General features: G+C 41.5%; 2 long non-coding RNA genes across 3 annotated transcripts; one reads left to right on the forward strand and one right to left on the reverse strand.

The window, feature by feature from the left end:
• Positions 1-3,594: 3,594 nt before the first annotated feature.
• Positions 3,595-50,923, reverse strand: LOC138750265 (uncharacterized). Of its 2 annotated transcripts, none has more exons than XR_011349211.1 (3): positions 49,806-50,923; positions 32,977-33,117; positions 3,595-3,722 (listed from the first exon to the last, which is right to left on the reverse strand). It is a non-coding gene; the product is annotated as an uncharacterized lncRNA (long non-coding RNA). The 2 variants fall into 2 exon arrangements; XR_011349212.1 differs by lacking the exon at positions 3,595-3,722 and adding an exon at positions 7,788-8,149.
• Positions 11,345-48,911, forward strand: LOC138750266 (uncharacterized). Its single transcript, XR_011349213.1, has 3 exons — positions 11,345-11,482; positions 40,750-40,822; positions 48,436-48,911. It is a non-coding gene; the product is annotated as an uncharacterized lncRNA (long non-coding RNA).
• Positions 50,924-61,538: the final 10,615 nt, after the last annotated feature.

The raw sequence follows: 61,538 nt of genomic DNA on the forward strand, positions 1-61,538 counted from the left end.
TTCTCATTTGAGTGACATTATCGAAGGCAACAAAAATGGAAACATTCAAGGCAGTTGTTGGAGTAGGTTATTAGTTTGGCATCTCTATGTAAAATTCCAAAACTATCTGTCACTTTGGAGCAGTGCCGGTCCCTCTAACCCCTGAGGAACATAGACTTTCTAATATGTCATGTGTTCTTTCAGCTACAAATGGTTCTCTTATTCAAACATGGCCAGAGGTCACTCGCGTTTCATTTCAGCTTCACATCGTTTTGGGTGGGTTTTCAGTTGTAAATGTGGCAAATGCCATTTTGGGAGTGGATTTCTTGTCACATTTTTGAGTGATGTATTTGAAAAAATGCTGTTGTGTGGACTGCAAGTGAGTTGCATTTGTTGTCCTTCCAATGCCATCTGCTGCCTGACAAGCCTTCAACCTGGCTCCTGCCTTTTCCAAGCCTTGCTCAAGTGTTTCCCTCTTCTTGTGACCCCATCATAACAGTGCACAGACATGCAAAAAGCCACTATATAAAGGCAGGGTCAATGAAATGCAGGCTGATAATACCCCCGGATTTTCTTAAATTTGCAAAATTGGATTGGCAAGAGTTGGCCGAGGTCCACAGATCTGATAGATGCTGGGCTTCACGATTGTATGTGGATCTGAAATAAACTCTAGATTGGTGGCCTTGCAGAGATAATCGTGCCCTGAACAATTCAACCGTGCCTGACTGATACAATATTCCAAATTTACAAGACTTCTCAGCAAACCTCCTCGGCAAATATGCATTTGCCAAAATAGATGTAGTACGTGCTTACTATTAGAATGCATTTGAGTCTTTGGATATCACGAAGACAGCAGTGATGCTCCCGTTCGGCATGTGTGAGTTTCTGAGAATACCATTCGGTCTATGGAATGCAGCTCAGACATTCCAGTGGTTCATGGACCACGAACTCACCGGCCTTAGGTTTGTTTGGTGCTTGTGTTGAGCGAGGAGATTCTGGTTGTAAGTGTGGATGAAGAGGAGTACAAGAGCCACCTTATCTCATTGTTTCCGAGGCTTGAGGAATGTGGCATCGTGATCAATCCCAGGAAAGTGTTTCTGGTGCTTCTGATCTTGTATTTTTGGGAACGAGGAATTTTTATTGCTGTTTCCTGGTGAATGCCACAGCATCTCTATTACCTCTTGCTGAATGACTCAAAGGATCTGATGTCTGCTTCAAAAAGACCTTAACTTTGTGTATGCTCTTCATGATGTGAACACTGTTCTTACAAATGTCACTAAGCTTGTACATCAAGGGTCCAAGGCCTTGAACTCTTACCACAGATGCATCTGTCAGTGCTGTGGGAGCAGTGTTCGAACAACGAGTCTGTGGGCAATTGGAACTTCTGGCATTTTTTTTTCAGCCAAGCATTCACCGGTTCAGGCAAAGTATAGTACATTTGGGCAAGAACTCTTAGCTATCTATCTCGCAGTGAAACATTTCATCTTTAAAAAAATATTTTTAATTTTGTATACAGTTCAATATAATAATAGAATCGTATTCAAATGATACTTTAAATGATCAAAATAGAATAAAAAATAAATGGTTGAACTGTACATAAAAGTGAGAAGAGAGAAATAGTAGAAAAGAAAAAAATACAGATCTAGGTGCAAAGCTCCTGTGATAACTATTCCCTCCCAAAAGGAAAGGCAGGATATCAATAAAATAGTAGAATTAAACCAACATGATAAGGTTCAACCATTAAGATTAAAGAAAAGTGGTGGTGGGTTGGAGAAGTGAAAACATTAGATATCCAAACACATATCTAAATATGGTTTGCATATTTTGATGTATATATCATAACCATTTCTAATATAAAACATCAATTTTGATAAGGGAATACAATTTTGCATTTCCCCACAATCAATTTTAAGATGGGATTCAGATTTCCATGGAATTGCTTTTCAACTCCTGGCCACTGCCAAAGTGACTTTAAAAAATACTTAATTGATTTTTTGAGAACTTGAATTAGGCTTCTAAATCATTTACATTTCCCAAAAGTAAAAGCTCAGGTGTTAATGGGAAACATGTTTATAATTTGTTCCAAACACTTACTCACATCTTTCCAAAATGATGTCACCTTGAGACATGACCAGAGAGAATCTATATACGTACCAATTTCTGTGCCATATCCAAAACATAAATTTGAAAAATTTGGAATAAATTAATTGATGTGGTATTAAGTATAATTGATGAATAAGTTTATAATTAACTTATCTATCGAAAACATTAATTACTGTCCCAACAAATGTCAGACCAGCAAAATGGGTCAATTTCAGTTGTCAAATCCAATTCCCATGTTTCTTTTGATTTATTCTTGTCTGGGTTTGGAGATTCCTCTTGAAGTAGAAGATACAATTTGGAAATGTTTCTTTGTAATTCCCTCATGAATCCCAATCTCCAATCCAATATTTCATCTTTTTATTGGAAGGTCATCCTTTGACCATTTATACAGACCACCAGCCTCTTATGCATACTGTAAGTACAAGCACACATCTCTACTTGCCCAGAGAGATTCTGCACTTGGACTTCATCCTCCAATTTTCATTGGACACACAGCACATCTGAGGAAAGGCAAAGGATGTGGCTGGAGCCCTATCCAGGCATGACATTACATAAAATTACTGCCATCGATTTTTCTGTCATGGATCATGCACGGCATACTGATCGCGATTTGATACGGTGTAACCAGGTCAACTCTGGTCTCCATCTTCAAGATGTGACCCTGGATGAATTGGGTGAAGAATTGGTCTGTGATTTTTTTCCCCCAACAGGAAGGACTATGCCGTTTGTGTGGGCGGCTATGAGGCAGGAAATTTTCTCTTCACAATCTATCTCTTTCAGGTAGAACAGCATCAATCAAACTGGTTAAGGGACATCTTACCTGGCTTTGTGTTAAACAGAATGTTGGATTATGGGCAAGGACTCGCTTGCTGAGTCAACACCCGAAAGTCACCAGGCACATGAAATTCAAGCTGGGGGATTTTGTTGTTGTGGATTCCCATTTCCAGCACGTGCACCTTGTGGCTTGGCAGGTCCACTTCCACCATCTCGACAATGTACTTATCTGCTTATGTGTGAGGACAGGACAGCCAGGTGGAAGGATGAAATTCCTATCATCGGCATCTCTGTAGAACAATTGCTTGAGCTTTTGTGGAGCATTGGATTCGATCTTTTGGTGTTCAGGGCCCAATTATAATAGATCGAGAGTCTCAGTTCGAGTCAGCATTGGTCCGAGCTTTCACAGATCCTCTGGGCACTACCGGAATTACGGCTAAGTATTTCAGGCCAACAGCTTCTTTGAGCATTTCCATCGTGGGGTGGGGGAGGGGGAGCTCCACATTTTTCCCACTGTTCAAAAAGTATGGGCGGGGTTGAAGGTCAATTGGGAGGCACAGGTTTGTGGGCCTAAAGGGTCTGTTACTGTGCTGTAACTAATCTTAAAGTATCGCATTGACTCTGATATGTCACTAATGTAAATCTTGGTAGTAATGGTGTGTATGATTCAGCTTTGTCTTGATCTCTGCGGCTATTGGCCTCGTCTCTTATGTGGAACCCTATAACTTGGGTGTTTTGGAATTACTTAGTTGTGAGCAGTATATCTGAATGAATAGCTTCACTAATTACTCACCATGTTCATGTTTAAAGTCCATCTATCCTTGTCTGCCAGGTCTGGACTGGAAAATTGCAAATGTTACTCCACTCTTGAAGAAGGAAGAGAGGCAAAAGACTAAATTTTAGACCATGTCTTCACATTAAAAAAATAATTATTAGGAAAATTATGTTATCTTTTCCAAACAAATACAAGCTTTCATTTTGCCAATGATTCATATTTAAATCCACATAATTTTTCCACGTAATCGCAATACATTTCCCAACCAATGCTAATGCAAACCGAATAAATTCAATTTGAGATTTATCCATTCTTAAACCCATTGTTAAAGTTGTAATATACCCCATTTAAAAAAAGCAGTGGATCTAACATTAAAGAAGTCTCAAATAAATCCACCAGAAACTCATTAATTTTTTTCTCCTAAAAGACTTACTTTATCACACAACCAGACTGAATTGAAAAAAAAAGTATCAATTTGAGTCCCACAATGAAAACATAAATCTGAATGACTAAATCCATATCTTTTTAACTTTTCCGGCGTTTAATAAAATTGATGTTGAAAATTATATTTCACCAAATTTAGTCACACTATCTTCACACATAGTTGTCCATCCTTCTTCGGATAATTTTAAGGATAAATCATTGATTTATCTAAATCCAGTTTAGCCATTTTCTCTTCCAACAAAGAATACATTTTTGAAATAAATCGCTTTCTGCCACATTTACAATTAAATTTTTTAATTTAGTTAACTTGGGCATCTTCAATTCCTGCCCAAAATTTTCACGACTGGAGCACGTACTTTAAAATATGCAAACAAAGAATTTAAAGGTACCTCAATTTTTTCCCCAAGCCTATCAATGTGTGTGACATTCCATTGGAATTGCGTATTGGCTTCCATTGCACAACCCATTATGGGTGCAGATTTTTTAAGGTCCCATGACTTGCTAGTAGACGTGAGGTGGAGGAAATTGGTTCATGCTACCACTTTTCAAACATACCCACTGGTCTGCAGCAAAGGGAGAGTTTCCATCTCGGGGTCCAGACCCTGCACAAAGATGCCTACGCTGCCCTGCTTAATGAATTTCCCGGTATTATCTCTCCGAAATTCAATACCTCCAAAACAGTATATCGAGGGCCATTGCCAACATCTCACATTCTTTAGCCGTCATTTATGGCCATTGGAGATGAAATATCGTGCATTGTATCTTGCCACACGGCACTTCCAATTTGTTTTGGAGGGTCGGCACTTCACTGTGTTCACAGACCACCAGCCACTCATTTTTGCCTTCAGCAAAATAACAGATCCACGGTCAGCAAGACAGCGGGTGTTTTAGTTTCTGTTGACGGTTCTGGGGGTGGGGGGATGTAGCAGTTGTCTTGTGGGTCGAGTGGACAAGGTTCTTTGGCAGATGCGTGAAGTCATAAGACAGACAGCTGGGAACTCATTCATTTAATTGACTGCCCACACGTGGTGCTGTCTGCTGAGCAATGGCACATTGATCTGTGGATTCTCCTGCCGAAAGGCATGGGACACTCTCAGGGCTTAATTTAAATCTGTGGTCCTGTGGATTGGCAGCAAACTCATGGAGCCCGGGACATGCAGTAAATTAAAGAAGGCTGTAAAGTCTGAATAAAGCAGTCTTGTGTTGACTAGCCTGGTGTGTGTGTGTGTGTGTGTGTGTGTGTGTGTGTGTGTGTGTGTGTGTGTGTGTTTTGCTTTAGTAGCTCTATCGAAGTAGCCGCTACATACATAAATATTTGGAGTCATTATTGCACTTATAGGATACTTTTCATCCATCTCAGAGCCTGTGGGAAGAAGCTATTCCCCAGCCTGGCAGTCCTGATTTTGATGATGGACGTGGTTAAAGATGCTGTGCACTGCACGGAAATGGTCTTTTTACTGTTCCTTGAGCCCTATTTGAACAACACTCCCAGTAAATGTCATCTACAGAAGGAAGGGACATCCCAGTGATCCTCACAACTCTTTGCATCATTCCTGACTGATGCTTTACAGCAACTAGACCATCCAAAAGTGTAGCCAGACAGGAGACTCAACTGCGCTCCTGTAAAATCTCAGGATGAGAGGCGTTGGCCTTGACCTCCTCAGCCTCCTTGGGAAGTGTAGGCCCTTCCTGACCAATAAGGAGGAGTGATTGTTTTGTGTATTAATACGTGTGCTGTATGGATGGGAATTTTATGTGATTGTATTGTTTATTCTTGCTCTTTAACAATCTTTAGTGGATAGAAGTAGTCATTGTACTTTAGGATGTACAATCATGTACAGATTGTCCTTAAATAGCCATTTGGCCCAGATGTCTATTCAGTCCAAGAATACTTTCCATCACAGGCAGATTTTGAACAATAACCCCATTCATTCTGCAACAACTGCCACTTAATTTTGCCAGTTGTTCAATGGTAAACTATATGGGGAAAACACCACTGTCAACTCTTCTACCTTAAAGGAGTAAATATATTCAAATGGGCAGTAGATCAAGAGATGGAAACAGTGAAATCAGACAGAGGTGAGTGGCTGCTTAAATTAGAAACATTCGTGTTCATGCTATAGAGTTTAAGGCTGCCCAGGAGGAATATAATGTGTTTTCTTTAAGATTGTTTGCCCTCACCCTGGTGAGGGATGGGGCTAACAGACATGTTGCGGGAAGGGTTCGAGAATTAATATGGTGGGTCACAGGAAGCTCAAGTTTAGATCCACAGAGCCCAGGTGTTTAGCAGAATGGCCACCCAGTCTGTATTTGGTTTTGCTGATATCGAGGTCAACTGAGTCATCCAAATGTAGGAGATTAGGATGGATGGGGTTCATGTGAAACTCTGCCTCAACTGGAAGGTCTGATTGTGGCCCTGGATGGAGGTGAGAGGAGATGTAGGGACAAGTTTGGCAATTTCTGCAGTTCCAATGGGGAGTGCATGAGATGGTGGTGGTTGGAGAGGGTAGTGCCGTCGAGGGAGTCACAGAAAGATGTGCCCCTGTGAAAAGAGGATATGAGTGGAGTGGGTTAGATGTTGCAGGTTAGAGGATGGTGCTGAAGTTGGAAGTTTCCAACGATAACGTGTCAGATGTGGCAGCTGATGGTTGGTAAGTGAGAAACCTGTGGGATTCTGTCCTTGTTGTGCTGGAGAGGAGGTGTGGTAAGGGCAGAAAGAGAATTGGAGATATGGGTGCAGGCTTTTACAATGACAATATGGGGGAATCTGCATTTATTGAAGAAATAAGACATTTTGGGTGTTCTGGAGCAGAAGACCTCATCTTGGGACTGTTAAAGGCCAGGGGACCCCAAAACCTAGCAGCAATAGAAAATCACCAAGACAAATGGATACTTAAGCAAAAGTAATTTTTAATTTTCTTTAAACAAAAAAACAATCAACCTTTAACTTATCACTATTAATGTAACTGCCTAACATTAACCCCTCCTAATTCTGAACGCAGGTGTATTTAAAGTGTGTAAAGTTCTTTGACACTCCTACAAGTTCACCGGTATCTATTAATTCTTATACTGTGCACAGAATTCAACATTTATGACTTTTCACCAAGATCTGGTGCTTAAAAGTAAATGGTTACCCTCCAGGAAGGCTCTTGTTGGTTTCAGAGAGGGATTTCTTGCTTATTGGACACACAAAACTGATTCCCTCTGATCAGCCACTTTGGTGTCTTGCCAAAGAAACTTGCCCCCCATCAGGGTTTTCCAAATGATAACCTCTTCTGCAGGTCACCATTGAGTTCCTTTTGTTTCCCTTATTTCAAGTGAAACACCATTTCTATCCAGCCATTTCCTCTTGTATGTAGAACAAGGTTTTTCAACAGGCTGAACTGAGAACTCACAACCCATCTTCAAAATGGGGTTTCAACAAGATGCCAGCTTGCCATCTCACTCTCTCTCTCTTTTAGAAAAAAACCTATTTGGTGTCTCCTCTCTGCTTGCAAAAGCAAATGACCTTAGAACAGAAAATTTCTGAGTCCATGTATTTGTTGCTTTAAAAACAATAATTCATTTACACCTGCTTTTGAAATTATTTAGCAAAACACACAGTCATGCTCTCCTGCACCCCCCCCCCCACTACCCCAAACCCTGGGCCAAGTCACTGAGGGTCTGTGGATTCTCTTTCAATGCTCACAGACCAATCTAAGTCATTGGCAATGTGAGCTCCAATTTTGATATTCTGACACGATTAGGAACCCATTAGGACCCACTCTTATCCCAGGTCTGATACCTGACACCCTTTTAGCCAATTTCCAACCAGTATTTAGCAATCCACAGTGTAGTGTAGGTTCCTTGACTTCTTTGTCCAGAAGCCCACAGCCTCAAGTTACCAACAGCCTGTCACCTATGTTGGTCCTTCAGTTGCAGAACCCCTCACTGGTCTGCTTCCATGGTCACTGACCCGTGTATTGAATCCTCTGCTTCTCAAATGTTGATGGGGTGTGGTCTTCATGTTTTCTTGTGCCCTGTGCTAGTCCTCTACTTCCCCAAAGTTCGCGGTGGCAAGGAAATCTAACACACCTAATTAAAAAATTTACATCTTAGAGGAGAATCTCACATGTGTGGAGGGATGGAAAGGGCATTATTACAAATTGAAGCCTAATATTTGAATATTCATGTGCCAAATTTGCAAAAGCATAGAGTATATATTTCTTAAGCTCTATGTAATTTTTTCTAAAGGAAGACAATTTTGAAATTTTGCATGTCATCTTGGCATCCCTAAAAATTTATCTGATTTCCGAGTAAGTTCAATACATTTCCACATCCCTGCTAATGCTAATTTAACAAATTTCAATTGATATATTACTAGTTTTAATTTGGGCCTTATTCCCTCAATATTACTAATAAAAATAATGTTGGATTTTGCAGATAAACAACTGTAACTTGTTCCAAAAAATTTGTAATTCTCACCAAAAAGATCTTGCATTAGGACAAAGCTAAGTTGAATGCAAGAAAGTTGCTACATCTTCACCACACTTCAAACATCGATCTGATAATTCTGATTTTATTCTATTCAATTTCTCTGGTGTAAGAAGTAACTGTAGAAGAAAAACGAGTTGTGAATTCCTTCCTCACTGCTGCAGTGTGGAACTCTGGTCAATAGTTCCAGACTGCTGAGTTGAAGTGAATTAATACAACTCCCCTGGATCAAGTGATCTCTGTTGCCAAATCAGCTTCCTGTCGAGCTTTTCAAATCCAACTGCCTGAGTCAACTGACTCCAGATGCAGCTTTCAGATAAATCCTTGCTGACATTTGCTACATTACTAATGTAAAAACAATTATGCTGAACTAATTTGTGTCAAACATTGAGAAACTTATATGGATCTGCCCATATTTGCCAATCAACTACAATATTCAGATCCATTTCCCACATTTGTCTATACTTATGAACTCCTCATTTAAAAGTTCCTACTTGTAATCAAGAGGACATCATAGAAGTAAACTTTTTAACAATTCCTCTTTATAAGGAATTTCTATTTCAATACAACATGGTTGGTCCCAACTTATCCTTCAAATATGCTCTAAGTTGGAAATAGCAAAAATGATTGCAATGAGTTATACGATATTTATTTCTCAGTTGCTCAAATAACATTAATTGACTCCTTTCATAACAATCTTCAACATTTATAATCCTCTTACGAAACCAGCTGTCCAGAAATTGATGATCCTTTGAAAAAGATACGAGGATTTTGAATCAAAGCCATTCTGGGTGATGTACATCCACTTACACCAATTTCATCATTTATTTTAATCCATATATTAATCAAATGTTTCAACAATGGTGTATCTTTTTCAATTCCCACTTGTATATAAATTCTTCTGCCTTTCTCTCTCCTATTTTATACATTTTAAAGGCAATTTTTCCCTTTCACAAAAAGAAGCAAGAAATCTCATTTGAGCTGCTCGATAACAATGTTTAAAATGAGGAAGCTGCAATCCTCTGAATGCAGAATTTGTTTTGGGTCACATGTAACATGGGATTCAATCAGAAATGGGTTCACGTGACGTAAACTCATGATGCAGACTTTTTTCTGAAAATGGAATACAAGAGGAGGGTTGTCTAGGTCTTTCACAGGATATAGATCACAAGATAAAGGGGAAAAGTAGGCATATTGAGTCTGCTCCACCATTCTTCCACTCACCCCCACTCCCCAGCTCTCTCCCCATTACCTTTGGTTCCTTGACTAATCAACTACCTGTCAATCTCTGCTTTAAATACACCCAATGACCTCAGTTCCACAGATTCACAACCAAATGACAAAATCAATTTTGCCACATCTGTTTTAAATTGACACCCTTTTATCCTGAAATTATTCTCTCCTGTCCTAGAATCTCCTACCATGGGAAACATCTTTGCCATATGTACTCTGTCCAGGCCTTCCAGCATTTGAAATGCCTCTGAGGTCCCCCTTATCCTTCTGTATTCCAACTAGTACAGTCGAAGAGTCGACAATTTTTCCTCATACACTCACCCTTTCATTCCTGATATCATTCCAGTAAATCATCTCTGACCTTCTCCAACACCAACACATCTTTTCTCAAATACGACACCCAAAACTCTAAACCTGATTGAATGGAAAGGGAATTCTCCAACAACACATAAACAACAGTGAAATGATATTATGTCTTGTTGATATTTACAAAAATTATTGAAGAGTCAATTCACAGTGATTTACAATAAATTCTGGCCTATAATTCTAGCCCATTAATGGACTACTATCATAACCTAAAGAATGAGGGTTGTTCTGAAGCTTGGTTCTGTGTTATGAGACCAGAGGATCCCAAAACCCATCAGCAATAGATATTCACCAAGACAAATGGTTAATTAAACAAAAGCTGATTTTAATTATCTTTAAACATGAAAACAGATAACACTTTAACTTATCACTATTTTACTATTTTAACTTACTTTATCTAACTTACCCCCCTTCTAATTCTAAGTGGACGTGTGTGTAATGTGTGTGTAAGTTCAGAAAAGTTCTTTGGTTCACAGTCCAATCTCACTTCTCATTCCTCCAAGTCCACTGTTTGCAGGCCATTCTTATACTGTGCACAGAATTTAACATTTATCAAGTTCACCAGATTTTGGTGCTCAAAATGTGAATGATTACCACTCAGGAAGTTTTTTGTTGGTTTTCAGAGAGAGGTGTGTTGTTCAGGGAAGCTTTAGTGATTTTGTGACTCAACGTACCAGCATCTGAAGTCCGCTATCTCTTCAGAAAAGCTCTGATAGCTTTAGCATGGAGCAAAGCTGAACCAGGACTTTGCAGGTATTTAAGGGAGTGTGTGGGCAGGGTTTGTTCTGGACCAACAATCTCACCAAATGTCTCTGCTTGAAATCAAGATTCAAACCATTTTGAGGAATACAACAGGAATTGTTCAACAAGAGCCTGGTGTTCCCTGAGGAGTTTTCTTTCAATAGTGGAAATGATTTTTTTTAAAGCCCGTTAATCTTCCTGATACAGATCTTTGTATTTAATTTTCAGGTGGCTCTCTGTTGTTAACTTGGAGGCCTTTAATGGGGTGACTGGGTGGAATCTTTGCTTTAACCAAGCAGTTCGCTTGCAATTTTCCAGCTGTAGGATGCGGTGCAGTTGGTTGCAAGTTTAGCAAGTGGGATTTTGATGTGAAACTGCAAGTCACAGCACCATTTTTGTTTTTGAAAATGTCAATGTGAAAATTTTACCTTTGGTCTCCTTGGTTTGCTTAAGTTTACAGAGGAGACGTTGGGTCAAGCTGAGAAGATAGAGTTGGATGCCCATTTGGTGAATCGGCTGGGCAAAGCATAAAGCACAAAATGAGGGTCTGAAAAATTAATGAAGGAGACTGAAGTGCCATTGAACCAAACCCAGGTAAAGAATTTAATTTTGTGCTGTGTACTTAAGAGACCAAACGATTTGGGATTTTAGTGGTGACCTATTTAAATGAACAAAATCTGATTAGAATAGAAGTTTATGGAATGTTTGGAAGTTGTCACAAAAAAATGGAGATATAAATTAGATGTTGTAATTGAGATAAATGAACAATACAATGAGCCTGGTGTCACAGTATCTGCCTCCCTCTACCGTACATCACCATTAAACCTTCTCCCCAATATGAACCTGATGTCACAGTATAGGTGAGAATTTATTGTACATCACTGTTAAACCTTTTCACGACAGTGAATCCGGTGTCAGAAGTATCTGTCAAAGTTAACTGTACATCACCTTCAGCATTCTTCCCACTCTGAACCCGGTTTCACAGTATCTGCCACAGTTTATTGTACATCACTTTAAAACCTTCTCAGTATTGTAAACCTGGTATCACAGTACCTGCCACAGTTCATTGAACCTGACTGTTAAACCTTCTCACGAATCTGAATCCTGTCTCATAGTTTCTGTCTCTGTCTATTGGACATCAACGTTAAACTTTCTCCCCCCTGTGAACCTGGTGTAATAGTATTTGCCTCAGTCTACTGTCCATCACCGTTTTACATTCTCCCCACTGTAAACCTGGTGTCACAGCATCTACCTCAGTCTCCCATACATCACCCTTAAATCTCCTCCCTACTGTGAACCTGGTGTAAATGTATCTGCAATAGTGTTATATGCATCACTTTTAAACATTCTTCCCACTGTGAACCTGGTTTCACAATATCTGCCACAGTTTATCGTACATCACTTTTAAACCTTCTCAGTACTGTAAACCGGGTGTTACAGTACCTGCCACAGTTCATTGAACCTGACTGTTAAACCTTCTCACTAATGTAAAACAGTGTCAAATTATCCTTGTCACACCTCCATACATCACCGTTAAAACTTCAACCCACTGTGAACCCGTTGTCCACAGTATCTACCACAGTTTATCGTACATCACTGACACAACTCCCCACTGTGAACACAGTGTCACAGTATATGCCTCTGTCTACCGAACATCACCATTAAACCTTCTCTCAACTGAGAAACTGGTGTCACCCGATCTGCCACAATTTATCCTCCATCAATGTTAAACATTCTCCCCACTTTGAACGCAGTGTCACAGTATCTGCCTCAGTCTCCCGTACAGGACACTTAAACCTTCTCCCCACTGTGAACCTGGAGTCACAATATCCGCCTCAATAGACCTTACATCACCCATAGACTTTCTCCCCAATGTGAACCTAATGTAACAGTATCTGCCTCAGTCTCCCATATATCACCATTAAACATACTCTCCACTGTGATCCTGTATATGCCAGAGTTTTTTTATACATCACTGTTAAACCTTCTCACTGCTCTGAACCCGGTGTCACAGTTTCTGTCCCAGTCTACTGTACATCAGCATTAAACGTTCTCCACACTGTGAACTCGGTGTCACATTATATGCCACAGTTTATTGTACATCTCGTTAAACATTCTCCTCACTGTTAACCTGGTGTCACAGCATCTACCTCAGTCTCCCATACATCACCCTTAAATCTCCTCCCTACTGTGAACCTGGTGTAAATGTATCTGCAATAGTGTTATATGCATCACTTTTAAACATTCTTCCCACTGTGAACCTGGTTTCACAATATCTGCCACAGTTTATCGTACATCACTTTTAAACCTTCTCAGTACTGTAAACCGGGTGTTACAGTACCTGCCACAGTTCATTGAACCTGACTGTTAAACCTTCTCACTAATGTAAAACAGTGTCAAATTATCCTTGTCACACCTCCATACATCACCGTTAAAACTTCAACCCACTGTGAACCCGTTGTCCACAGTATCTACCACAGTTTATCGTACATCACTGACACAACTCCCCACTGTGAACACAGTGTCACAGTATATGCCTCTGTCTACCGAACATCACCATTAAACCTTCTCTCAACTGAGAAACTGGTGTCACCCGATCTGCCACAATTTATCCTCCATCAATGTTAAACATTCTCCCCACTTTGAACGCAGTGTCACAGTATCTGCCTCAGTCTCCCGTACAGGACACTTAAACCTTCTCCCCACTGTGAACCTGGAGTCACAATATCCGCCTCAATAGACCTTACATCACCCATAGACTTTCTCCCCAATGTGAACCTAATGTAACAGTATCTGCCTCAGTCTCCCATATATCACCATTAAACATACTCTCCACTGTGATCCTGTATATGCCAGAGTTTTTTTATACATCACTGTTAAACCTTCTCACTGCTCTGAACCCGGTGTCACAGTTTCTGTCCCAGTCTACTGTACATCAGCATTAAATGTTCTCCACACTGTGAACTCGGTGTCACATTATATGCCAGTTTATTGTACATCTCGTTAAACATTCTCCTCACTGTGAAACTGGTGTCACAGTATCTGACACAGTTTATTGTACATTAATGTTAAACATTTTCACTCCCATGAACCCATTGTCTCAGTATCTATCTCAGTCCACTGTACATCACCAATAAAATTCTCCCCCCAGTGAAGCTGGTGTCAGAGTATCTGCGTACGTCTATCGTACATCACCATTAAACATTCTCCCAACAGTGAAAACAGTGTCACTTTCTCTGCCACAGTTTATCATACAGAACTGTTAAACGTTCTCCCCACTGTCAACCCCGTCTGTGTCATAGCATCTGCCTCAGTTTCTCGTACATCACCAGTAAACCTTTTCCCCACTGTGAGGCTGGTTTTATTGTACCTACCACAGTTTATCGTACATCACATTAAACCTTCTCCTCACTGTGCACCTAGAGTCATGGTATCTACCTCAATTCACCATATATCATCATTAAATCTTCTCCCCACTGTGAACACAGTGTCACAGTATCTGTCTCAGTCTACCATACATCACTGTTAAACCTTATTCCCCACTGTGCACCTGGTGTCACAGTATCTATCTCAATTTACCATACATCACCATTAAACCTTATCCCCAATGTGAACCATTTGTCAAAGTTTCTGCCAGCGTTTATCGTACATCACAGTTAAACCTTCTCCCCACTGTGAACATGATGTCATAGTATCTGCCTCACTCTGCCATACATCACTTTTAAAACTTATCCCTACTGTGCACCTGGAGTCATGGTATCTACCTCAATTTACCATACATCACCGTTAAACCTTCTCCTCACTGTGAACACGGTGTCACAGTATCTGCCTCAGTCTACCGTATATCTCCCGTATATCTCAATTAACCCTTTTCCCATTGTGAACCTGGTTTCACAGTATCTGACACAATTTATCGTACACTGTTAAACATTCTCAAAACTGTTAACCTGGCATCAAAGAATCTGCCTTACTCTATCGAACATCACTGACAAAACTTCTGCCCACTACAAACCCAGTGTCACCGTATCTGCATCAGTCTACAGTATATCACCATTAGAACTTCTTTCCACTGTTAACCTAGTGCCACAGTATCTGCTATATTGTTCATCAATGTTAAACTTTCTCACTACTGCTGGAAACCAGGTGTCACAGTATCTGCCTCAGTCTGCTGTACCTCACCGTTAAACCATCTCATTACTGTGATCTCGGTGTCTGATTACCTGCCTCAATCTACTGTACATCACCGTTAAACATTCTTCCCACTGTGAACCTGGTGTCACATTATCCACCACAGTTTATTGTACATCACTGATAAACTTTCTCATTGCTGTGAACCTGGTGTTACAGTATCTGCCACAGTTTATCGTACATCTCTGATGAACCTCCTCTCCAGTGTGAACCTAGTGTCACAGTATCTGTCTCAGTCCACCGTACATCACTGTTGATCTATCTCTCAACTGTTAATCCAGTGTCACAGTATTTACCACATTATATTGTACATCACCGTTAAACCTTTTCCCCACTGATGACCTGATGCCACAGCATCTGCTGTAGTTTATTGTACATCACTGTTAAACTACTAATTACTGCTGTGAAACCAGTCACACAGTATCTTCCTCATTCTTCTGTATAGCACCGTCCGCACATCTGTTTTAAACCTTCTCTCTTCTGTGAACTAATTTTCATGGTATCTGCCAAAGTTTACCATACATCACTGTTAATCCTTCTCACTACTGTGAACGCGGTGTCACTTTATCTGACCCAGTTTAATGTACATCACTTTTAAACCTTCTCCCCACTGTGAACCCGGTGTCACAGTATCTGCCTTAGTCTCCCGTGTATCACCATTAAACCTTCTCATCTCTGTGAACCTGTGTCACATTTTGTGCCAAAGTTCGTTGTACATCACTGTTAAACCTTCTCCCCACTGTGAACCTGGTGTCACAGTATCTACCTCAGTCAACCATACATCACCATTAAACCTCCCTTCTGTGAACCCAGTGAAATAATATCTGCCTCAGTCTCGAGAAAACACCATTAAAATTTCTCCCCACTGTTTACTCTATGTCTCTGTATCTGCAACATTGTATTGCGTGTCACCTTTACACCCCTTCCTCACTGTGAACCTGGAGTCACACTATCTGCCACAGTTCATTGAACCTGACTGTTAAACCTTCTCACTAATGTGAACCCGGTTTCACAGCATCCGTCTCAGTCTCCCATACATCACACTTAAACCTTCTCCCCTCTGTGAATTCATTATAACAGTATATGCCCGAGTTTATTATACATCACTGATAAACCTCCCCACTGTGAATCGGGTGTCATAAATCTGTCTCCATGCACTGTACATCAGCATTAAAGCTTCTCCCCACTGTGAACCTCATGAAACATTATCTGACACATTTTATCATACAACACTGTTAAACCTCTCATTGCTATATAACCATATAACCATATAAAGCACACAAAAGGCCAGTGTGGCCCTACTAATCCATGCCGGAACAAAATCTCCACCCTCCTAGTTCCACTAACCAGCACCTGGTCCATACCCTCCAAGTCATCATCCAGTCTTTCCTTAAATGTAAATAATGTCCCTGCTTCAACCACCTCCGCTGAAAGCTTATTCCACATCCCAACCACCCTTTGCATGAAGAAATTTCCCTCTCATATTCCCCATATAATTTTCCCCATTCAACTCAAACCATGGCCTCTGGTTTGAATATCCCCCACTCTTAATTGAAAAAGCCTATCCATGTTGACTCTGTCCCTTTTAAAATCTTGAACACCTCCATCAATTCCCCCTTCAATCTTCTATGCTCCAGAGAAAAAAGCCTCAGGCTGCTCAACCTTTCTCTGTAACTCAAACCCTGACATCCTGTCAACATTCTCGTGAACCTTCTCTGCACTCTCTCTATTTTGTTTATATCCTTCCTATAATTCGGTGACCAATACTGCACACAGTATTCCAAACTTGGCCTCACCAATGCTTTGTAAAATTCCATCATAACATCCTAACTCTTGAATTCAATACTCCAATTTATGAAGGCCAACATTACAAATGGCTTCTTTACCACTCTATTTACCCGAGTATCAACTTTGAGGGTACTATTTACCATAACTCCTAAATCCCTTTGTTGCTCTGCTCTCCTCAATTGTCTACCATTCAATGTATATGACCTATTTAGATTTGCCTTTCCAAAATGCAACACTTCACACTTATCTGTATTAAATTCCATCAGCCATTTCTCAGCTCACTCCTCTAGCTTTCCTACATCTCTTTTTAAGCTATGGTAATCTTCCTCACTGTCCACAATACCACTAATCTTTGTATCATCTGCAAACTTACTTATCCAATTCACCACCCCTTCTTCCAGATCTTTCATATATATATAACAAACAATAGTGGACCCAGGACCGATGCCTGAGGAACTCCACTAGTCACCGGCCTCCAATTTGACAAACAATTTTCTACCACTACTCTCTGACACCTCCCATCCAACCATTGCTGAATCCATTTCACTACCTCCTTATTTATACCTAATGCCTCTACCTTTTCCCCTAACCTCCTGTGGGGAACTTTGTCAAAAGCATTACTAAAGTCTAAGTAGACAACATCCACAGCTTTCCCTTCATCAACCTTTTTTGTAAGCCCCTAGAAAAACTCTATAAGGTTTGTTAAGCATGATCTACCCCTGTCAAAACCATGGTGACTACTACCTGTCAATCCCTGTTCTTCCAAATATTTGTAAATGCCATCCCTCAGAACACTTACCATTAACTTACCCACCACAGACGTCAGACTCACAGGTCTATAATTTCCAGGCTTACATTTGGACTCTTTCTTAAACAGCGGAACAACATGAGCCACCCTCCAATCCGCTGGCATTACCCCCATGACCAGTGATATCCTAAATAACTCTGTTAATGGCCCCACTATCTGTACACTAGCCTCCCTGAGTGTCCTTGGGAATACTTTGTCCAGATCCAGAGATTTGTCCATCTTTAACTTTTTTAACACTGCCATCACTACCTCCTCGGTTATCCTTATATGATTCATGACCTCCCCACTATTTTTCTTTACTTCAACTGGTACAATATGTTTTTCCCTAGTGAATACCGAGGAAAAGAAATCATTTAAAATTTCCCCCATCTTCTCTGACTTCTCATTCAGCCTACCTTCGCTATCTACAAAGGGTCCAATTTTATCCCTCACTAATCTTTTACTTTTAATGTACCGATAGAAACCCTTTGGATTTATTTTTACTCTGCCTGCCAAAGCCTCTTTGTGCCTCTTTTTGGCCTTTCTAATTTCTTTCTTAAGATTTTTTCTACACTCCTTGTAGTCCTCTTTGAATTTCTCATCACCCTGCTGTTTATACCTCTTGTACACCTCCCTCTTTCTCCTAACCAAATTTCTAATATTCCTCGAAAACCAAGGCTCCCTCTGACTTCCAGCCTTTCCTTTGATCCTCACTGGGACACATCTACTCTGTACTCTCAAAATTTCTTCTTTGAATATTTTCCATTTTTCATTTATATCCTTTCCTGAAAGAATCATGTCCCACTCAATACTCCCCAAATCCATTCTTATTCCTTTGAAATTTGCTTTTTTCCAACCCAGAACCTCAACTTTACGCCCTTCTTTGCTCTTCCCTAAAACTAATAGTGTTGTGATCACTAGACCCAATTTGTTCTCCAACATTACCCTCAGACATCTGACCTATCTCGTTGCCTAACAGGAGATCCAGTATTATACCGTCCTGAGTTGGTTCCTCTACGTATTGATTAAGAAAACTGTCTTGTACATATTTGATAAACTCTAGCCCATCCAGCCCTCTTACTGTATGGATATCCCAATCAATGTGAGGGAAGTTAAAATCTCCCATGATCACTTTCTTTCTTTGGCTTGGCTTCGCGGTCGAAGATTTATGGAGGGGTATGTCCACGTCTGCTGCAGGCTCGTTGGTGACTGACAAGTCCGATGCGGGGCAGGCAGGCACGGTTGCAGTGGTTGCAAGGGAAAATTGGTTGGTTGGGGTTGGGTGTTGGGTTTTTCCTCCTTTGTCTTTTGTCAGTGAGGTGGGCTCTGCGGTCTTCTTCAAAGGAGATTGCTGCCCGCCGAACTGTGAGGCACCAAGATGCACGGTTGGCGGCGATATCAGCCCACTGGCGGTGGTCAATGTGGCAGGCACCAAGAGATTTCTTTAAGCAGTCCTTGTACCTCTTCTTTGGTGCACCTCTATCTCGGTGGCCAATGGAGAGCTTGCCATCGAACATGATCTTGGGAAGGCGATGGTCTTCCATTCTGGATCACTACCTTATGTTTATTACACATATATGCTATCTCCTTACAAATTTGTTCCTCCAATTTTCTTGGCCCATTTGGTGGTCTGTAATACACCCCTATTAGCACCCTCATGCCTCCTTCACCCCTCAATTCCACCCAAACAGCCTCACTGGAAGATCCCTCCAGACCATCCTGCCACCTCACGGCAGTAATGTCCTCCTTAACAAGCAGAGCAAATCCTCCCCCTTTTTTACCCCCTGTTCTATCACATCTAAAACAAATGTTTTATTCTGGAATATTGAGTTGCCAGTCCTGCCCCTCCAGGTCTCACTAATTGCCACAATATCATGACCTCAAGTATCTGCCCATGAACTAGGCTGATCTACCTTGTTCACTATGCTTCTTGCATTAAAATATATGCATTTCAGAGAGTGACCCTCACCTATATTCTCTTTTCTAACTTTTATCCTAATCTCCATCCTACCTTTGTTATCATTATTATTCCTATCTAGGTGGCCATGCTCCCTTGACACTCCACTCACACTCTGTTCCCCACCCCCCCCCTGCCAAACTAGTTTAAACCTTCCCCCACAGCTCTAGCAAATCTGCTTGCCAGCACATTGGTCCCCCTCCAGTTCAAGTGGAATCCGTCCCTTTTGTACAGGTCCGACCTTCCCCAGAAGAAATCCCAATGATCCAGAAATCTTATCCCTTGCCCTCTGCACCATCTCTTTAGCCACGCATTCATCCTCAACATCCTCCAATTTCTACCCTCACTAGCGCGTGGCACGGGCAGCAATCCAGAGATTACTACCTTGGAGGTCCTGTTTTTTAACTTCCTACCTATTTCCATATAATCCTGTTTCAGGACCTCATCCCCACTTCTAACTAAGTCATTGGTCCCCACATGGACCACGACTTCTGGCTGTTCTCCTTCCCCTTGCAGAATGCTATGATCAGAGATATCCCGGACCCTGGCACCAGGGAGGCAACAGACCAACCTGGATCCCTGATCTCATCCCACAAACCTTCTATCTGTCCCTCTGACTAATGAGTCCCCAACTACAGGGATCCTGTTCTTATCCCTCCTTCCCTTCTGAACCTCAGGGGCAGCCCCCGTGTCAGAGACCTGACCCCCACGACTCGTCCCTGGTAGGCTGTTCCCCCCTGCAGTATCCAATGCCGAATACATGTAAGGTAAATGTTGGCAGATAGCATGAAAATGAGTTCACAGAAGTGAGAAGGTTTAATAGTGATGTACGATTTACTGTGGCTGATTCTGTGACACCAGGTTCTCAGTTGGGAGAAGGTTTAATGATGATGTACAGCAGATTGAGGAAGATGCTGCTACACCGGGTTCTCAGTGGGGAGAAGGTTTAATGATGATGTACAGCAGATTGAGGAAGATACTGTTACACCAGGTTCACAGTGGGGAGATGGTTTAACGGTGAAGTATGGTAAATTGAGGTGGATAACGTGACACCAGGTGCACAGTTGGGATAAGATTTAACAGTGATGTATGGAAGACTGAGGCAGACACAGTTACACTGAGTTCTCAGTGGGGAGAAGGTTTATCAGTGATCTATGATAAACTGTGGCAGAAAATCTGACAACAGGTTTCCAGTAGGGATAAGGTTTTACGGTGATATAAGATAAACTGTGGCAAATACTGAGACACAAGGTTAATGGAGGTGAGAATGTTTAACAGCGCTGTACGGCAGACTGAGGAAGATACTGTTACACCGGGTTCACAGTGGGGAGAAGGTTTAACGGTGATATACGGAGGAATTAAGAAGATACTGTGTGACTGGGTTCACAGCAGTAGTTAGAAGGTTTAACAGTGATGTACAATAAACTACAGCAGATGGTGTGGCATCAGGTCAACAGTGGGGAAAAAGTTTAACGGTGATGTATGATATAATGTGACAAATACTGTGACAATGGATTCAGAGTTGAGAGATAGATCAATGGTGATGTACGGTAGACTGAGACAGATAATTTGACACCAGGTTCACAGTGGGAAGGAGGTTAAACTGTGATACACGATTCAATGTTGCAGATCCAGTGATAGCTGTTTCACAGTAGTGAGAATGTTTAATACTGATGTCCAATAAACTGTGTCAGATACTGTGAGATCAGTTTGACAGTGGGGAGAAAGTTTAATGTTGTTGTCCAGTGGGCTGAAATGCATGTTCTTCAATTCAAACAGCAGAGTGACAAGGTAGATGAGCTTAGAGCCTCGATTGGCACTTGGAATTATGATGTGGGGGCAATTAGTGAGACCTGGTTACGGGAGGGACAGGCCTGGCAACTCAATATTCCAGAATACAAATGTTTTAGATGTGAAGAACAGGGGGTAAAAAAAAGGGGGAGGAGTTGCTCTGCTTGTGAGGGAGGACATTACTGCCGTGATGAGGCAGGATGGTTTGGAGGGATCGTCCAGTGAGGCTGTTTGGGTAGAATTGAGGGGTGGAGGAGGCATGAGGGCACTAATAGGAGCGTATTATAGACCACCAAATGGGTCAAGAAAATTGGAGGAACAAATTTGTAAGGAGATAGCATAATTGTGTAATAAACATAAGGTAGTGATCCAGAATGGAAGACCATCGCCTTCCCAAGATCGTGTTCTATGGTGAGCTCTTCACTGGCCACCGAGACAGAGGTGCACCAAAGAAGAGGTATAAGGACTGCTTAAAGAAATCACTTGGGAGGAGTCATGTGATGGAGTAGTGGCTGGTCAGGGAACTCCAGCCCTCTCCGGAAAAGTTTTAAAAAAACACACAAAACACAAAGGCACAAACATAAAAATTAAAACAAAGTGAAAGCAAAGTTGGGAAGAAAATGGCAGCGAAGAAAGAAAAGTCGAAAGCAACGGGAAGAAGAGAAGAAGAAAAGACCAGAAGAAGAAGGTGAAGGCCTTACCTGTCCGAGGAGGCCCGCCGCGGAGAGAGAAGCCCGCTCCCTCAGGTCAGTGGAAGTCCCGAGCTCGGGACTACAAAAATGCCTCGCAGAGCCAAGTAAAAGTGCGCAACTGTGCATGAAAAAAAACACACTGAAGGGAGGGGGGACCAGCTGAAGAGTCGATCTCCACAGCTGAGGATGACAGCTGCAACACAGCAACAGGAAGAGAACACAGAAAACAACGAGAACAAGAAAGAAGTGAGTAAAAAGAAAACAAGAAAACAACAGATGACCAACCCAGAGGAAGAAGAAGAAGAAGAACACAGAGAAATGGAAGAAGAAGGGAAAGGCAAGACAATGGATATATATTTTTTTAAAGAATATATGGAATCAGTAAAAAAATGGCAATTACAAGAATTTAGTGAAATAAAAATAAGAATTAAAAGTGCAGAAGAAAAAATGAACAGAATAGAGATGGTCATGTCAGATATAGGAAAAAGTGTGGACAAGGTGGAAGAACGAGAAACAGCTGTGGAAATGGAAGTAGATGACTTAAAAAATAAATTAGAAGAATCTAATAAAAAAGTTAAAGAGACACAAGAGCTGTTAGCTCAGAAGATAGATATAATGGAAAATTATAATAGAAGAAATAATATAAAGATAGTGGGCCTTAAGGAAGATGAAGAAGGCAAGAATATGAAAGAATTTATAAAAGATTGGATCCCCAGGGTCCTAGGAAGACCAGAATTACAGGAAGAAATGGAAATAGAGAGGGCACACAGAACACTAGCCCCTAAACCACAACCACAACAAAAACCAAGATCCATTTTAGTAAAATTCCTAAGATATACAACAAGAGAAAATATATTGGAGAAAGCAATGAAGAAAATAAGAGAAGACAAAAAGCCACTGGAATACAAAGGTCAAATTTTTTTTTTCTATCCAGACATAAGTTTTGAACTCCTGAAGTAGAGAAAAGAGTTTAATACAGCAAAAGCGATCCTATGGAAAAAAGGATATAAATTTATGCTAAAGTACCCAGCGGTACTTAAAATAGTTATTCCAGGGATGAGGACATGTAACGAGAGCAAAAATGACAACGAACTATATGTATGTGTGTATATGGGTGTATATATATATATATATATATATATGTGTATGTATATATGTGTGTACATGAGTGTATCCGTATTTAAAGGAAAATATATAGAGTATAGATAAATATTAATAAGGGAAAGAAAAGGAAGAGGGGAATTACGGAGGGAATTAAGAGAGTGTTATATATGAAAATTGAAATCTTTTCTGGGGGGGCTGGGTGGGGAGGAGATACGGTCACTGCGAAATCAGTTGACGCTTGCGAGTGAATTCGCAAATCCAAATTGAGAGGGGAGATGTGGTTGCCCGAAAAGGGATAAAGGGCAACTCAGGAAGAGGAGGGGATAGTGGGGTTAAAGAAATTTTAGATAGGAGAATAAGGGAAATGTGTGATGTTTTAGAAATGTTGTCTTATAAAGTGTTCAAAACAAGAAAGAAGAAATGGATAAGAAGGAAAAGGTGATGATGAGGAAACGGAAAGGAAAGATGAACAAAGTATGAAATGGCTACGTTGAACTATAAGATTTTAAATATTAACGGAATACATAACCAAATCAAAAGGAAGAAACTGCTAAATTAACTGAAAAAAGAAAAAATTGATATAGCATTCGTGCAAGAAACACATTTAACTGAAATGGAGCACAAGAAATTAAAGAGAGATTGGGTAGGACATGTAACAGCAGCGTCATATAATTCAAAAGCTAGAGGAGTAGCTATTTTAATCAGTAAAAATGTACCAATTAAAATAGAAGAGGAAATAATAGATCCAGCAGGGAGATATGTAATGATAAAATGTCAGATATATTCGGAGTTTTGGAATTTACTCAATGAATATTCACCTACGAAGAAGATCAAAAATTTATGCAAGATATTTTTTGAAGATAGCAGACACGCAAGGGAACATATTAATTGGAGGGGATTTCAACCTTAATTTGGATTCAAACATGGATAAAACTGGGAAAAAAAATTACCAGAAAGAACAAAGTAACCAAATTTATAATTAAATCGATGCAAGAAATGCAACTTTTGGATATATGGAGGAAACAACACCCAAAGGAAAAGGAATATTCATAATATTCGGGTAGACATAAAACATACTCAAGAATAGACCTATTTTTGTTATCAGCTCGTATGCAAGACAGAGTAAGAAAAACAGAATATAAAGCTAGAATATTATCGAACCACTCACCCTTGATATTGACAATAGAGTTAGAGGACATCCCTCCAAGAATGAATAGATGGAGTTTAAACTCCATGCTACTTAAAAGGCAGGATTTTAGAGAATTCATTGAAAGACCAATTAAAATGTACTTTGAAATAAATACAGAATCAGTGAAAGATAGTTTATACTATGGGACACAAAGAAAGTGTTCATTAGAGGGCAAATAATAAGTTATGTAACCAAGTTGAAGAAGGACTACAATCAGGAAACAGAGCAGTTGGAAAGGGAAATAGTAAATATAGAAAAAGAATTAGCAATGAAGGAAGACACAACTAAAAGAAGAGAATTGGCATATAAAAAAATAAAATATGAAACACTCAAACATATAACGTGGAGAAGAACATAATGAAGACAAAACAGAAATATTATGAACTAGGAGAAAAAAACGCACAAAATTCTACCATGGCAGCTTAAGACAGAACAAACTAAGAGAATGGTATTGGCATCAAGTAAAAAAATAAATTAACAGAACCATTTGAAATAGGAGAAATACAAGAGATAATAAAAAAAACTACCGAATAATAAAACACCAGGAGAGGATGGATTCCCAATAGAATTCTACAAAACATTTAAAGATTTATTAATTCCTCCCCTCCTGAAAGTAATCAACCAGATTGATAAAACACAAAGCTTACCAGATTCATGCAAAACAGCAATAATTACAGTAATACCAAAGACAGGGAAAGATCCACTCGCACCAGCGTCATATAGACCAATATCTTTACTTAACACAGATTATAAGATAATAGCTAAGCTATTAGCAAACAGATTAGCCGACTATGTACCAAAAATAGTAAATCTAAACCAAACTGGATTTATTAAAAAAAGACGAACAACAGACAATATTTGTAAATTTATTAACTTAATTCATGCAGTAGAAGGGAATAAAGCTCCAAAAGTAGCAGTTGCTTTAGACGCAAAGAAGGCCTTTGACAGAGTAGAATGGAATTATTTATTCAAAGTACTACAAAAATTCAGTTTACCAGAGAAGTATATTAATTGGATTAAAGCATTATATAAGGGGCCATTGGCGAAAGTGACAGTAAATGGATATATATCAAAGCAATTTAACTTAAGCAGATCAATGAGGCAGGGATGCCCATTATCACCCTCATTGTTCGCGTTAGCTATAGAACCACTAGCAGAATTGATAAGAACAGAAAATAAAATAAAAGGGATAAAAATAAAAGATAAGGAATATAAAATCAGTTTATTTGCAGATGACGTTATAGTATACTTAACAGAACCAGAAATATCAATAAAAGAATTACATAAGAAATTGAAGGAATATGGAGAAGTGTCAGGTTACAAGATTAACGCAAATAAAAGAGAAGCAATGCCAATGAATAATGCGGATTTCTCAAAATTTAAGAAAGAATCACCATTCAGATGGCAAATGCAAACAATATGATACCTAGGTATACAAATAAATAAAAACCTCGGCCATCTATATAAACTCAATTATTATCCACTAATGAAAAAATTACAGGACGACTTAGAGCATTGGAAAGACTTACCACTAACACTAATAGGAAGGATAAACTGTATTAAAATGAACATTTTCCCAAGGATACAATACCTATTTCAGGCATTGCCAATACACTGTCCCTGCCTGTTCCTCATCAGACTTGTCAGTCACCAACAAGCCTGCAGCAGACGTGGACATACCCCTCCATAAATCTTCATCCGTGAAGCCAAGCCAAAGAAAGAAAGTGATCATGGAACCTTTTAACTTCCCTCACATTGATTGGGATACCCATACAGTAAGAGGGCTAGATGGGCTTGATTTTGTCAAATGTGTACAAGATAGTTTTCTTAATCAATACGTAGAGGAACTGACTCAGAACGGTTCTCCTGTTAGGCAACGAGATAGGTCAGGTGTCTGAGGTTAATGTTGGAGAACAAATTGGGTCTAGTGATCACAACTCTATTAGTTTTAGGGTAGTTTTAGGGAAGAGCAAAGAAGGGCCTAAAGTTGAGGTTCTGGATTGGAGAAAAGCAAATTTCAAAGGAATAAGAATGGATTTGGAGAGTATTGAGTGGGACATGATTCTTTCAGGAAAGGATGTAAATGAAAAATGGAGAATATTCAAAGAAGAAATTTTGAGAGTACAGAGTAGACGTGTCCCAGTGAGGATCAAAGGAAAGGCTGGAAGTCATAGGGAGCTTTGGTTTTCGAGGAATATTAGAAATTTGGTTAGGAGAAAGAGGAAGGTGTACAAGAGGTATAAACAGCAGGGTGATGAGAAATTGAAAGAGGACTACAAGGAGTGTAGAAAAAAAATCTTAAGAAAGAAATTAGAAAGGCCAAAAAGAGGCACAAAGAGGCTTTGGCAGGCAGAGTAAAAATAAATCCAAAGGGTTTCTATAGGTACCTTAAAAGTAAAAGATTAGTGAGGGATAGAATTGGACCCCTTGTAGATAGGGAGGGTAGGCGATGTGAGAAGCCAGAGGAGATGGGGGAAATTTTAAATGATTTCTTTTCCTCGGTATTCACTAGGGAAAAAAATATTGTACCAGTTGAAATAAAGAAAAATAGTGGGGAGGTCATGAATCATATAAGGATAACCGAGGAGGTAGTGATGGCAGTGTTAAAAAAGATAAAGGTGGACAAATCTCTGGATCTGGACAAAGTATTCCCAAGGACACTCAGGGAGGCTAGTGTACAGATAGTGGGGCCATTAACAGAGTTATTTAGGATGTCACTGGTCATGGGGGTAATGCCAGAGGATTGGAGAGTGGGTGGCTCATGTTGTTCCGCTGTTTAAGAAAGAGTCCAAATGTAAGCCTGGAAATTATAGACCTGTGAGTCTGACGTCTGTGGTGGGGAAGTTAATGGTAAGTGTTCTGAGGGATGGCATTTACAAATATTTGGAAGAACAGGGATTGATAGGTAGTAGTCAGCATGGTTTTGTCAGGGGTAGATCATGCTTAACAAACATTATGGAGTTTTTCTAGGGGCTCACAAAAAAGATTGATTGAGGGAAGACTGTGGATGTTGTCTATTTAGATGAGTAAAGCTTTTGACAAAGTTGCCCACAGGAGGTTAGGTAAAAAGGTAGAGGCATTAGATATAAATAAGGAGGTAGTGAAATGGATTCAGCAATGGTTGGATGGGAGGTGTCAGAGAGTAGTGGTAGAAAATTGTTTGTCAAATTGGAGGCCGGTGACTAGTGGAGTTCCTCAGGCATCGGTCCTGGGTCCACTATTGTTTGTTATATATATATATGAAAGATCTGGAAGAAGGGGTGGTGAATTGGATAAGTAAGTTTGCAGATTATACAAATATTGGTGGTATTGTGGACAGTGAGGAAGATTACCATAGCTTAAAAAGAGATATAGGAGAGCTAGAGGAGTGAGCTGAGAAATGGCTGATGCCATTTAATACGAATAAGTGTGAAGTGTTGCATTTTGGAAAGGCAAATCTAAATAGGTCATATACATTGAATGGTAGACAATTGAGGAGAGCAGAGCAACAAAGGGATTTGGGAGTTATGGTAAATAGTACCCTCAAAGTTGATACTCGGGTAGATAGAGTGGTGAAGAAGGCATTTGGAATGTTGGCCTTCATAAATCAGAGTATTGAATTCAAGAGTTGGGATGTTATGATGAAATTGTACAAAGCATTGGTGAGGCCAAGTTTGGAATACTGTGTGCAGTTTTGGTCACCAAATTATTGGAAGGATTTAAACAAAATAGAGAGAGTGCAGGGATGGATCACGAGAATGTTGACAGGATGTCAGGGTTTGAGTTCCAGAGAAAGGTTGAGCAGCCTGGGGCTTTTTTCTCTGGAGCGTAGAAGATTGAGGGGGGATTTGATGGAGGTGTTCAAGATTTTAAAAGGGACAGAGTCAACGTGGTTAGGCTTTTTCAATTAAGAGTTGGGGTTTTCGAACCAGAGGCCATAGTTTGAGTTGAATGGGGAAAATTTTATGGGGAATATGAGGGGGAAACTTCTTCACGCAAAGGGTGGTTGGGATGTGGAATAAGCTTTCGGCGGAGGTGGTTGAAGCAGGGACGTTATTTACATTTAAGGAAAGACTGGATGATGACATGGAGGAGAGAGGATTGGAGGGGTATGGACCAGGTGCTGCTCCATGGAACTTGGAGGGTGGGGATTTGTTCCAGCATGAACTAATGGGGCCAAACTGGCCTGTTCTGTGCTGTATATGGTTATATAGTTATATAGCAATGAGAGGTTTAACAGTGTTGTATGATAAAATGTGTCAGAAAATGTTTCACTAGGTTCACAGTGGGGATAAGCTTTAATGGTGATGTACAGTGCATGGAGACAGTTGTTATAACACCCGGTTCACAGTGGGGAGGTTTATCAGTGATGTAAAACGAACTTTGGCAAAAATTGTGACACAGGTTCCCAGAGGTGAGAAGGTTTAATGGTGATAGACGGGAGACTGAGGCAGATACTGTGACACTGGGTTCACAGTAGGGAGAAGGTCTAAAAGTGACGTACATTAAACTTGGTCAGATAAAGTGACACCGCGTTCACAGTAGTGAGATGGATTAACAGTGATGTATGGTAAACTTTGACAGATACCATGAAAATTAGTTCACAGAAGAGAGAAGGTTCAAAACAGATGTGCGATAAACGGTGCTATATGGAAGAATGAGGAAGATACTGTGTGTCCGGTTTCACAGCAGTAGTTAGTAGGATTAACAGTGATGTACAATAAATTACAGCAGATGCTGTGGCATCAGGTCATCAGTGTGGAAAAGGTTTAACAGTGATGTACAATATAATGTGGTAAATACTGTGACACTGGATTAACAGTTGAGAGATAGATCAACAGTGATGTACGGTAGACTGTGGAAGATACTGTAACACCAGGTTCACAGCAATGAGAAAGTTTATCAGTGATGGACAATAAACTGTGGTGGATAATGTGACACCAGGTTCACAGTGAGGAGAATGTTTAACGGTGATGTACAGAAGATTGAGGCATGTAATCAGACACCGAGATCACAGTAGTGAGATGGTTTAACGGGGAGGTACAGCAGACTGAGGCAGATACAGTGACACCTGGTTTCCAGCAGTCGTGAGAAGGTTTAACATTGATGAACAATATAGCAGATGCTGTGGCACTAGATTAACAGTGGAGACAAGTTTTAATGGTGATATACTGTAGACTGATGCAGATACGGTGACACTGGGTTTGTAGTGGGCAGAAGTTTTGTCAGTGATGTTCGATAGAGTAAGGCAGATTCTTTGATGCCAGGTTAGCAGTTTTGAGAATGTTTAACAGTGTACGATAAATTGTGTCAGATACTGTGAAACCAGGTTCACAATGGGAAAAGGGTTAATTGAGATATACAGGAGATATACGGTAGACTGAGGCAGATACTGTGACACCGTGTTCACAGTGAGGAGAAGGTTTAACGGTGATGTATGGTAAATTGAGGTAGATACCATGACTCCAGGTACACAGTAGGGATAAGTTTTAAAAGTGATGTACGGTAAACTGAGGCAGATACTATGATATCATGTTCACAGTGGGGAGAAGGTTTAACTGTGATGTACGATAAACGCTGGCAGAAACTTTGACAAATGGTTCACATTGGGGATAAGGTTTAACGGTGATGTATGGTAAATTGAGATAAATACTGTGACACCAGGTGCACAGTGGGGAATAAGGTTTAACAATGATGTACGGTAGACTGAGACAGATACTGTGACACTGTGTTCACAGTGGGGAGAAGATTTAATGATGATATACGGTGAATTGAGGTAGATACCATGACTCTAAATGCACAGTGAGGAGAAGGTTTAATGTGATGTACAATAAACTGTGGTAGGTACAGTAAAACCAGCCTCACAGGTTTACTGGTGATGTACGAGAAACTGAGGCAGATGCTGTGACACGGACCGGGTTGACGGTGGGGAGAACGTTTAACAGTTCTGTATGATAAACTGTGGCAGAGAAAGTGACACTGGTTTCACTGTTGGGAGAATGTTTAATGGTGATGTGCGATAGACATATGCAGATACTCTGACATCAGCTTCACAGGGGGGAGAATGTTTATCGGTGATGTACGGTGGACTGAGATAGATACTGAGACAATGGGTTCATGGGAGTGAAAACGTTTAACATTAATGTACAATAAACTGTGTCAGATACTGTGACACCAGGTTAACAGTGAGGAGAATGTTTAACGAGATGTACAATAAACTGTGGCATATAATGTGACACCGAGTTCACAGTGTGGAGAACGTTTAATGCTGATGTACAGTAGACTGGGACAGAAACTGTGACACCGGGTTCAGAGCAGTGAGAAGGTTTAACAGTGATGTATAAAAAAACTCTGGCATATACAGGATCACAGTGGAGAGTATGTTTAATGGTGATATATGGGAGACTGAGGCAGATACTGTTACATTAGGTTCACATTGGGGAGAAAGTCTATGGGTGATGTAAGGTCTATTGAGGCGGATATTGTGACTCCAGGTTCACAGTGGGGAGAAGGTTTAAGTGTCCTGTACGGGAGACTGAGGCAGATACTGTGACACTGCGTTCAAAGTGGGGAGAATGTTTAACATTGATGGAGGATAAATTGTGGCAGATCGGGTGACACCAGTTTCTCAGTTGAGAGAAGGTTTAATGGTGATGTTCGGTAGACAGAGGCATATACTGTGACACTGTGTTCACAGTGGGGAGTTGTGTCAGTGATGTACGATAAACTGTGGTAGATACTGTGGACAACGGGTTCACAGTGGGTTGAAGTTTTAACGGTGATGTATGGAGGTGTGACAAGGATAATTTGACACTGTTTTACATTAGTGAGAAGGTTTAACAGTCAGGTTCAATGAACTGTGGCAGGTACTGTAACACCCGGTTTACAGTACTGAGAAGGTTTAAAAGTGATGTACGATAAACTGTGGCAGATATTGTGAAACCAGGTTCACAGTGGGAAGAATGTTTAAAAGTGATGCATATAACACTATTGCAGATACATTTACACCAGGTTCACAGTAGGGAGGAGATTTAAGGGTGATGTATGGGAGACTGAGGTAGATGCTGTGACACCAGGTTAACAGTGAGGAGAATGTTTAACGAGATGTACAATAAACTGTGGCATATAATGTGACACCGAGTTCACAGTGTGGAGAACGTTTAATGCTGATGTACAGTAGACTGGGACAGAAACTGTGACACCGGGTTCAGAGCAGTGAGAAGGTTTAACAGTGATGTATAAAAAAACTCTGGCATATACAGGATCACAGTGGAGAGTATGTTTAATGGTGATATATGGGAGACTGAGGCAGATACTGTTACATTAGGTTCACATTGGGGAGAAAGTCTATGGGTGATGTAAGGTCTATTGAGGCGGATATTGTGACTCCAGGTTCACAGTGGGGAGAAGGTTTAAGTGTCCTGTACGGGAGACTGAGGCAGATACTGTGACACTGCGTTCAAAGTGGGGAGAATGTTTAACATTGATGGAGGATAAATTGTGGCAGATCGGGTGACACCAGTTTCTCAGTTGAGAGAAGGTTTAATGGTGATGTTCGGTAGACAGAGGCATATACTGTGACACTGTGTTCACAGTGGGGAGTTGTGTCAGTGATGTACGATAAACTGTGGTAGATACTGTGGACAACGGGTTCACAGTGGGTTGAAGTTTTAACGGTGATGTATGGAGGTGTGACAAGGATAATTTGACACTGTTTTACATTAGTGAGAAGGTTTAACAGTCAGGTTCAATGAACTGTGGCAGGTACTGTAACACCCGGTTTACAGTACTGAGAAGGTTTAAAAGTGATGTACGATAAACTGTGGCAGATATTGTGAAACCAGGTTCACAGTGGGAAGAATGTTTAAAAGTGATGCATATAACACTATTGCAGATACATTTACACCAGGTTCACAGTAGGGAGGAGATTTAAGGGTGATGTATGGGAGACTGAGGTAGATGCTGTGACACCAGGTTTACAGTGGGGAGAATGTAAAACGGTGATGGACAGTAGACTGAGGCAAATACTATTACACCAGGTTCACAGGGGGGAGAAAGTTTAACGTTGATGTCCAATAGACAGAGACAGAAACTATGAGACAGGATTCAGATTCGTGAGAAGGTTTAACAGTCAGGTTCAATGAACTGTGGCAGGTACTGTGATACCAGGTTTACAATACTGAGAAGGTTTTAAAGTGATGTACAATAAACTGTGGCAGATACTGTGAAACCGGGTTCAGAGTGGGAAGAATGCTGAAGGTGGTGTACAGTTAACTTTGACAGATACTTCTGACACCGGATTCACTGTCGTGAAAAGGTTTAACAGTGATGTACAATAAATTCTCGCCTATACTGTGACATCAGGTTCATATTGGGGAGAAGGTTTAATGGTGATGTACGGTAGAGGGAGGCAGATACTGTGACACCAGGCTCATTGTATTGTTCATTTATCTCAATTACAACATCTAATTTATATCTCCATTTTTTTGTGACAACTTCCAAACATTCCATAAACTTCTATTCTAATCAGATTTTGTTCATTTAAATAGGTCACCACTAAAATCCCAAATCGTTTGGTCTCTTAAGTACACAGCACAAAATTAAATTCTTTACCTGGGTTTGGTTCAATGGCACTTCAGTCTCCTTCATTAATTTTTCAGACCCTCATTTTGTGCTTTATGCTTTGCCCAGCCGATTCACCAAATGGGCATCCAACTCTATCTTCTCAGCTTGACCCAACGTCTCCTCTGTAAACTTAAGCAAACCAAGGAGACCAAAGGTAAAATTTTCACATTGACATTTTCAAAAACAAAAATGGTGCTGTGACTTGCAGTTTCACATCAAAATCCCACTTGCTAAACTTGCAACCAACTGCACCGCATCCTACAGCTGGAAAATTGCAAGCGAACTGCTTGGTTAAAGCAAAGATTCCACCCAGTCACCCCATTAAAGGCCTCCAAGTTAACAACAGAGAGCCACCTGAAAATTAAATACAAAGATCTGTATCAGGAAGATTAACGGGCTTTAAAAAAAATCATTTCCACTATTGAAAGAAAACTCCTCAGGGAACACCAGGCTCTTGTTGAACAATTCCTGTTGTATTCCTCAAAATGGTTTGAATCTTGATTTCAAGCAGAGACATTTGGTGAGATTGTTGGTCCAGAACAAACCCTGCCCACACACTCCCTTAAATACCTGCAAAGTCCTGGTTCAGCTTTGCTCCATGCTAAAGCTATCAGAGCTTTTCTGAAGAGATAGCGGACTTCAGATGCTGGTACGTTGAGTCACAAAATCACTAAAGCTTCCCTGAACAACACACCTCTCTCTGAAAACCAACAAAAAACTTCCTGAGTGGTAATCATTCACATTTTGAGCACCAAAATCTGGTGAACTTGATAAATGTTAAATTCTGTGCACAGTATAAGAATGGCCTGCAAACAGTGGACTTGGAGGAATGAGAAGTGAGATTGGACTGTGAACCAAAGAACTTTTCTGAACTTACACACACATTACACACACGTCCACTTAGAATTAGAAGGGGGGTAAGTTAGATAAAGTAAGTTAAAATAGTAAAATAGTGATAAGTTAAAGTGTTATCTGTTTTCATGTTTAAAGATAATTAAAATCAGCTTTTGTTTAATTAACCATTTGTCTTGGTGAATATCTATTGCTGATGGGTTTTGGGATCCTCTGGTCTCATAACACAGAACCAAGCTTCAGAACAACCCTCATTCTTTAGGTTATGATAGTAGTCCATTAATGGGCTAGAATTATAGGCCAGAATTTATTGTAAATCACTGTGAATTGACTCTTCAATAATTTTTGTAAATATCAACAAGACATAATATCATTTCACTGTTGTTTATGTGTTGTTGGAGAATTCCCTTTCCATTCAATCAGGTTTAGAGTTTTGGGTGTCGTATTTGAGAAAAGATGTGTTGGTGTTGGAGAAGGTCAGAGATGATTTACTGGAATGATATCAGGAATGAAAGGGTGAGTGTATGAGGAAAAATTGTCGACTCTTCGACTGTACTAGTTGGAATACAGAAGGATAAGGGGGACCTCAGAGGCATTTCAAATGCTGGAAGGCCTGGACAGAGTACATATGGCAAAGATGTTTCCCATGGTAGGAGATTCTAGGACAGGAGAGAATAATTTCAGGATAAAAGGGTGTCAATTTAAAACAGATGTGGCAAAATTGATTTTGTCATTTGGTTGTGAATCTGTGGAACTGAGGTCATTGGGTGTATTTAAAGCAGAGATTGACAGGTAGTTGATTAGTCAAGGAACCAAAGGTAATGGGGAGAGAGCTGGGGAGTGGGGGTGAGTGGAAGAATGGTGGAGCAGACTCAATATGCCTACTTTTCCCCTTTATCTTGTGATCTATATCCTGTGAAAGACCTAGACAACCCTCCTCTTGTATTCCATTTTCAGAAAAAAGTCTGCATCATGAGTTTACGTCACGTGAACCCATTTCTGATTGAATCCCATGTTACATGTGACCCAAAACAAATTCTGCATTCAGAGGATTGCAGCTTCCTCATTTTAAACATTGTTATCGAGCAGCTCAAATGAGATTTCTTGCTTCTTTTTGTGAAAGGGAAAAATTGCCTTTAAAATGTATAAAATAGGAGAGAGAAAGGCAGAAGAATTTATATACAAGTGGGAATTGAAAAAGATACACCATTGTTGAAACATTTGATTAATATATGGATTAAAATAAATGATGAAATTGGTGTAAGTGGATGTACATCACCCAGAATGGCTTTGATTCAAAATCCTCGTATCTTTTTCAAAGGATCATCAATTTCTGGACAGCTGGTTTCGTAAGAGGATTATAAATGTTGAAGATTGTTATGAAAGGAGTCAATTAATGTTATTTGAGCAACTGAGAAATAAATATCGTATAACTCATTGCAATCATTTTTGCTATTTCCAACTTAGAGCATATTTGAAGGATAAGTTGGGACCAACCATGTTGTATTGAAATAGAAATTCCTTATAAAGAGGAATTGTTAAAAAGTTTACTTCTATGATGTCCTCTTGATTACAAGTAGGAACTTTTAAATGAGGAGTTCATAAGTATAGACAAATGTGGGAAATGGATCTGAATATTGTAGTTGATTGGCAAATATGGGCAGATCCATATAAGTTTCTCAATGTTTGACACAAATTAGTTCAGCATAATTGTTTTTACATTAGTAATGTAGCAAATGTCAGCAAGGATTTATCTGAAAGCTGCATCTGGAGTCAGTTGACTCAGGCAGTTGGATTTGAAAAGCTCGACAGGAAGCTGATTTGGCAACAGAGATCACTTGATCCAGGGGAGTTGTATTAATTCACTTCAACTCAGCAGTCTGGAACTATTGACCAGAGTTCCACACTGCAGCAGTGAGGAAGGAATTCACAACTCGTTTTTCTTCTACAGTTACTTCTTACACCAGAGAAATTGAATAGAATAAAATCAGAATTATCAGATCGATGTTTGAAGTGTGGTGAAGATGTAGCAACTTTCTTGCATTCAACTTAGCTTTGTCCTAATGCAAGATCTTTTTGGTGAGAATTACAAATTTTTTGGAACAAGTTACAGTTGTTTATCTGCAAAATCCAACATTATTTTTATTAGTAATATTGAGGGAATAAGGCCCAAATTAAAACTAGTAATATATCAATTGAAATTTGTTAAATTAGCATTAGCAGGGATGTGGAAATGTATTGAACTTACTCGGAAATCAGATAAATTTTTAGGGATGCCAAGATGACATGCAAAATTTCAAAATTGTCTTCCTTTAGAAAAAATTACATAGAGCTTAAGAAATATATACTCTATGCTTTTGCAAATTTGGCACATGAATATTCAAATATTAGGCTTCAATTTGTAATAATGCCCTTTCCATCCCTCCACACATGTGAGATTCTCCTCTAAGATGTAAATTTTTTAATTAGGTGTGTTAGATTTCCTTGCCACCGCGAACTTTGGGGAAGTAGAGGACTAGCACAGGGCACAAGAAAACATGAAGACCACACCCCATCAACATTTGAGAAGCAGAGGATTCAATACACGGGTCAGTGACCATGGAAGCAGACCAGTGAGGGGTTCTGCAACTGAAGGACCAACATAGGTGACAGGCTGTTGGTAACTTGAGGCTGTGGGCTTCTGGACAAAGAAGTCAAGGAACCTACACTACACTGTGGATTGCTAAATACTGGTTGGAAATTGGCTAAAAGGGTGTCAGGTATCAGACCTGGGATAAGAGTGGGTCCTAATGGGTTCCTAATCGTGTCAGAATATCAAAATTGGAGCTCACATTGCCAATGACTTAGATTGGTCTGTGAGCATTGAAAGAGAATCCACAGACCCTCAGTGACTTGGCCCAGGGTTTGGGGTAGTGGGGGGGGGGGTGCAGGAGAGCATGACTGTGTGTTTTGCTAAATAATTTCAAAAGCAGGTGTAAATGAATTATTGTTTTTAAAGCAACAAATACATGGACTCAGAAATTTTCTGTTCTAAGGTCATTTGCTTTTGCAAGCAGAGAGGAGACACCAAATAGGTTTTTTTCTAAAAGAGAGAGAGAGTGAGATGGCAAGCTGGCATCTTGTTGAAACCCCATTTTGAAGATGGGTTGTGAGTTCTCAGTTCAGCCTGTTGAAAAACCTTGTTCTACATACAAGAGGAAATGGCTGGATAGAAATGGTGTTTCACTTGAAATAAGGGAAACAAAAGGAACTCAATGGTGACCTGCAGAAGAGGTTATCATTTGGAAAACCCTGATGGGGGGCAAGTTTCTTTGGCAAGACACCAAAGTGGCTGATCAGAGGGAATCAGTTTTGTGTGTCCAATAAGCAAGAAATCCCTCTCTGAAACCAACAAGAGCCTTCCTGGAGGGTAACCATTTACTTTTAAGCACCAGATCTTGGTGAAAAGTCATAAATGTTGAATTCTGTGCACAGTATAAGAATTAATAGATACCGGTGAACTTGTAGGAGTGTCAAAGAACTTTACACACTTTAAATACACCTGCGTTCAGAATTAGGAGGGGTTAATGTTAGGCAGTTACATTAATAGTGATAAGTTAAAGGTTGATTGTTTTTTTGTTTAAAGAAAATTAAAAATTACTTTTGCTTAAGTATCCATTTGTCTTGGTGATTTTCTATTGCTGCTAGGTTTTGGGGTCCCCTGGCCTTTAACAGTCCCAAGATGAGGTCTTCTGCTCCAGAACACCCAAAATGTCTTATTTCTTCAATAAATGCAGATTCCCCCATATTGTCATTGTAAAAGCCTGCACCCATATCTCCAATTCTCTTTCTGCCCTTACCACACCTCCTCTCCAGCACAACAAGGACAGAATCCCATAGGTTTCTCACTTACCAACCATCAGCTGCCACATCTGACACGTTATCGTTGGAAACTTCCAACTTCAGCACCATCCTCTAACCTGCAACATCTAACCCACTCCACTCATATCCTCTTTTCACAGGGGTACATCTTTCTGTGACTCCCTCGACGGCACTACCCTCTCCAACCACCACCATCTCATGCACTCCCCATTGGAACTGCAGAAATTGCCAAACTTGTCCCTACATCTCCTCTCACCTCCATCCAGGGCCACAATCAGACCTTCCAGTTGAGGCAGAGTTTCACATGAACCCCATCCATCCTAATCTCCTACATTTGGATGACTCAGTTGACCTCGATATCAGCAAAACCAAATACAGACTGGGTGGCCATTCTGCTAAACACCTGGGCTCTGTGGATCTAAACTTGAGCTTCCTGTGACCCACCATATTAATTCTCGAACCCTTCCCGCAACATGTCTGTTAGCCCCATCCCTCACCAGGGTGAGGGCAAACAATCTTAAAGAAAACACATTATATTCCTCCTGGGCAGCCTTAAACTCTATAGCATGAACACAAATGTTTCTAATTTAAGCAGCCACTCACCTCTGTCTGATTTCACTGTTTCTATCTCTTGATCTACTGCCCATTTGAATATATTTACTCCTTTAAGGTAGAAGAGTTGACAGTGGTGTTTTCCCCATATAGTTTACCATTGAACAACTGGCAAAATTAAGTGGCAGTTGTTGCAGAATGAATGGGGTTATTGTTCAAAATCTGCCTGTGATGGAAAGTATTCTTGGACTGAATAGACATCTGGGCCAAATGGCTATTTAAGGACAATCTGTACATGATTGTACATCCTAAAGTACAATGACTACTTCTATCCACTAAAGATTGTTAAAGAGCAAGAATAAACAATACAATCACATAAAATTCCCATCCATACAGCACACGTATTAATACACAAAACAATCACTCCTCCTTATTGGTCAGGAAGGGCCTACACTTCCCAAGGAGGCTGAGGAGGTCAAGGCCAACGCCTCTCATCCTGAGATTTTACAGGAGCGCAGTTGAGTCTCCTGTCTGGCTACACTTTTGGATGGTCTAGTTGCTGTAAAGCATCAGTCAGGAATGATGCAAAGAGTTGTGAGGATCACTGGGATGTCCCTTCCTTCTGTAGATGACATTTACTGGGAGTGTTGTTCAAATAGGGCTCAAGGAACAGTAAAAAGACCATTTCCGTGCAGTGCACAGCATCTTTAACCACGTCCATCATCAAAATCAGGACTGCCAGGCTGGGGAATAGCTTCTTCCCACAGGCTCTGAGATGGATGAAAAGTATCCTATAAGTGCAATAATGACTCCAAATATTTATGTATGTAGCGGCTACTTCGATAGAGCTACTAAAGCAACACACACACACACACACACACACACACACACACACACACACACACACACACACACACACACACACACACAGGCTAGTCAACACAAGACTGCTTTATTCAGACTTTACAGCCTTCTTTAATTTACTGCATGTCCCGGGCTCCATGAGTTTGCTGCCAATCCACAGGACCACAGATTTAAATTAAGCCCTGAGAGTGTCCCATGCCTTTCGGCAGGAGAATCCACAGATCAATGTGCCATTGCTCAGCAGACAGCACCACGTGTGGGCAGTCAATTAAATGAATGAGTTCCCAGCTGTCTGTCTTATGACTTCACGCATCTGCCAAAGAACCTTGTCCACTCGACCCACAAGACAACTGCTACATCCCCCCACCCCCAGAACCGTCAACAGAAACTAAAACACCCGCTGTCTTGCTGACCGTGGATCTGTTATTTTGCTGAAGGCAAAAATGAGTGGCTGGTGGTCTGTGAACACAGTGAAGTGCCGACCCTCCAAAACAAATTGGAAGTGCCGTGTGGCAAGATACAATGCACGATATTTCATCTCCAATGGCCATAAATGACGGCTAAAGAATGTGAGATGTTGGCAATGGCCCTCGATATACTGTTTTGGAGGTATTGAATTTCGGAGAGATAATACCGGGAAATTCATTAAGCAGGGCAGCGTAGGCATCTTTGTGCAGGGTCTGGACCCCGAGATGGAAACTCTCCCTTTGCTGCAGACCAGTGGGTATGTTTGAAAAGTGGTAGCATGAACCAATTTCCTCCACCTCACGTCTACTAGCAAGTCATGGGACCTTAAAAAATCTGCACCCATAATGGGTTGTGCAATGGAAGCCAATACGCAATTCCAATGGAATGTCACACACATTGATAGGCTTGGGGAAAAAATTGAGGTACCTTTAAATTCTTTGTTTGCATATTTTAAAGTACGTGCTCCAGTCGTGAAAATTTTGGGCAGGAATTGAAGATGCCCAAGTTAACTAAATTAAAAAATTTAATTGTAAATGTGGCAGAAAGCGATTTATTTCAAAAATGTATTCTTTGTTGGAAGAGAAAATGGCTAAACTGGATTTAGATAAATCAATGATTTATCCTTAAAATTATCCGAAGAAGGATGGACAACTATGTGTGAAGATAGTGTGACTAAATTTGGTGAAATATAATTTTCAACATCAATTTTATTAAACGCCGGAAAAGTTAAAAAGATATGGATTTAGTCATTCAGATTTATGTTTTCATTGTGGGACTCAAATTGATACTTTTTTTTTCAATTCAGTCTGGTTGTGTGATAAAGTAAGTCTTTTAGGAGAAAAAAATTAATGAGTTTCTGGTGGATTTATTTGAGACTTCTTTAATGTTAGATCCACTGCTTTTTTTAAATGGGGTATATTACAACTTTAACAATGGGTTTAAGAATGGATAAATCTCAAATTGAATTTATTCGGTTTGCATTAGCATTGGTTGGGAAATGTATTGCGATTACGTGGAAAAATTATGTGGATTTAAATATGAATCATTGGCAAAATGAAAGCTTGTATTTGTTTGGAAAAGATAACATAATTTTCCTAATAATTATTTTTTTAATGTGAAGACATGGTCTAAAATTTAGTCTTTTGCCTCTCTTCCTTCTTCAAGAGTGGAGTAACATTTGCAATTTTCCAGTCCAGACCTGGCAGACAAGGATAGATGGACTTTAAACATGAACATGGTGAGTAATTAGTGAAGCTATTCATTCAGATATACTGCTCACAACTAAGTAATTCCAAAACACCCAAGTTATAGGGTTCCACATAAGAGACGAGGCCAATAGCCGCAGAGATCAAGACAAAGCTGAATCATACACACCATTACTACCAAGATTTACATTAGTGACATATCAGAGTCAATGCGATACTTTAAGATTAGTTACAGCACAGTAACAGACCCTTTAGGCCCACAAACCTGTGCCTCCCAATTGACCTTCAACCCCGCCCATACTTTTTGAACAGTGGGAAAAATGTGGAGCTCCCCCTCCCCCACCCCACGATGGAAATGCTCAAAGAAGCTGTTGGCCTGAAATACTTAGCCGTAATTCCGGTAGTGCCCAGAGGATCTGTGAAAGCTCGGACCAATGCTGACTCGAACTGAGACTCTCGATCTATTATAATTGGGCCCTGAACACCAAAAGATCGAATCCAATGCTCCACAAAAGCTCAAGCAATTGTTCTACAGAGATGCCGATGATAGGAATTTCATCCTTCCACCTGGCTGTCCTGTCCTCACACATAAGCAGATAAGTACATTGTCGAGATGGTGGAAGTGGACCTGCCAAGCCACAAGGTGCACGTGCTGGAAATGGGAATCCACAACAACAAAATCCCCCAGCTTGAATTTCATGTGCCTGGTGACTTTCGGGTGTTGACTCAGCAAGCGAGTCCTTGCCCATAATCCAACATTCTGTTTAACACAAAGCCAGGTAAGATGTCCCTTAACCAGTTTGATTGATGCTGTTCTACCTGAAAGAGATAGATTGTGAAGAGAAAATTTCCTGCCTCATAGCCGCCCACACAAACGGCATAGTCCTTCCTGTTGGGGGAAAAAAATCACAGACCAATTCTTCACCCAATTCATCCAGGGTCACATCTTGAAGATGGAGACCAGAGTTGACCTGGTTACACCGTATCAAATCGCGATCAGTATGCCGTGCATGATCCATGACAGAAAAATCGATGGCAGTAATTTTATGTAATGTCATGCCTGGATAGGGCTCCAGCCACATCCTTTGCCTTTCCTCAGATGTGCTGTGTGTCCAATGAAAATTGGAGGATGAAGTCCAAGTGCAGAATCTCTCTGGGCAAGTAGAGATGTGTGCTTGTACTTACAGTATGCATAAGAGGCTGGTGGTCTGTATAAATGGTCAAAGGATGACCTTCCAATAAAAAGATGAAATATTGGATTGGAGATTGGGATTCATGAGGGAATTACAAAGAAACATTTCCAAATTGTATCTTCTACTTCAAGAGGAATCTCCAAACCCAGACAAGAATAAATCAAAAGAAACATGGGAATTGGATTTGACAACTGAAATTGACCCATTTTGCTGGTCTGACATTTGTTGGGACAGTAATTAATGTTTTCGATAGATAAGTTAATTATAAACTTATTCATCAATTATACTTAATACCACATCAATTAATTTATTCCAAATTTTTCAAATTTATGTTTTGGATATGGCACAGAAATTGGTACGTATATAGATTCTCTCTGGTCATGTCTCAAGGTGACATCATTTTGGAAAGATGTGAGTAAGTGTTTGGAACAAATTATAAACATGTTTCCCATTAACACCTGAGCTTTTACTTTTGGGAAATGTAAATGATTTAGAAGCCTAATTCAAGTTCTCAAAAAATCAATTAAGTATTTTTTAAAGTCACTTTGGCAGTGGCCAGGAGTTGAAAAGCAATTCCATGGAAATCTGAATCCCATCTTAAAATTGATTGTGGGGAAATGCAAAATTGTATTCCCTTATCAAAATTGATGTTTTATATTAGAAATGGTTATGATATATACATCAAAATATGCAAACCATATTTAGATATGTGTTTGGATATCTAATGTTTTCACTTCTCCAACCCACCACCACTTTTCTTTAATCTTAATGGTTGAACCTTATCATGTTGGTTTAATTCTACTATTTTATTGATATCCTGCCTTTCCTTTTGGGAGGGAATAGTTATCACAGGAGCTTTGCACCTAGATCTGTATTTTTTTCTTTTCTACTATTTCTCTCTTCTCACTTTTATGTACAGTTCAACCATTTATTTTTTATTCTATTTTGATCATTTAAAGTATCATTTGAATACGATTCTATTATTATATTGAACTGTATACAAAATTAAAAATATTTTTTTAAAGATGAAATGTTTCACTGCGAGATAGATAGCTAAGAGTTCTTGCCCAAATGTACTATACTTTGCCTGAACCGTTGAATGCTTGGCTGAAAATAAAATGCCAGAAGTTCCAATTGCCAACAGACTCGTTGTTCGAACACTGCTCCCACAGCACTGACAGATGCATCTGTGGTAAGAGTTCAAGGCCTTGGACCCTTGATGTACAAGCTTAGTGACATTTGTAAGAACAGTGTTCACATCATGAAGAGCATACACAAAGTTAAGGTCTTTTTGAAGCAGACATCAGATCCTTTGAGTCATTCAGCAAGAGGTAATAGAGATGCTGTGGCATTCACCAGGAAACAGCAATAAAAATTCCTCGTTCCCAAAAATACAAGATCAGAAGCACCAGAAACACTTTCCTGGGATTGATCACGATGCCACATTCCTCAAGCCTCGGAAACAATGAGATAAGGTGGCTCTTGTACTCCTCTTCATCCACACTTACAACCAGAATCTCCTCGCTCAACACAAGCACCAAACAAACCTAAGGCCGGTGAGTTCGTGGTCCATGAACCACTGGAATGTCTGAGCTGCATTCCATAGACCGAATGGTATTCTCAGAAACTCACACATGCCGAACGGGAGCATCACTGCTGTCTTCGTGATATCCAAAGACTCAAATGCATTCTAATAGTAAGCACGTACTACATCTATTTTGGCAAATGCATATTTGCCGAGGAGGTTTGCTGAGAAGTCTTGTAAATTTGGAATATTGTATCAGTCAGGCACGGTTGAATTGTTCAGGGCACGATTATCTCTGCAAGGCCACCAATCTAGAGTTTATTTCAGATCCACATACAATCGTGAAGCCCAGCATCTATCAGATCTGTGGACCTCGGCCAACTCTTGCCAATCCAATTTTGCAAATTTAAGAAAATCCGGGGGTATTATCAGCCTGCATTTCATTGACCCTGCCTTTATATAGTGGCTTTTTGCATGTCTGTGCACTGTTATGATGGGGTCACAAGAAGAGGGAAACACTTGAGCAAGGCTTGGAAAAGGCAGGAGCCAGGTTGAAGGCTTGTCAGGCAGCAGATGGCATTGGAAGGACAACAAATGCAACTCACTTGCAGTCCACACAACAGCATTTTTTCAAATACATCACTCAAAAATGTGACAAGAAATCCACTCCCAAAATGGCATTTGCCACATTTACAACTGAAAACCCACCCAAAACGATGTGAAGCTGAAATGAAACGCGAGTGACCTCTGGCCATGTTTGAATAAGAGAACCATTTGTAGCTGAAAGAACACATGACATATTAGAAAGTCTATGTTCCTCAGGGGTTAGAGGGACCGGCACTGCTCCAAAGTGACAGATAGTTTTGGAATTTTACATAGAGATGCCAAACTAATAACCTACTCCAACAACTGCCTTGAATGTTTCCATTTTTGTTGCCTTCGATAATGTCACTCAAATGAGAACAAGATCCCAAGACAAAGGAACAGAACCAGGTCACCAGGCCCATCGAGTCTGCTTCATAAACCGACACAGAGCTACTCTACACTCCTTCCAATTTCCAGCCTTTTCCCCATAATCTCTTCATGCCCTCACTAACGATACAGTTGTCTATTTCTTGTTTGAATACTCCTAGGGATCAGGCTTCCACTGCTGTATGCGGCAGCGGTTCCACAGATCCATGACCCTCTGGCTAAGGAAGTTCTTCCCAATCTCTGTTTTATATGGATAACCTCTCATTTTCTTGTCCTTGATTCACCCACCAAGGGAAACATCTTACCCGCATCCACCCTATCTAAACCTTTCAAAATAAAAAATGTCTCCATGAGCTTTCTTCTTTAATTTCCGATACTCCAATGAATACAACCCAAGAGCTGTCAAACACTCCTCGTATGTTATCTTTTACATTCTGGGAATCATCCTAGTCATTCTCCTTTGCACCCTCTCCAACATCACATCCTTTCTCAGATAGGGGGCCCAAAACTGTACACAGCACTCAAAATGAGGTCTCACCTGTGCCCCATAGAGCCTCATCAACACCTCTTTACTCTTGTACACTATTCCACTTGAAATGAATGCCAACATAGCATTCACTTTCTTCATGACCAATTTTACCTGGTCGTTAACTTTTAGGTTTCCTTGCACAAGGACACCCAGGTCCCTTTGCACATCCAAGGTCTGAATTTTCATCCCATCCAAATAGTATGCTTCCTGTTTATTTCCACTACCAAAATGTACAACTGTACATTTCTCGGTGTTAAATCTCATCTGCCATCATTTTGCCCAGTTTCCTAATCTCTTTATATCGTTCTGCAACTTTACGGTTTCTACACTTCCTTCTGTCCCCTATCTTGGTGACCTCCGCAAATTTGGCCACAAAACCATTTAAACCACAATCCAAATCATTCATTTATTTTTCCTTGGAATATATCTAACCTGCATTCCTTTTATTACTGCCACATGCCATTCCAGAATCGATCATTACTGAACCTGAACATGTTTATTGTGATAAACATCTTCCAATAAATGTTCTGGGTTTAATTTTTTTAAATCTTGTTGTGGATCCTCTTCATCCCCTCTTTGGAAGCTGAATTCACAAAATTTTCCAAATATTTTTTCAGCAATAATTCTGTGGTACAGAGGATTACTCATCTTTCCTAGAGGTTAAATGTTGCATTTTGATTTTCTTGTCTCAACTGAACATTGTACAGGGTGAAGGCTGATTAAAATGGATTCAGTAATGAAAGCCTTCAAACTTTGCATTATTGCTGTGGCTACACAGCTTGAATGATAAACTGGTGTTTCTATAGGGAATTAACTCATGGAAATGTTCTAAATACATTCATTGGAGATAGACCTCTGTGAAAAGTTTACTGCCCATTGGCAACAATCCTTGAAAAGAGATGAATCATCACCCAACAGAGCAGCCCAGGAATAGGCCATTTGGTGAACAATGTCTGTGGTGACCATGATGCTCATTTAAATTAATCCCATCTGTCAGCACATGGTCCATACACATCACCCATTCCCTCTTGTTCATGTGCCCAACCAAATCCCTCTTAAATCGTGGTGATTTCACCACTATCCTGGCAGCATGGGCCAGACCTCCACCACACTGTGCGAAACCCTGCCTCACTTCTTTCCTTTTCCCCTCTCATGTTCAATATAGACATCATAGTATTTTTACATTTCCCATGGGGGGGGGGGTGGGGGAAGAAGAAATCTACCCTCTCAAGGACTAAAATAATTGGATACATTTCAACCAGGTCATCTCTCATCCTCCAATGCTCCAGAGAAAAATATCCAAATTTATCCAACCTCTCCTCAGAACCAATGCTCAAACCCAAGTAACCCCCTGATAAGCTTCTTTTGTCATGCAGCAACTAGATTTGCAGAAAACACTCAAAATGTGGCCTAACCACATTTATACTTAATGCCCTGCTCAATGAAGAATACTTTCTTTAACACCCTACACTTGTGTTGCCATTTTCAAAGAGCTCGTGCTTGGACCCCAAGATCCCTCTTTGCAACACTACTACAAGTCCTCTCAAAGTGCAAGACACTTGTCCAAATTAAACTCCATCTGCCATTTCTCTGCCCATATTTATAAGTCATCTGGTTTGGAATGGAGAATACAAGGGGAACTGGATGAATGAGCAGGAGAGTAAAACCTGGGAAGTTGGGGCGGGGGGTGGTGGGCAAGTTACATGAACTTGCAAAATTCTATATTCATACCATCAAGTCACAAGTGCAGTAAGAGATGGTTCCTCTGGATTTGACCTCACCCTGACAATGGAGGAAGCAGAAGACAAAGGTCAGGATGGGAATTGTACTTAAAACGGCTTGTGACCATGAGCCAAGATTTCCATGGTGATCAAAGTGCAGGTGCTCAACCAATCTGTCATTTACTATGCATTCGGTTTCCTGCCACAGAGGGCATGGACATGGTTGGAGGAGGTGAATGTGAATGATTGTTTATGTCCCTGGATGGTGGTGACTGATGCAGATTGCAGGAGAAAATGCCGAAGGATGGGGAGGAATTTGGAGTCTGTAATTAGTTGAAAGATCTTACTGCAAAATTCATCATCAATGAGTAGGAAAGCAGATTCACTCCATTTTCCTTCTCAGAAAGATTTAGTTAATAAACAAAACAATCTTTCAGCACAGCCAGGGGCAAAAGGGCTCTTAATTTAGTCTTACAATCAACAGACTTTGAAGTTACCCACCGTAAATGACTCAAAACTCAATTCTAGATTCACTTCTGGTGGAAGTATAAGAGCCAGTGGCTTGCCTAATCAGATTAGCCTTATTCTGAGTATCCATTTTGACTTACACAGCATCAAATGCAAGCCCCAGTTGTTGATCCCCAACTATTTTCTCTCCTTACCCACTTTGCAACCACATCTATCTGAAATTGGAACAAACAACAACTAATTTTCCATGTATAAATCATATACAAAATAATTTATCCACATTTTCACATCACTGTAGCCACTGAGGGATAACTTGTGCCCATCAGGAAACTGCACCAGCCACTACAGGGTGCCAATTACCTTGTTGTTACTGACTCTTTTCCAGTGTTACTTTCAATCATAATGACATATTCAACATGCACAATATTTCTTTTCTTACTGACCAGAACTATAAAGCATTGTGTAAAAATGAGAAAAGCTCAAGTCAACCAGGAGATACAAACTCCTGACTGCAATGTTGCTGTGCACATTTGCTACATTATTGAAGTCCCACAGAGCTTACAAGAGATATTCAAAGTCAAGCAATAACAGAATATTACAGCACGGTACAAGCCCTTTGGCCCACGTCACTGTGCTGATCGAGATATTTCTAACAAAAATATAATAAAAATACCCTGTCGCGGCTACTGCGGGAGATTCTACTAAATAAAGGCAAACACACAGAAAGGTAGTCATCTCAAGACTGGTTTATTGAAGACATACACAGACCTTTTGTTCCCTGCCTGTTAATGAACTTGTTAGTGCACAGGACAAGCAGGTTAAAGGTACGAGCCACTCGCGGTACTTTGGCACCCCGCACTGTTAGCCCGCGATGTGTCAGAAAATGTCTGTGAATACCGCTCTGTGCACCTACTAAAACCCTGTTTTTCTTTCACCCATGAATGCCTGTCTAAGAGTCTCTTAAATGCTCTTTATGTGATATTGTAATGGATAAATATATTTGGAGAATTTGGAAATACTTGGGATTTTGGTAAGATTTAGAGTAGGTTGCATACATATTTTAAAATAGATCTTATTTGAAAGACTGAAGAAATATTGAAGATCTCTGGAGAATGTTATTCACATTCACAAGTAGGTGTTAATCGAACTGATGTCATAAAATGAATGACCATTGTTTGGAAAGGAGCCAGGATGCTTACAGGAAAGTCACCCCTGGGTTTTGTTTATCTTACAACAGCTTGAGCAGAAGAAAGAACACCTTTTGTTTGGAATAAGAGCAATGGAACTCTGTGGTAGCTTGAAGAAAGAAGTTATTATCTGGAAAACTCTGTCAGGGCAAGTTTCATCACTGAGACATTGAGGTGACTAATGTGGTACCTCAGTTGTGGAAATCCTGGAACAACAAATCTCTCTCTAAAAACCCTACAAGAACCATCCTAAGTGGTAAACATTTACCTTTCGAGGACCAAAACCTGGTGAAATTTATACACGTTCAATTCTGTGCACAACAGAAGAATTGCCTGCATCCAGAGAACTTGGAAGAAGGAGAAGTGAGATTGAACTGTGAACCAAAGAAGTTTTCTTAAATTTATACACATTACAAACCTGTTCACTAAGAATTAGAAGAGGGTTAATTTGGATTAGATAAGTATAGAGTTAAGTTAAAGTTTCATTCTATTTTCATGTTTAAAGTTGATTAAAAATAACTTGTTTTAAAAACCACTTGTCTTGATGCATGTCTATTGCTTCTGGGTTTTGGGATCCTTTGGGCTCATAACAATATGTGCTTAGATAATGACATTGGACCTGTTCAAAGTAGGAAATGGCTTCGACCAGCAGGAGTTTCCATTCGAGGAAAATATTGATGGGTGGCTGGCCACATATGTTTCCTAAAAATGAATACCCTCTCCCTCCCTAAACAACATTCAGCCCCATGACATCTTTCTCCATTGCATTACTGGGGCCACAAAGGACCTGACCCAGTTCCCATCTCTCCTTTCAAAGCCAATGTGGCAGCTGCCATTTAGAACTGACAAATCACATTTTAATTTCAGCAAGCATGATGAAAATCACCCTGACATCCTGCTTAAAAACAAGAGTCAACAAACCTTCCTAATTTTGTCACTTCATTTTTATTTTCCCATGGGGCATGAGCAAAAAATGTCCCATACATTGGCTCACCTAATTATGAGTAAAATCATGATCCCAGTTCATGAAAACCCATAACATTCAATGTTACACAGATAATCAAGGAAGAATTCTGTAATAAAGTTGAATGAAACATTGAAAGAATTTCCCCCTTATAAACGCTGAGATTGTAGCGCGTCAAGCAACCAGGCAAGCAAAAAAGGCCAAATCACAGGAACACTTGGACAGTCCAAGATGGGATGGACTCCCCTTCACTGCTGAGAAGGAGCCCGCACCAAGCAGCACATATGAGCTGAGGAGACCTACACTTCTGCGTAGCGGCCAGCCTGCCAGAGAGTGATGCCACTACGCAATGACGTCACTGCTTGAAGTCAGGACATATGTCACCAGAAGTGGGTGGGCCAGCGAACACACATGGGGAATTTAAAACAGTAAAGCCCGTCTTTATTTTACACTCACCTTGGGTGGACATCTCTTTATTTGGTAGCACTGCAGCAGCGTACGCTACAAGACGATACCTTCTTACTTGCTGCAACCAAACAGGTCTGCAAGATACACCAACCTAAATAGAAAATATAACCAGAAATCCCAGAGATCATAAATTCAAAAGGATTGGTGAAATCTTTACTCTGTATTGTTAACACCAAAGTCCCTATATTTTTCAAGGCATTCGGACAAGTAACTGAGAAACAATGCATTTTAAACACATGGTTCGTCAACTTTAAAAAATAACATCTAACTTTATGAGGAATGTGATACAACAACAGGAACAACGGATGGAATCAGACTCATTCTATGAGCATTGGGAAGCAAAGAAAAATGGATTGGTTTTCCCTCCCTTCCTAAGCGACCCAATGACCAAGACAGCTCCTCCCCGACTTGCGAACGTAATGGAGTCAGATCCCACAATGGACGCAAGTCGGAGTTTTATCCCCCGTGCGAGGAGCCCTGAAGTCTTAGTGCCTATTATTAAAATCAAATGATTTGACAAACGAGAACAGACACAGGACACGTAAAACCCAAAATGTGCGGATTGACTTTGCGACTCAGCGTCTTGGGCTCCATCGGCTGGGGGGCAGCCATCTTAATTTCTGTGCGCATGCGCGAGTCGTCAGGTTGCGCTTGCAAAAAGGATTCGGTTCGTGGCCCTCAGTTTGGACATGCGTATCAGCCGCACATGCGCGAACCGAAATCCGTCGCGAACCCACCGCGCATGCGGAAAACAGACTTGCAAGTCTCCTCTTTGCCCCTCCCCCGTCCCCTTCCCGCTGCCAGTTACTCAGCGTCCTCCGGCCTCGCCCTGTCGACGCCATTAGGCCTCGCACCGACGCCTCGGCTCCACCCAAACACCGCGCCGGTGCCGGTCGATCCCGGGTTGGGCCCGGCGGGCTGCGGTTCGCCCGCTTTCCCTGAACCGCGCGGCTGAGGAAGGTCCCGGCGCCGCCGCCAACTTCGTCCCGTTGGACCAGCGGCTACGCGACAGAGCCGAGCAGACGACGCCGCCGCAAATGTCCCGCCTCCTTACAGCAAGAGCCAATCAGGGCGCGAACCCGCCCATCAATCCAACCCGACTTCAGCGTCCAATCCAATAGCGGCCTCACCGAATCAACCCATTGGCTCGCGCAACTGAAGCAACCAATCAGCGAGCGAGCGAATACACAGGCGCACCCAATCAGCATCAGAAGACAGAAATCAAGCAGTCGAAGAAGCAGAAGACCCTTCGGCCCTTCCACTTTTTACTACTCCAACAACTCAATCAAATCCTTGGGAAACACAGGATCACTTTGTCCTGGCTCCAGGATTCCTCTGATCTCAAGCAATACATTGTACCCCAACTGCAAGGGAGACTATTTATTCTCAATCTTTCCTTCATATTTATTACCGCTTCCAATTCAATGTCAGCTACTTTTTTCAATGCATATGATCCCTCTATGAATGTGCATGGCAATAAACTCATCACATGTCCATGGATCCCAATTTCAAATGAACCTTCAACAGGGTAGAGAATTCCAAGGATATTACATTTTCATTGAAGACATTTCTTAAAGTCCAAGCAGCCGATCGGTTATTGGGAAATTGTGACACTTGGTGTTCGGCTCCTTTGCATTATCCTCTCTCGATCCGTGCTGCTGTGTCCTCTCATAATGTTGTCAGGTCATCTCCCTTTTTACCAACGACCAAGAGATCCATATTCAAACTTTCCTCCTATCACCCACTTAAAACACCCCAGAAACAAGTCTGACGATCTTTGTGCACTTATCACGCTTCAGGTAAGGAAACTGTACACATGACTCCTGATGTAAGATGAGCAAGACCATTCGATGTGAAATTGGAGCGTGCGCGCTACTGTGATGGGTGGAAAGGATGACACACACCCAAGAAATCAAAGTCAAAGACTCCTTTATTACACTGGTTGCTCTGCTTCTATTCTCTCCCCGCTGCTGTCGACAGGAGTGATGTCACATCCATGCCGGCCTCCAATTGGTCGGTGTTCCCTTCCTTGTTAATTCCTGCCGAGCGCGTTGTCCCCTGGGATGAAAGTTGTTGGTCCCCGTGGACTCTGTGCAGTTGCCACATTCACCGGCCATCTTGTGTACAGGATGGCATCCCAGTTAGCATGATGCCCCACCTCCCTAGAAGCAGTGATTGGAGCGCTGTTCGCTGCTTTCGGTCGCCTATATCTGGGTCGTGGGGGCTGAGTGGAGTCTGATTTGCTAATGTCCAGATGTGCTGGTTTGAGTTAGTCAATGGTGAAAGTCTCTTCCTTCGCACCGATATCCAGCACACTTACCGTGACGTGTGGAATGAACGATACACACCCATGAAGTCGAAGACTGGTTTGTTGAACTGGCAGCTCTGCTTATATACTCTCCCGCTACTGATGACAGGTCTTTCGAGACGGCAGAGCCAGCCTCGGATTGGTGGGTGTTCTCACCATTGCTCATTGCTTCCCACCATGCGGGATGTCACCTGGGACGAAGATGATTGGTTCCCGCAGGATCTGTGCAGTCACCACGTTCGTCAGCCATCTTGTGTACTGGCTTTCGTCCTGGTGAGCAGGCCGCTACAACCATATATTGTGGAAGAAAATGGACCCCATATTTACAAAGGGTGGTTCTTACATTCCCTTTCTCCTTAAGGCCTCAGGTTTTGAAAAGGAACGTTAAAGTAACCGATTCTCCTGTTGGGGTCCCTTGTCCTAATTTTTCTTCTTTTTCTTTTAGCAAGGGGATGGACGGGAGATGGGATGGTTTATGGGAGGGGGGGTGATTTCTTTGTTCTTTCTTTTAACTATGACACGTGTATTTATATTTGATTTGTGTTATTATTAATTGTGTGAATTCTTTGAGGATGTTATTTATAAATATTTTTTTTTTTAAATATCAGAAGTCAACCACAGGACCTAAAGTGGCCTAGAGCAACACTGGGGACACGCTCCTGCCCCCCAGCACCCCAAATATCAATGTGATCCACTATGATCATTGACAAAATCATCGAGGACCCCTTCACCTGGCCAACAGCATCATCCAGCTATTCCCGTTGGGAAAGAGATCCAGGAATTTCAGAGACGGTACCTCCAGGCCCAGGAACAGCTTCTCCCTACAGGCAGGGAGAACGTAAAACGATTGATGAGCTGCTCGTACAAATACTCCTCGACTCTGCTATTTATTCATCAGTATCGAGTAATTTTTCTGGACGTGCTGCACATGTATCATTTGTCTGTTGGTGTGAGGGCTTGGTTGTGTGTTTGCGTGTGTTTACCCCATGAACTCTGTTTTATAACGTCGTACTTGTGCTATCGAAGGGTAATAAATTTGACCATGTACTTTGGAGCGGGTGCAGAATAGATTTCCTGGATCAGAGAATGTATCTCATGAAGCAAAGTTGACTGAGTAGGGCTTTTCTCTTCCCCACCCCCAACCCCGCAAAATTGACTTTATTTACAAATTATTTCAAAGAGGAAGACCATTCCAAGTCTTTTCTCCTCCTCCTGTTGTATCCAGATATTCCCTTCACTACACATTGCTGCATACGTCTCTGTTTACCTTCATTGCCACCACTTTGATACAGTGTGATTACTGCCCCCCTCTGCTGTTGGAGGTGTTCCCCTTGGTCTCAGCCTCTCAGTGCACGGTTATGGAAGGATTATTATCCATCCCCATAGTGCCTACGTGTTGGCTGCGCAAAGCCTCTGTCCATCCCTCAGCATCTACTCCTACAGCCTGGAATGTGCCAGTTGGCAGCGTTCCCTCCCCGACATCTCCACTTGCTGAAAGACTGACAGGACAGGTTTAACATAGAACACGAGAGCACACTACAAGCACTTCGACCTCTCGATGTTGTGCCGACCGATGTATTCCTACCAAATTAAAAATAACTAACCCCTTCCTCCCTCATAACCCTCCATTTTTCTTTCATCCACGTGACTCAGAGCCTCTTAAATGCCCCTAAGGTTTCAGCCTTCACCACCATCCCAGTTCTAGGGCTCGTCCCATGACCCTGACCTGGTAGGCATACACTGCCTTCCCTCCCCTTGTCTCCCTCTTGCTCCCCCCTCCTCGAGCCAGTAGTGAAGGTGGTTTCTGTCCCAACAGGTGTTGGGGACCTCAACCAGGGAGCAGATCCGGGAGATGAACCCAAACTGCACCGAATTCAGGTTCCCGCAGATCAAAGCACGTCCGTGGGCCAAGGTGAGTGACCCGAGGTAAACCAAAGCTCCAGGGGTGGTTTTGTCCTCTGGGTCCTTCCCCAATACTGTCCCCTGTCACTCACCCGGCCTTTCTCCAAAGCCCTCATCTCCCACCAGGCCTGTCCCAAACCCCTCCCCCTGCTGTGATCATCCCCAAAATACTGTCAAGCCTGTCAACAAAGCCCCTATTCCCCACTGGGCCCATCCCCAATGCTCCACCCATTGCTTGGACCGTCTCCAGAGCTCCTGTCTCCCACCAGGGCTTTCAACAAGCCCCTGTCCCACAACATGCCCAGCCAAAAGTCCCTGTCACCGTCCCCCATGCCAATTCGCCTGTATCCAAAGGCCCAACATCAGGTCTGTCCTCCCACCAGACCAGTTCCCTCACTGGGACCCTCTCCAATCGATTACCCATCACAACTACCCCACCAAAGTTCTTTAACCTTCCCCGTCCCCCACCCACAGGCTTTGGTATCTGAGCTGATCCTGGGACCCCTAGACAGTGGAGATGTGGGGAGGGCAGTGGTCCATCTCCTTTCCGTTGGCAGTGTCCCATACCTTCACAAAGCTGGGGAATCCCCTGACCCTTGGCACACAGATATCTACCCATCTGAGCCAGTCCTCTCTCTCTCTCTCCCCCCACCACCCTGGAGAATGTGGCCCAGTTCAGCTAGCTGCTACAGTACACACTGCCCTTTACCTCTTCCCCAGGACTCCTGCTCCCACTTGTCCTTCAACGAGCTGTGTGCCCACAGCCAGGAGCTTCCCCCTCCTAGTTACCCTTGGCCCTGTGGGTGAGTGGGTGGGACATGACAAGGGTTTGTAGGTGGTGGAATTGGGGTAAGAAAGTTTGGGTGAGACCTGGGAAAGAGAGCAGTGATCATCCGGCTGGTGTGAGGCATTGAAGACGGAATCAATGGGCAGTCCCCTACCGGGTCCATCCCCCAGCATGTCTATCTCCAAAACTGACCCCGCCAGGTCCATCCTCAATATCATCCCCTGCCAGGTCCATCCACAATCCCGTCCCCTGCTGGGTCCAACCCCAAAACCGTCCCCCGCTGGATCTGTCCCCAATACCGTCCCCCACCGGGTCCATCCCCAATTCTGTGCACGCCGGGTCCATCCAAAATCCTGTCTCCCTCCGAGTCCATCCCCAATCCCACCCCCCGCTGGGTCCATCCCCAATCTTGTCCCCCACCAGGTCCAACCCCAATACCGTCCCCCACCTGATCCATCCCAATACCATCCCCCACCAGATCCATTCCCAAACGCATCCCCGCCGGGTCCATCAAAATCCCATCTCCTGCTGAGTCCATCCCCAATGCCATTCCCAACTTGGTCTGTCACTAATTCTTTTGCCCGACAGGTCCTCCCACAAACCCACTGGTCTCTCCCCAAAGCCCCTGACCCCCACCAGGTCCATTTCTAAAGCCATTGTCCCCCACCGTCTGGTCCCCAAAGCTCCTGACTCCCCACGGGATCTGTCCTGAAGCCCCAGCCCTCTTGTCTGTCATGTCTGTCCTCCCACTGGACCGATCATCTCGATCACCATTCAGAACTGCCCCACCCCAGTTCCCGAACCTCCCCCCTTCCCCCACTGACAGGCCTTGGAACCTGAGCTGCTCCTGGGACCCCCATATGGTGGAGATGTGGGGAGGACAGTGGTCCAGTCTCCTTGCCGGTGGCAGTGTCCCAGACCTTCACTGAGCTGGGGAATTCGCTGACCCTTGGCACCGGGACATCTGTCCCATCTGAGCCAGTTCTCTCTCTCCCCCCACCCTGGAGGCTGTGACCCTGTGAAGGTGGATACTACAGTACACACTGCCCTTCACCTCTTGCCCCAGGACTCCTGCTCTCCCCTGTTCTTCGACAAGCTTTGTGACTACAGGCTGGACCTTCCCCCACCTTGTTACCCTTGGCCCTGTGGGCGAGTGGGTGGGCCATGACGAGGGGGTTGTAGGTGGTGGAATTGGTTAAGAAAGTTTGGGTGAGAGCCAGGAGAGACTGGTGATCATCTGGCCAGGGAGAGGCATTAGGGACAGAGTCACTGGGCAGGGGTTAGAATCTCAGGGAAACAAGGGCACTGGAATTGGAAGCAATCGCAGCCCATGGAAAGCAGGAGGAAGAACCCTGGGAATCATTGAGAGTAGCAAGGTTAGCGTCGCGGTTTGAACAACGCTGTTAAGGGGCCATTGAGCCGGGTTTGAATTTGACACTGTCTGTGGGGAATTGTACGTTATTCCCGTGTCTGCTGGTCCTGGTCCTTCCACCATTTAAAAAGTACAGGGGGTTGTAGGTCATTGGTGTAATTGAGTGGTTGTGGCTCATAGGCTGAAAGGGCCTGTTCCCGGGCTGCATGTGTCAATCTAAAATCTCCATCTAAAATGATAGTCCTGCCTGTCATGAATTATTTAAGGATTCAACTCAAATGACTGGTCCAGATAGACAACACCGAAACAGTCCTTTCAGCCCGTCTTTTCTGATGGCCAAGCTGCTTGCAAACAGTCCATATCCCTGTCAACCTTTTCATTCCACGGACCCATTCAACTCACATTACATTGTCAATCTCACGGCCTGTGGGAAGAAGTTATTTCCCTGTCTGGCAGCCTGATTTTGTTCCTCCATATCTCCTTCCTGATGGTACTGGGTCAAAGATGCTGTGTGCTGGATGTCTGCGTGTCTATTTACAGGCCCCATCCCTGTACAATCAGAGGCCTCTTGTCTCAAAGTCCCATCCATGTGGCCTCTCACTCAGCAATCCCTCGTCGGAACACAACTACCCCCTCCTTACTTACCTCTACCAGCCCTTAGTATCATCAGGACAGTTCCAGGCACCTGTTATTTCAACCCTTGATGACCTGCGCCAGCTCTAATTTGGATCCTGCCTCACCTAAACTATTGGAATAACCTGCGCCTTCTACCTTCGAGAGCCCCAGGGAATCCGCGCCCTCAGCAGTATCCTGCTGGTGCACCATCGAATGCCCTCCATCCCCTTCCACGGGTTCCCTGCTGTTATCATGCTCCTGGATGGACCCCACCCTGGCAAAACTACCCATATTTTCACTGATCCCTCTGAACCTCTACATTCCGTCCAGGGGTCAGGGTTGTGTTGTGGGACTGGTGGAGAACAAAGCACCAATATCAGGAGACAGGGAGCAGTGGAGAGACCCCCAGATCTGCAAGATGGGGACAGTGCAGAGACCCCCAGCTCCAGGAGACAGGGAGCGGCACAGAGACCCCCTAGTTGTGGGAGACCGGCTGAGTTGTACACAAGTCTGTAAGTGGCTGGACCAGGAAGTATACAAATCTATGTTCCAGGGTAAACTGGAACAAAAGCGAGGAATGCACTTTGGTAAATCAGTCCGCTGTCCTCTTCACAGTCAGATCTGACTACCTGAAGGTGTCGGGGATCTGGCTTGGAGGGGCTAAGGCATGCAACAAGAATTGGTCAGAGCCGATTGTAAAAGTCCACCAGAAATCGGGTCTGTGGGAATGACATTCCCTCTCAGTAATGGGGAAGAACCTGGTCATCAGGTGCAAGGTGCTCTCGGTACTGCTACATGTGATGCAGGCGTGGCCCATCCCACACACCTCTGCCCTGGCTATTACCAGAGCAGTTTCCCTCTTCATGTGGGTATCCAAAATGGATGGAGTGGGAAGGAGATCCATGTACATCGCCAGACTATGGTGTTATGAGCCCAAAGGACCCCAAAACCCAGCAGCAATAGACATTCACCAGGACGAGTAGTTATATAAAGATAAGTTGTTTTTAATTATCTTTAAACATGAAAACAGAATCAAACTTTAACTGATCTCTATTAACTTAACTAACCTTAATCCCCTTCTAAGTCTAAGTGCACGTGTATGATGTGTGTGTAAATTTAAGAAAAGTTATTTGGTTCACAGTTCAATCTCACTTCCCATTCTTCCAAGTTCATTGGTTGTAGGCAATTCTGATACTGTGCATGGAATTGAACATGTATAAAGTTCACCAGGCTTTGCCACTCAGGAAAGTTCTGAAGGGTTTGTAGAGAGAGGTTTGTTGTTCCAGGATTTTCACAACTGAGCTACCACCATTAGTCACCTCAATGTGTCGCTGATAAAACTTGGCCCATCAGGGTTCTCCAGATGATAACTTCTTTCTTTCAGGCTAGCACTGTGGTCCTTCCTGTTTCATTTATTCCGAGAGTAACATCAGGCAGCTAGCACTTCCAGCGAGCACCTAGGATTAGGTGGAGGTTAAACATGTGGCTCAAGGGGTGGAGTCAGAGACTGGGTTTCAATTCTTGGACAACTGGGACCTATACCGTAATGATGGGTGACATCTTAATCCCAGAAGGACCAGTCTCCTGGCGGGGGCATTTGCTAGGGCTGTCAGGAGGGGTTTAAACTACTATGGTTGGGGACAGGGTTTCAAGTTAGGCAGGACGGTAGGGTGAGGGTTAGTAGGATAAGGAAAGAGACAAGTTTAAATAATTTGTGGGAGGAAAAGCAGGAAGTAGTAAACAAATGTTGCAGTGAAAATTGTGAGAATGGTTGAGAGGAGGATATGCAGAAGGTAAGATGTTGGAGATCCCTGAGTTGTATTTATTTTAATGCCAGGAGCGTAGTAAGGAAGCTGGATGAGCTAAAGGTGTGGATTGACATGTGGCATTATGATGTGTGGCCATTAGCGAGACATGGTTGAAAGAAGGTTGTGACTGGCAGTTGAATGTTCCACGATTTTGCTGCTTCAGATGTGACAGAGTTGGTGGATTAAGAGGGGGAGGTGTGGCATTACATGTCAGGGAGGATATTACAGCAGTGCTGAGGCAAGATAGACTGGAGGGCTCGTCAAGAGAGGCAGTGTGGGTAGAGCTGAAAAATAAGAAGGGTGAAGTTACTATTATGGGGTATATTATAGGTCTCCAAATGGGGAAAGGGAACTAGGAGAGCAAATGTGCAAATAGGTGAGATATGCAGGTAAAATAGGGTGGTGTTGGTTGGGGATTTCAATTTTCCAAACATCGATTGGGAAACACAGTCAGTAAAAGGGCAGGATGGCTTAGAATTTATGCATTGTGTTCAGGATTGCTTTTAGCAGCAATATGTTGAGACGCCAACTAGAGTGGGAGCAGTGTTCGATCTGTTGTTTGGGAATGCAGATTTAGATCTAATTAACTGGTTTTCAATCGAAAATGTAAGTAACAAATTATATTCCATCTGCAGTTCAATTCTTTGTTTGTAAAGTTCTTCAGTAGGATCAGTCACATATTTCTTATCAATGTCTTTAATCTTCTCAACCAATAGATGAATCTTGTTTTTGATGCATTTCTTCAAAGCTACTGAGTAAGAAATAATTTGACCACGAATATAAGCCTTGAATGTATCCCACAATATTCCATAAGAAATTTCCGTAGTGTAATTTGTTGAAAAGAAAGTTAATTTGTTCTTTCATAAATTTAACAAAGTCTAAATCTTGCAATAATGTAACATCAAAACGCCAGTGCTTAATAGTAGAAACAGAGTCTTTGAATTTAAGAGAGAGTTGTAATGGAGAGTGATCCGAAATGGCTATAATGTCATACTTACAAGCAGTTACAAGTGGAATAAAACGTGAATCAATAAAAAAGTGATCAATTCTCGAGTATGAATGGTATACATGAGAAAAAAAGGAAAACTCTTTATCTGTCGGGTGAAGAAATCTCCAAATATCAACAGCTCCAGAGTTAGTAAGGAAAGAGTTAATATATGTAGCCGATTTATTCGGTAGGAGCTGTGAAGGTTTCGACCTATCTAGCAGGGGATTCAGACAACAGTTAGAATCCCCACCCATTATTAAATGATATTCATTTAGATTGGGTAAAATAGTAAACAAAGATCTAAAAAACTCAGGGTGATCTACATTCGGGGCATAAACATTAATCATGACAACCTTAATATTGAATAATAACCCAGTAACCAATAAGAATCTGCCGTTAGGGTCTACAGTGATGTCATGTTGAACAAATGTAATAGAGGGATCAATAAAAATAGATACACCTCGAGTCTTAGAGCATGAGTTGGCATGAAATTGTGGGCCTTTCCAACATTTAAAAAAACGCAGATTATCCTCCTTCCTCACATGAGTCTCCTGTAAAAAAATAATCTGTGCTTTCAGTCTCTGGAATACTTTAAAGACCTTCCTCCTTTTAAACATGTTGTTTAGACCATTAGCATTCCAAGAGACAAATTTAATGTTTTGATCCATTACTTAGGTCAACCCTCCAGTATATAAAGGGTTAACCAAAGCAGGAAGAAGGATTAAGATATAAGGAAGGACCGGAAATGACGACGTGTCAGCCATATCTGTAGTTCTAAAAGAAAAATCAAGAAAAAACGAAAGAAAATGAAACATAAAAACCCCTGAAAGAAAAACAAAACCCACCCCCCACCCACAAAGCCCCCCATCTGACCAGAGAGTGATCAGAGAAAAAAGAAGAGATAATACTAAACCTACCCCCATGTCTTCAGACGGCAGCTCCTAATATTAAGATAAGATCTAAATCTGATTTTTATGTGCATAGTGAGAAATCGGGTAAAATGTTGGCTAATCATCTGAAGAATATTTCAGCTAGACGCCAAATTGTGGAGATTCGCAAACAGAATGGAGAACTGACTGTTAACCAGGAAGAGATAAATCAATCTTTCCAAAATTTTTATACATCCTTATATAGTACAGAATCCCCTCAAGACCTTAGTAATATGTTTAATTTTTTTAGAACATTTGAAACTCCCAAAAGTATTACCTCAAGATAACTTAGAATTAAGTAAACCCATTACAGATTCAGAGATCAATAATACTATTTTCTCACTGAATTCGGGGAAAGCACCAGGTCCTGATGGATATTCTGTCGAATTTTATAAAGCTTTTTCTTCTACTCTCTCTCCCTGGCTGATTAAGATGTTTGATGAATCTATCACATTGGGTAAACTACCACAATCATTTTACAGAGCTACGATTTCTCTAATCTTGAAAAAAAATAAAGACCCGACCGAATGTTCTTCTTATAGACCTATTTCTTTGTTGAATGTTGATTCTAAGATCTTCTCTAAAATTTTAGCGACAAGGCTAGAGAAGATATTACCATATATTATCTCTGAAGACCAGACTGGATTCATTAAAAATCATTATTCTTCCTTTAATATTAGAAGATTGATGAATATTATTTACACTCCTACACATAAGTCTTCAGAATGTGTTATTTCACTAGATGCTGAGAAGGCTTTCGATAGAGTAGAATGGCCTTATTTATTTACAGTTCTTGAAAAATTTAATTTTAGTCCGATATTTATATCTTGGATTAAACTTCTTTATAATTCCCCAGTTGCCTCGGTTTTTACTAATACCCAAAGATCACCATATTTTCGATTATTTCGGGGCACCAGGCAAGGGTGCCCCCTTAGCCCTTTATTATTTAACTTAGCTTTAGAACCTTTGGCAATTGCTATCAGAGAAGCACCCAATATGACTGTTATTATTC

This window comes from Narcine bancroftii, unplaced genomic scaffold, assembly GCF_036971445.1.
Source record: "Narcine bancroftii isolate sNarBan1 unplaced genomic scaffold, sNarBan1.hap1 Scaffold_111, whole genome shotgun sequence".
Taxonomy (NCBI): Eukaryota; Metazoa; Chordata; class Chondrichthyes; order Torpediniformes; family Narcinidae; genus Narcine; species Narcine bancroftii.